This window comes from Arvicola amphibius, chromosome 1 (assembly GCF_903992535.2).
Source record: "Arvicola amphibius chromosome 1, mArvAmp1.2, whole genome shotgun sequence".
Classification (NCBI taxonomy): domain Eukaryota; kingdom Metazoa; phylum Chordata; class Mammalia; order Rodentia; family Cricetidae; genus Arvicola; species Arvicola amphibius.
The window spans coordinates 86,558,907-86,630,995 of NC_052047.1; positions in this window are offsets into that span (position 1 = coordinate 86,558,907).

The window sequence follows — 72,089 nt, forward strand, 5'->3', positions numbered from 1 at the left end:
GGAGGAAGGGAAGTAAGGAAGGAGGAAAGAGGGAAGGAAGGAGAGAGATTGATTTTGGAGTCTCTTGTTCAATATGACTCTCTAGAACCTGGAAAATAATTCCTGATATATAAGGGACACCCACTAAACTTTGGCTACATGCATGGATGGATCAGTTGATACTAACACCAAATTTATGTACTCCACATCTGCTGAAGAATGAAAGTACTCTTTCATCTCTATTCTCCTGATCTCAGCGTTCTGTTAGCTTTGCAAGGATTTCCTCTCAGTTGCCATCTTTGACCTTAGAATCCATGAGCTCCTCTTGATACAGGATCAGAAAGGACCTGAAGGCCCCCCACATGGCAGTTGTCACCCCGTGTTGCATGTGTTTGCTATCTTCTGTGTTCTCTAAGCTGTTTTACCTGCCTCTGTAACTACAGGCCCAGCCCTGGACATAGCGAGGACTATTTGTGTGTAGGAGTTGAGAGAATAATTGGGGGTGTTTTCCAACTTAACACCCTATGGGTGGTAGGTTGCTCTTGCTGACTAATACATCATAAACAAACAAACAAACAAAAGATGGTGACTGAAAACAATAACAGATGTGTGTAGCGTTTACAGTTTCTGGGAGGTCTGGTTCAGGGGTAGGAGTCAGGTATTAGGAAGCGCTGCAGTCATTTGAAAGCTGGACTGAGGCTGGAGGATACCTTTCTAAGATGGCATTCTCATGTGGCTGCTGTGTACTTAGGAAATCTATGCTACTTTATGAATGAGCCTCTCCACAACACTGCTTGAGTGTCCTGATAATATTGCTGTGGAGTATTAGTTGGAGATGTGTTCCATTTGTTTATGCTGTGGAATATTTGTTTGATGATGAAAAGATGTGTTGCATTCTCTTCTGTTTCATTTGTTTAACTCTGAAGCTGTGCTACTTTGCCTGTCTGAAACACCTGATTGGTCTCATAAAGAGCTGAATGGCCAATAGCTAGCAAGAGGGGCTGGCAGGCAGAGAGAATAAATAGGAGGGGAAATCTAGGGACAAGAGGAACAAGGAGCAAGAAAAGGAGAGGAGGACGCCAGGGCCATCCAGCCAGTCACAGAGTAAGAGGAAAGAAAGATAAATAGGATAAAGAAAGGTAAAAAGTCCAGAAGCAGAGTACAGTTAAAGAGAAACGTGATAATTTAAGTTAGAAAAGCTGACTAGAAACAAGCCAAGTTAAAGCTGGGCATTCGTAAGTAAGAATAATTCTCCATGTATTTATTCGGGAGCTGGGTAGCAGGCCCACAAAAGAGTAAAACAACAAACAAACCAACCACAACCAACTACATAATACGGTGGCTTCAACCAGAGTGTGTGGTAAAACAGAACATGATGGGGACACAGTGCCCATTGCGGTAAGTCTGGGAAGTCACTATGTTCTATTGATCATACAGATTGGTCTTGATTCGATCTCACCCGTATTCTTCCCGGAGGCAGGGACCACTGGGGGTCATACTAAGCAATGGTCGCCACACATACTGCTTCCATATCTTCTTTCTGTCAAGTGTGTAAGATGTGTCCATTTTACAGATGAAAAAGTTGGGGTTCATGATCACTTGCCTGACATCCTAACTCTGGGACCACACGTCTCTTCCAATTGTCATAGTTCTATGACTGACTAAATAATAGGTTTGAGGGAACTCAAGACACAGAGATTTAAATACCAAGTTGGAAGTACTTATTATACTGTAAAAGGGTGGTGATTTAAATGGAATATTCAAAGCTATTTAATTTATCAAGGATTTTAGTATCAGTTGTAGAGACATTTACTAGTTAATTAAGAAATACACACTAGAAAAAAAGCATATGTATGGGAAATAATCATACTATTCTTCAGGGTTATTTAATTTCACAGTCCTGTCCTGATGTAGGTGGGTCTTCTTTCTATGTGCTGCTTTCATTGGTTAATAAATAAAGAAACTGCTTGGCCTGATAGGTCAGAACATAGGTGGGTAGAGTAGACAGAACAGAATGCTGGGAAGAAGGCAATGAGTCAGACACCATAGCTCTCCTCTCCGAGATGGACACAGGTTAAGATCTTTCCCGGTAAGCCACCACCTCGTGGTGCTACATGCATTAATAGAAACGGGTTAATCAAGATGTGAGAGTTAGCCAGTAAGAGGCTAGAGCTAATGGGCTAAACAGTATTTAAAAGAATACAATTTGTGTGTTGTTATTTTGGGGCATAAGCTAGCCAGCCAGCTGGGAGCCGGGCAGCAGGAAGTGGCCCGCAGCTCCTTCTACACTGTCCTAGGAGAGTTAACTTACATCGAAAGTTTATTAAGAGTGACAAGAGGCTTTGTCTGGTTTGGTGCTCCCTATGTCTAGGTGTTTCGACATGCTTGTCAATTTGTGGTTTCATCACATTTGTTAACAGATTAAAACACAAATCTTCATGAAGACCCTGACCAGCAAGACCATCACCCTGAAGGTGGAGCCCAGTGACACCATCGAGAATGTCAAGACCAAGATCCAGGACAAAGAGGGCACAACATGCAGAAAGACTCCACCCTGTACCTGGTCCTCTGCCTCAGAGGTGGCTAGTAATTCTTCAGTCTGCATTCTCAGTGGGCAGTGATGGCATCACTCTGCACTATAGCCATTTGCCCCAATTTAAGTTTAGAAATTACAAGTTTCAGTAATAGCTGAACCTGTTAAAAAACGTTAATAAGGGTTTTGTTGCTTGGGAAAAAAAGTTTATTACATAAATGAATGATCTTGTCAAAACATCTGGAGCTTTAGTTCCTCACAAAGATTTCATACATGAAAAAATGACATATTTTGGGATACATTTTATTATTTTGCAACTAAGAAGCTGATCCCACTGAGTTTTGCATTGCTAAACTGCCTAAAACTCATTTGGGTATTAGTGCTGGCCCAATGTAACACACTGTGAAATGTTCATTCCTGCTGAGTCATGAAGCTTAAAAAACTGACAGATATTTAATGAAAACAAAAAGTACAAAGAAAAATTTCATCTAAACAATGGGTAAGAGATAAGATTTTCAGAACATGTAGGCAAATAAAATGATGTTTATTTTTTTCCCTCAGTTAATCAACCAAGCCAATAATCTAAGCCTGAAAAAAAATCTGGGGAAAGATATCAAGGAATTAAAAAAAATTAAATTGCATTACAATTATATTGGAGGTTTGAGGGATTTCTATTATGTATCTTTATGAAACCAGAAGATACAATGTTTTCTGATTTTAGGCACTATTGATATTTCTCTGAGATGGTTCCATATCAGTTCTTGTGTGCAAAATGAGAGGATTAATGGACTCTTGTTCTTATGGCCATTAGCATAATTAGCATAAATCACATAAAGGATCGAATTATGGCAGGACGTTGATAGGAGCTGAAAGATGAACGACTGCTCTAAGGACAGGTAGGCTAGTACTGTAGTTCCGATCACACTGGTAACCTGGTCAGAGTACTCTCACACTGTATGCTTTCTGGGATGTGATAGTGTGGAGAGTGTGGTGGTGTGCAATGAGTTCTGTCCAGTCTAGGTGGTGTAGGTGTGTATTTACAGGTATACATCCTTCGTGGGTTGGTATTAATACTTTTCCCTTTTGGTGTAAGTACTTCTTGTATGTGGTCTGATAGCAGAGGACTCCACAGGAGGGATGCTAACTTGCGTATCCTACGAGCAGTATACACCTTTACCGACAGCATCATTCACCCGGCCATTGGTTGAAGTTTCAAATATGAAAAGCAAGAGTTTGACAAAATTCGGAGAGCTCAAAATTACTACCATCACAGGGGACAATATCTGAAAAATGGGAACTTTGCTTTAATAAATAGAAGCTTATTTGCTATTATCGGCTCAAGAAGAGTATCTTAGCTAGAGTTACTACTGCTGTGATGAAGCACCATGAACAAAGCAATAACGGGAGAGAAGGTTTATTTTTATTACAATCCACATCATTGTTCATAATTGAAGGAATCCAGGACAGGAACTCAAACTGGACAGGATACTTTAAGTTGGAGCTGATGCAGAGTCCATGGAGGGGTAATGCCTTGATGTGGATTCCCCTCTGTATGCTGTATGGTTTGATTCAACAAAATCCCCCAAAAGTCTCTATCAGCCCTAAAAATAATTTGTCCAAAAAACAGCAGGAAGCATTGTCAAACTTCCCAAAACTATTGTTTATAAATGTTTGTTTCCATTTAAGGAGGGTTGATTATGATTGATTAATGGTCATAGGCAAGGTCTTGCTAAAGGATAAAAAGGATATAGAAAGGAATAATTTACATTGCTATGGACTTTGGTTTATTTATACAAATTTAAGATCAATTTTGTTGTATGTATGTTTCTACTATTGTTTAAGGTATTATGTTTAGATAGCTCATTTAAAATATAATGTATAATTAAAAAATACAGATTAATATAGATAGTCATCTATAATTATCAAACTTTTAGTCAAGTTAGGTTTTCTAGATATACAGAGTTATATTTTCATTAGATAGATAATCTTCAACACTTCAAAGACCTACAGAATGTGGCATTTAAAAGATTTTAAGAACTTAGACTTTTCTCGACAATGAGGCTTATCTGCTTCTGGCAACACCAATTACTTCAGAGAGGTTGATGGTCATTGAGGAAACTTGTTATGGAATTTGTCTTCAGGATAGCCATTTGGGCAAAATAAAACTTCTCTTGACTGTTTAATGGTATGCTGTATAAACTGGACATGCAGGACCCACAGAAAAATGATGGCTGAACTTGCCTAAAGAAGGTGAGATAGCCTTTCAGGGTTTCTCTTTCATGAAAGAGTCTGCCAGATATTCTGCAGAACACAGAAGAAAGTGACCGACAAACCGCCAATGTAGGCAAAACAATCTTTCAGATTTCCTGCTTCATGAAAAAGTCTGGCAGAATCTATGGTCCTTTAGGCTGAAGGTGGATGCCCCAACATTACAGAAGAACTTTGGGTGACTGTCCAGGCAGCAATGTTTCTCTATCAATTCTAGAACTTTGGAAGTTGTTTACAGTGTACTTCCTGTTTTCTTAGGTAATGTTATATCCTTCTGGGTTCTTTGATGTAGTTGAAGACAGATAATTATAGCTATAGTTTTCCTTAGTTATGATAAAAGATAAATGAGATATAAAACTTTAGACTCACAAAAATATTGTAACTATATTCTTGCTTGATACCTATTTTGTTATAAGTAATTTTACTATGTTAAAGTTAAAACCTTCCTTTTTTATTTAGACAGAAAAGGAGAGATGATGTGGGATTCTTCTTTGTATGCTGTATGTTTTATTACCATTGGTTAATAAAGAACCTGCTTTGACCTATGGCAGGGCAGAATAGAGCTAGGTGGAAAATCTAAACTGAATGCAGGGAGAAAGAAGGCAGAATCAAGCAGACACCATGTAACTGCTGAAGGAGAAGGACACTAGAACCTTTGGTAATCCATAGATTAATAGAGATGGATTAATTTAAGATGTAAGAGCTAGCTAGAAATACGCCTGAAACCTTGACCAAACAGTGTTGTAATGAATATAGTTTATGTGAAATTATTGAGGTCTGGGTGGCCAGGAAACCAATGTGCAGTCTCCAGTTTACACTGCCTACTGGCTTACTCCTTAAGGCTTGCTCAGCCCACTTTCTTAAAGAATCCAGGACCAATAGCCCAGAAATGGCACTACCCACAATGGACTGGGCCCTCCATCAGCAATCACTAATTAAGAACATGCCCAACAGTTGGGTCATATGGAGGCGATTTCTCAATTGAGGTTCTTTCCTCTCAGATACCTCTAGCTTGTCTCAACCTGACATAAAAACTAGCTAAAGCCAGCTAGTGCAGAAAGTAAATCAGACAGCCTGAGAAGAGATATAAGGCAAATACTTGCTCCTTTGTCATGGGTTGTCCAATAATGTTTTTAATATGAAAGGTGGAGTTTTCTTTTTACTTTATTTTTTTTAATTTATTTTCTTCTTTTTTTAAATTTTTTTTTAATAATTTATTTTTTCTCTCTATATTTTTTTCCTCCTCCTCCCCCTTCCCTCCCCTCCCCTCCACCCACACCCCCACTCCCTCCCTCTTGAGGCCAAACAGCCATCAGGGTTCTCTACACTATGTTGAGTCCAAGGTCCTCCCAACTCCCCCCAGGTCCAGGAAGGTGAGCAACCGAACTGACAAGGCTCACACAGAGCCCGTCCATGTCGTAGAGACCAAGCCCATCGCCATTGTCCTTGGCTCCTCGGTCAGCCTCCACCATCAGCCACCCTCAGAGAGTCCGATTTGGTCGCATGTTCCATCAGTCCCATTCCAAGTGGACTTGGTGGTCTCCCATTAGTTCTGTCCTGCCGTCTCAGTGGGTGAACGCGTCCCTCGTGGTTCTGACTTACTTTCTCATGATCTCTCTCCATCCGCTCCTCATCAGAACTTTGGGAGCTCAGTCCGGTGCTCCAATGTGGGGCTCTGTCTCTATCTCCATCCATCGCCAGGTGAAGGTTAAGGCTCACAGTGAGCCCGTCCATGCTGTAGAGTTCACATTCATTGCCGTTGTCCTTGGTTTCTCAGTCCTCCTCCACCGTCAGCCACATTCAGAGAGCCCGGTTTGGTCCCCTGTTCCATCAGTTCCATTCCAACTGGACTTGGTGGTCTCCCGTTAGATCTGTCCCACCGTCTCAATGGGTAAACGCACTCCTCACGGTCCTGACTTCCTTGCTCATGATCTCCCTCCTTTTGCTCCTCGTCGGGACCTTGGGAGCTCAGTCCGGTGCTCCTATGTGGGGCTCTGTCATTTTCTCCATCCAGTGCCAGGTGAAGGTTCTATGGTGATATGCAAGATATTCATGAGTATGGCAATAGGATCTGGACATTTCTGGCACCCTCTCCTCAGCTGCCCAAGGACCTAGCTGGGGGCGTCTTCCTGGACACCTGGGAACCCCTCTAGAGTCAAGCCTCTGCCAACCCTAGAATGGCTCCCTTAAGTAAGATATATAATTCCTTGTTCCCATATCCACCCTTCCTATATCCCAACCATCCTATTTCCCCAAGCTCTTCCCATCCTCCACTTCACACTTTTCTCGCCCCATCCCCCCTCCCCCCATCCCACCCCACCCCTATGTTCCCATTTTTTTGTCTGGCAATCTTGTCTACTTCCAGTATCCAGGAGGATAACTATATGTTTTTCTTTGGGTTCACCTTCTTATATAGCTTCTCTAGGATTTTTTACGAATTATAGGCTCGATATCCTTTATTTATGGCTAGAACCCAATTATGAGTGAGTACATCCCATGTTCATCTTTTTGGGCCTGGGTTACCTCACTCAGGATGGTGTTTTCTATTTCCCTCCATTTGCATGCAAAATTCAAGATGTCATTGTTTTTTACCGCTGAGTAGTATTCTAGCATGTATATATTCCACACTTTCTTCAACCATTCTTCCACTGAAGGGCATCTAGGTTGTTTCCAGGTTCTGGCTATTACAAAGAATGCTGCTATAAACATAGTTGAACAGATGCTTTTGTAATATGATTGGGCATCTCTTGAGTAAATTCCCAAGAGTGGGATTGCTGGGTCCTGGGGTAGGTGGATCCCAAATTTCCTGAGAAACCTCCACACTGCTTTCCAAAGCGGTTGCACAAGTTTGCATTCCCACCAGCAATGGATGAGTGTACCCCTTACTCCACATCCTCTCCAGCAAAGGCTATCATTGGTGTTTTTGATTTTAGCCATTCTGACAGGTGTAAGATGGTATCTTAACGTTGTTTTGATTTGCATTTCCCTGATTGCTAAGGAGGTTGAGCATGCCCTTAAGTGTCTTTTGGCCATTCGAACTTCTTCTGTTGAGAATTCTCTGTTCAGTTCAGTGCCCCATTTTTTAATTGGGTTCATTAGCATTTTAAAGTCTAGTCTCTTGAGTTCCTTATATATTTTGGAGATCAGACCTTTGTCTGTTGTGGGGTTGGTGAAGATCTTTTCCCAGTCAGTAGGCTGCCTTTTTGTCTTAGTGACAGTGTCCTTTGCTTTACAGAAGCTGCTCAGCTTCAGGAGGTCCCATTTATTCAATGTTGCCCTTAATGTCTGTGCTGCTGGGGCTATACGTAGGAAGCAGTCTCCTGTGCCCAAATGTTGTATAGTACTTCCCACTTTCTCCTCTAACAGGTTCAGTGTGTTCAGATTGATATTGAGGTCTTTAATCCATTTGGATTTGAGTTTTGTGCATGGTGATAGACACGGAACTACTTTCATTCTTCTATAGGTTGACATCCAGTTATGCCAGCACCATTTGTTGAAGATGCTTTCTTTCTTCCATTGTGTGCTTTTAGCTCCTTTATCAAAAATCAGGTGTTCATAGGTTTGTGGGTTAAGATCTGGGTCTTCTATTCGATTCCATTGGTCGACTTCTCTATTTTTATGCCAATACCAAGCTGTTTTCAATACTGTAGCTCTGTAATAGAGTTTGAAGTCAGGGATGGTAATGCCTCCAGAAGTTCCTTTATTGTATAAGATTGTTTTGGCTATCCTGGGTTTCTTGTTCTTCCATATAAAGTTGATTATTGTCCTCTCAAGATCTGTGAAGAATTTTGATGGGATCTTTAAGGGGATTGCATTAAATCTATAGATTGCCTTTGGTAGTATTGCCATTTTTACTATGTTGATCCTCCCAATCCAAGAGCAAGAGAGATCCTTCCATTTTCTGGTATCCTCTTCAATTTCTTTCTTCAAAGACTTAAAGTTCTTGTCAAATAGGTCTTTCACTTCCTTGGTTAGAGTTACCCCAAGATATTTTATGCTATTTGTGGCTATCGTGAAAGGTGAAGCTTCTCTGATTTCTTTCTCTGCTTCCTTATCCTTTGTATATAGGAGGGCGACTGATTTTTTGGAGTTGATCTTGTAACCTGCCACGATACTAAAGGAGTTTATCAGCTGTAGGAGTTCTTTGGTGGAGTTTTTCAGGTCGCTTATGTACACTATCATATCATCTGCAAATAATGAAAGTTTAACTTCTTCCTTTCCAATTCGAATCCCTTTGATCCCCTTGTTTTGTCTTATTGCTATTGCTAGAACTTCAAGTACTATATTGAAGAGATAAGGAGAGAGTGGACAGCCTTGTCGCGTTCCTGAATTTGGTGGGATGGCCTTGAGTTTCTCTCCATTTAATTTGATGTTAGCTGTCGGCTTGCTGTAAATAGCCTTTATTATATTTAGGAATGACCCCTGTATCCCTAATATCTCCAAGACCTTTATCATAAAGGGGTGCTGAATTTTGTCAAATGCTTTTTCTACATCTAATGAGATGATCATATGGTTTTTATCCTTCAGTTTATTTATATTATGGATTACATTGATAGATTTTCGTATGTTGAACCAGCCCTGCATCTCTGGGATGAAGCCTACTTGATCAAAGTGGATAATTTTTCTAATGTGTTCTTGGATTCTGTTTGCAAGTATTTTATTGAGAATTTTTGCATCGATGTTCATGAGTGAGATTGGCCTGTAATTCTCTTTCTTGGTTAAGTCTTTGTGTGGTTTAGGTATCAGGGTAATTGTAGCTTCATAAAAGGAATTTGGCAATGACTGTTCTGTTTCTATATTATGAAATACCTTAAGGAGTATAGGTATTAGGTCTTCTTGGAAATTCTGGTAGAATTCTGCATTGAAACCATCAGGTCCTGGGCTCTTTTTGGTAGGGAGGTTTCTGATAACAGTTTCCAATTCTTCGCGACTAACAGGACTATTTAGAGCATTTACCTGTTCCTGGTTTAACTTTGGTACATGGTGCTTATCTAAAAAAGTGTCCATTTCTTTTACATTTTCCAATTTTGTGGCATACAGGCTGTTGTAGTAAGATCTAATGATTCTTTGGATTTCCTCTGTGTCTGTGGTTATATCCCCTTTTTCATTTCTGATCTTATTAATTTGTGTGTTCTCTCTCTGCTGTTTGATTAGTTTGGCTAGGGGTTTGTCAATCTTGTTGATTTTCTCCAAGAACCAGCTTTTTGTTTCATTGATTCTTTAGATTGTCTTCTGTGTTTCTATTTTGTTGATTTCTGCCCTCAGTTTGATAATTTCCAGTCTTCTACTCCTCCTAGGTGAGTCTGCTTCTTTCTTTTCTAAAGCTTTCAGGTGTGCTGTTAAGTCTCCAATGTGTGCTTTCTCCGTTTTTTTAAGTGGGCACTTAGTGCTATGAATTTTCCTCTTAGGTGGAGTTTTCTTTAAAGTTAGATTCTTTAATAACATTTAATCCATTTTTTTTTTAAACAGAAGAGAGTGGATTCCACTTATTCCAGGCTTTCCCACTTTATTGCTGTAAAATCCTTGGTGAACTGACTCGCTGAAGTGTCACAGCCACGGGTGACAATGGAGGCAGCTTAGGTGGCCATTCTTCTTCTGTCTAAGTTACTTCTGGGACACAGTGATGGAGACGCCTAGCAAAGGTCGTCTTAAGGGATTTACTTTGACCTTGTTTCAGAGGACTCAGTTCATCAGAGTAGGGAAAACAGAGCAGAACGACTGGGTTCCTGGTGGCAGGAACACGGGGCCGAAAGCATGTTTATATTGTGGTAAAGTGAGAAGTAGAGCATGCAGGCCAGAGTCATGGGACAGATTCCCATGAGGCAGGCCCTGCCTCCTGATGACTTTGTGGCCTCCAGAGTCACATCACAAACTAGGAAATGTGCCCTAGAAACATGAGGATGTGGGCTGCATCTCAGATTCAATCCCTACCAGCTTATGTGATGAGTGCGCAGAATTCATAGATTTCAAAATTTCTCCCATGCTAAGGTATAGTGCTCCTTCTTAACTTTTCCCAAGCTCTGTGAGGATACATGCACGTTTATTGTCTAGCTCTATCTAGCTGAGCAGACATTCCATGACTAGTTCTGTTTCATTCTACATATATGACTGCATACCTTTCATTTATTCAGAGTAGAGCATGTGCTCTTTCTTTTGTAAAAGGATGTTGAATGAACAGACTTAGAATCCTGATGCTCCAGTTAGCTGCTGCCTTTAAGTTGGAGGTAGTTTCCCAGTAGCCCATAGTGGACAGACCTCGAGGCTGCATCCATGGTCCTCACTTCCCACTGTTCATATGCTGTGTGACCCTCCCCTTGAGTGTGACGGTGCTCTTGGATGGGTGTCCACCAATGGAATGCAGCAAAGGTGATGGGCAGTGTGGAACTCTCTAGCAAGACTGCGGTGCCTGTATTCTCTCCTGGTGGCCTTGAGGATCACTGGGAACTGCCCTTACACAGGGCCAGGAGGTGTGGACCGGGGAGTGTCATGCAGTCTTCATACCAAGGAGGTGTTGAGTTTGCCCTATATTGGCTTCAGATGAGACTTCATCCAGACAAGATCCTCATGCGACCCTAATAGAGAACCCAGATAAACCCCACCTGGATTCTCTATCCTTGGAGATAGTGAGTGATATGAGGAGCAAAGATGATTAAAACCTGATGCTATAATTTGTAACCTAGAAATAGCCGGCAATATTTAGTTAAATTACTTTTAAATGAATCTATTTACCATGGCCATCTAGTTGTATTTATTTATTTCTTTTTGGTTATCCACAAAATAGCATGGGAAGTCAGACTTGTATTGCTGTAACTCCAGGGTCATAATTTAGGAGAAGGCGAAGCTATCTGAAAATGAGAAGATTTCAGTCTGGGATCTGAAGCCTGCAAAGAGCTACAGCACAACCCCTTATAATGTAGCCCCACTTCTTCATGACTTTATCATGGAAGTCAGGGCTTGTCCCTCCTTACTTCTGACCCCCTGGTTGACAACAAATGCAAAAGAGACGCGGGGCATGGTATCAGAGTGAGAACATGTCTGTTTATATCTACACGCGGTTGAGAACTATTTTCCTGGTATATTGGGAATTAAGGTTGGTCTCACCATCCAACAGTAGGTGCATAACAAGATGCTCTTTCTAGGCTTGCTTCTCATTTGTGATGGTTTATTTGTTTGACTGTGTGCATTAGTAAGAGTTGACAAAGCCTCTTAAAAATATAAAGGCTAGTCACTAATGTTTAGGAGTCTAAATGATTACACTGATTTTTCATACAAATTTTTGTGGGTTTGACCGCCCCTTTGTGCAATAAAATTGAGCCTTTGTATTATTCCCCCAGACAGACTGAAATAAAGCAGCTTGTGTGATTTTGCAGTGTCCTTGTTCTGTCTGCCTATTTTCATGAGTAATTGATTATATCAGAATCTTTTACTTTATGAGATCAGGGCTACTTAGTAAAGTTGGCTTTAGATCAAATCTCATTTTTCTCCAACTGATTGTACAAAATATCCATAAGTCACCACACAGTAAGTTGAAAGTGTTATATGAAAATGATGCTTATTTGGTAGTCAGTTGTGTGGGCTTCTTGAGACATAGAACACCATATTTTTGTTCCAACTCCTTTGAACCACTATGAGACTTGGTCACAGTTTTCTTTTATCACTTCCTTTATCTTTCCTACTGTACATTGAAAGAACACTTTTTTCTTTGAAGAATGTTTTCCTGGGATATTCAAAGCACTCCCCTTTCTTAGGCATCTTCCCTCCCAGGCATTCTTCCCCCCAGCGCCTGAGAGTTAGCCTTCAATTCCTGATCCTACCATTAGGTGCTGCTCTTTAACACATGGTATTGTGTGGGGATAGGGGACTCTTTCAGAAATACCCATTCCTGTTTTCCTTCACATTCACTTATTATTATTATTATTATTATTATTATTATTATTGAGGAAATATTTACTTTTCTAAACAAATCAGAAGCTTCCACAGAATTGCTTCCACAGAATGCCTTTAACTTTTCAATAAGAATATATTTAAAATTTATTCAGAATGCATAACTTGGGAATTCATTTTTAACTGCATTTTTTTAACTCAAATTGTCAGACTTTTTTCAGATTAATAGGAGGAAGGATTCAGTAGAACTCTTGTCAAAAGGGCATATGATGGCTAATTTTAATGTCAGCTTACCATACATGGGGAAATGGACCCTGGGTTGAAGAATTTTCCTCATCATTTGGCCTATCAGTGCCTCTGTGGGGTGTTTTCTTGGTTTCTAAGGGCATTTTCTTGATTGCTAACAGACATATTCGAGGTCTGTCGGGGCTGGTCTGTGTCTGGTCTGTATAAGAAAGCCTGTTGACCGTGGGCCTGAGGACAAAGCAGAAAGCTGTGCTCCTCCATGGTCTCTGCTTTGGTTCCTGCCTTGACTTCCTTTTATGATGGACCTGCAGCCCAAACCAAACCAAACCAAACCAAACCAAACCAAACCAAACCAAACCAAACCAACCATTATATCCCTTTTCCTCCCTGAATTGGTTTTGGTCACTGTTTTATCACCATAACAAAAAAACCAAGTAGAAGAGGTTGGCCTTTCAAGTCTTGGTTCTTCCATATGGAATCTGCAGTCATTATCCACTTTGGATCCAAATGCTGCAGTGTTCTCTTATTTCATGAAAACTTGAGGGATATCACAGTGCTCAAATCCTGCTCGGTGACAATAAGCATCCGGCAGACCTTGGTAGAGCTGTGAGGCCTATGGTTTCACCCCATGCATTCTGTCATCTGTGCCGTTCCCAAAAAGCTGCCTGCCCAGAGAAAGGCAAGAGCTAATCTGGTGTACGGGTGCGAGGTATAAAAAAAAAAAAAATCAAAGCCAGAGAGCTCACTGAAGTTCAGCCTAGAGGTTCTTATATCCATGTTTAAATTTCCCTCTATTCTTTTTTTTTTTTTTCTTTATGAAAACACATTGTTTCCTATGAAGGAAACTCTTCACTCTCTGGCTGATATGTTGTGACTTATGAAAATGTGAAATACCTGTTATAGAACCGCTTTCACTTCGCAAGGCCACATGTGTCAGCGGAAGACTGAAGCTGTACGTCAGTGTCTGGGATCCGGAGTCTCCTAGAGTGAGGCAAATCACCACAAACAACAGCTTTAAGAGTAAAATAAAACGAAACAAGCAGTAATAATAATAAAAAAAACCTTGACAGGCAAATTTAGTGTTATGGATTGTGCATGTTTTTCAGTCGTTCAGACTCTCTGAACACTGTAATTTGTTGGTGCTGCTGGATCACTACCATCAGAAAGCCAGGACTTTATCAGCTGTGCTCACCCAAGAACACCACTTCCCTTTTTAAGAGGAAAGAATGCATAAAAGCCCAGATACTTGACTCTGTGTGGCCTTATTCCTCCTAGCCAATGCTGCCTCCTTTTTGAGAAAAAGGGGAAAGAAAGAATAAAAAATATATAAATAAGGAATGCTGAAAAAGGAGAGGAAGGGAGGCAGAGCAGGAGAAAGAGAAACTCAAGAACAAATCTTGCTCTTGAAGGAGTAAGGTGCTAAAAGAGACGGTAGGGTGTGACAAGGCTGATGTAGCATCCAGACCTTGTGTGTCCCTTCCCTGCCTGAGTCCAGGCCTTCTGGGATGAACAGCTCAGCCAAGAGCATAGTGTTAGCAAGCTGTGGTTCACTCCCCTACCTAACGGTGGAGACTTCGTCCTTGATGACAACCAGGTTGAGTAGTTGTCTTATTTTTGGCTTGAGCATCTCTACGGATCCAAGGGAACACAGAAGATACCTTCGCAGTCCTTCATGGCACCAGCTGCTCATTTAGGCAGAAGTTAAAAGTCTTTGCCTACTCTCCACTCTGGAAGTTGGGGTCAGTTCCTGACACAGCTGACCAGGGGATAGGTGAAAGGTAAATGGTTAAAAGGGGACCTCCAACAGCTGCTGGAGAAAAACTACCATCTTCTTTTCTTGTATTAACCATTAACTCCTCTCCAAGTTCCAAGACAGGTGACTGCCATCGCAGAAAGGACACATAATGGCTCACACAGTGGCTATGCCATCTACCATGGCGGAGGAAGCTGCTTCTCTTCTCAGGTCTTGTCCCATGTCTTGGGGACCCAGGTGTCTCCTTTTTTGGTATGTGCCCTACCACATTGCCACCTCCAGATTCACTCTTCTGTCCCCTCCCAGCTTGTTCTTCCTTCTGTGAACTGTCAATGGGTATAGGGGAAGGTGAGGGTGGACAAGAGTACCTGAGAGCCCAGGTCTCCAAGTCACTGTGTTTACAAGTGCCTGGAGCTCAGGAAGTACTGACAGCGTGGGAGGGTCACTTCCCCTGCTAAGAATGATTCTGAAACCACTGCGTAGGGCTACCAGCTGGAGGTGGCCTTGGGTTGGCCAAGGCTCCAATATTAACATTTCAGCCATCATCCCAGGCTATGAGGCAGTGGGACAGTGAAGCAGAAGTGCTGGAGGAAGGATGAGATGGAGAGAGAGATTTTCCTTTGAAGATCTCTAGAGCACTGGGTGGCCTGGCCTATATACGGCAGTCTCAGCTTCTAGGATCCTTGTGGTTGTTCTATTCCAGCAGGGCATGCCGCCTTCATGTCACATGAAGAAAAGACCTTCCTAAGCTAGGGGGAAAATGTCAAACCTCACAACATAAGAGCCAATGCATCCTTTGAGCTGTTTCTCTTCTCCCTTCTTGGCCACACACAAGAGGCAGCTGAGACAAGGGAGGTGGAGCTGGTCGGTTAGAAGCACATGGCTATGGTTATAGAGGCTGTGGGTGATTGAGGTGTGGGTTTCGGAGACACCAAACACTGGATGTCGGGGATACAGCGCCTTTGGTTTACTCTTTACAAACACTTCCCTTCCCACCAGGACCCCAGGGTGCCTCACCTTTCATGGCATCCTCACAGGAATTCTGATTTTCAGGCTCCTTGTGGGGCTTCTGTTAAGTGTTCTGTGGACCTGGCTTTTCATGACCGTGAGAACCATCTGGTGAGGAAATGGAGTTGGGAGTCCAGAAAGATCGTCTCGTTGAACTGAACCAGGCTGCAGCCTCCAGCTCCAACTGTCCAGTCACCACTCTGACACCAAAGGACAGGGAACAGGATACAGGGGGGCTATGAGTGAGCACCCCAGATTGTCTCTGCTTAGATGGGAGATGCAGGCCGCTAAGAGATGATGGGGACAATTCCCAGTCATAGGGAGCTTCTGTCTCAGTGGCAGCCCTCAGACTTCAGCCAGTGTTCAAGTCACTTAGTAGGCCTGTGAGGCTCAGGGTTCTGCATGCCCCCACTCTCAGAGAATCTGGCTCAGCAAGATCCAGACCGAGGTGGTCCATCACTTGTTTCTTTAAAGGTCCAGGGACCACCAGATTCTCCCTTCTAGAAACCCCTGATTTGGAGAGAGCTCTGACTGGCGTAACTCCACTGGTAACTTCCACAGACACTTGTCATCTCATTCCCCGAAGGCATCCTCATCTCGCTTGAACACTTTCCTAGCTCTGAAGTCTTAGAGGCAGTTTCCGTTTCTAGGTCGCTGTTTGTCAGGTCAAGGGTATTCCAAAAGGTTTTGTTGAAGGGGGATATTTGAGAAGCGTTGATATGTTTAGAATCGCAGAAGATTAGAGACAAAGGGAAATTTAATGTGACCGAATCCAACCAGGCTGTTTTACAGACAGGGGACTGAGCTACAAGGAGACAAAGTTTGCAAGGTGGTCACAAACCAAGATGGTCTTACACTTAATTAAAGTGCAATCATCACCAGCATCACCGAGCGATGGTTTACTGTGGGCTGGAGACCAGGAAATACTTTATATTTTCATTTAGTCTGTGCATTATCTCTCTGTCTTGTTTAATATTCTGAACAACCTATGCACGGTAGAAGCCACAGGAGGTTGGTAACTGCCCCAGCCAAGACCAGGGAGTGAGACATTGTGCCTGGAGAATGAGCTAAAGACCATTTTACCACACTGTCTCTGTGTGGGTGATGCTTGCCGTGGACCACAGTGCCATACTGTCTCTGTGTGGGTGATGCTCACTGTGGACCACTATACCACACTGCCTCTGTGTGGGTGATGCTCGCTGTGGACCACTGTGCCACACAGCCTCTGTGTGGGTGATGCTTGCCGTGGACCACTGTGTGGGTGACCTCCACAGATGCTGAGGTTAAAGGCTCATGTTTCCTTATGTAGGATGCAGTGAGAATGTCTTGGTTCCAGGAATTTTGAAAGCTAAGATGGAAAATATGCTAGATCTGGGATCTGCCTTCTCTGTAGAGTGTTCTCATAGTGTAGATGCTGTTCCCTCTTCTGGGAAGCCTTCTATGTTCCATCCACTGTCACTTCAGGTCTTGATGTTAAGAGAGTCTTGTCAACCTCCCCAGGGTGAAGCGTGACCCTTGTACATGCTTGCTTCTTGTATATGTTCACGCTGTTTCTTTTCATTGTTTTTCCTAGTCCAGATCTAGACTAGGAGACTTTTTCTGTTCTGTAATCTGGTGGCTCCAAAGAGATGTTGCCTGGCCGGGTGTCTGTACTCTCAGAAACATACCATGGTGGGCCCTTGCTTCTGGCAGGCCTGGAAGCAGGAGGAAAGACAAGAGGCTGTGACTGCTGAGTGCCAAGATGACCCTCAGTTCCACAGTGCTTCTCCCAGGACTTCAACAAGGGCACAGCCCTCTGTATTCCTACCACATCCGGCATCCCCCAAATCCTGGGCTAGAAGCATGAGCACGCCGGACCCACTTCACATCTCCCTGTGGTCAACTCAAGTGCCTCCCTCTCTTTGGTTGGCTAAGTATCTTTTATCCTTTCTTGAGTATCTAGGACCTCCAGAAAGGATCAGAAGGTTTTCTGGGACTACTCAGCCACCAATTTCCTAGATTTGGGGATATTCTGCTTCTGAGAGTATGTAGCCTTGGAGGAGGAGGAAGGGAAGGGATATGGCATAGTTGGTGCTCTGTTTCCATTTTTGGTTTTTTCAAGACAGGGCTCCTCAGTAGCTATGGAGCCAGTCCCAGAACTTGCTTTGTGGACCAGGCTGGCCTTGAACTCAGAGATCTGCCTGCCTCTGCCTCCTGAGTGCGGGGATTCTAGCTGTGCACCACCACTGCTCAGACCGATGCTCAGCTTTCTTAAACCCCCAATCTGAGCTGGTCTTCCAACAAGGGCAATGACTTGGCCAGAAAGTCACTGTGCTGTCCCTCTTAGGGACAGTTGCCCTTTCTCCCTTCTAAGCACCCTTCGGGAACGCGGTCCTGTCCTGCTGTAGTACAGGAGTGTTGGCTCAGTCCTTATCACCCTGCACTTGAAGCTTTTTTTTTCTCATTCTTGGCTCTTAGTGCCAGACCTCCTTAGTTTGATCTGCAGCATATTTTCAACTAGAGATAAAATATGGTTCAGATTCACTTTCTTGGGGGAAAATTATTCACTAGAGGCTGAGCCCTCCAGGAATCATTTCCTGGTGTGGGAATGAAGATCATTCTGTGTCAACCTTGGCATAGCCTACGTATTTCAAAGGCAGGGTCACCCCCTCCTTATGTGCCCAGTCTTTTGGGAAATTCTTGAAGATGGCTCCTTTCTCTACATGACACAGGGCATGCTCTTGTTCACTCGGTGACTGAGGATGCACCAGTGAAGAGAAACTTGGATGTAAGCCACTTGGACTCAGGCTGCCCAAGAACTGAGTTAGAGCCAACATGTCCCTGGGCTCCCTGATGTGCAGAACAGACAGAGTGGTCCTGGGGAAAGCTCACAGGAAGGCATGGAGAATGCAAAGTTTCCTTTTGGCCTCTGGGAAACTTGCTTTCCTGTCTCTTCCTTTGGTCCAATAGCATCCTGCCTTCTCTGGGTCCTAACTTGGCTGAGAATCTCCCTTCTTTGCTGCAGAGAACAGGCTGTGTTGTCTCAGATAGTAGGTTTTATCCCAAATATCTAGATGTGGGAGGCGTTCCCAGTATCAGCACCTCAGAAAGATACCATGTGGGTGATGTTGGACTAGTGACCATAGACCCAGAACCCCTCCTCCACTGTTGTCTTCAGAGGGAGTACCTATCAACCAGATGGATGTAACCGGTCTGATGTTCCCCAGAGGACAGGGAGAAGGGATCATGAGGAGTCGTGTTCTCTCATAGGAGTTTGGAAACCACAAAAACTCAATGTCAAGGAGTCTACTCAGTGGCTTTCTGGGAATAAATCCATTCCCTCTCCATTCTCAGGAACATGTTGGATGGAAGCAATAGCAGTTTCCTCAGGGTGACAATTTTGACTTTTTTCCTAATTATTAAAACATAATAGTTTATGCTCAGATCGCACTGCCAAGATAAACAATTTGCTGTGACACGTGTCATATCATACTGGAACGGAGTTAATTTCCAACCTAAACTGAGAACTGGCCTGATCCTTGGGCAAGAGATGTTGCTTCCTCTGTGTTTTCAGATTTGGGTTTCACTGTTGTTGCCCAGCGACATCGCAGGGTCATTGTACGTGCTACAGCTGGGAGGAATAGCAAAGCTATCTAGCATCTAGCTCAAATTCCGTATTTCAGTGATGAGCAAAGGATGGCTCAGAGACAGGAAGTGGCTTACTCAAAAAGACACAGTGAGATATGAGCTGTATCGGAATTTGGGGTCTTAACTCCTAGTCCACTGTCCTTTTCTCATTTCTGATGCCCCCTGCATTGTCCTACTGTGTTGACCATACATCCTACTCACAGAAGGCCATGGGAGGAGATACCAAACCTTATCTGGGCACCAGTTCCATGGAAGAAGGGCTGGATATACCAATATGGAGAAAGCCTGGCCCAAGAGCCATACTATTCGGGCTGGACCTTCCTTGGTATAACTGGGCATTGCCACCGCCATCTGATTAATGTTTAAGAATTATTGGAAGTAGTTAGTAGATACCCATGCGGGGAGGGGTAAAAGAATGCTTTACAGAAAGTGGCAGAATGCTTAAATTATAGAGGTGTGACTTTAGTTAGGAAAAATATCATGCATACCAAAAACTTCGATTAATAGTAAACATTAACAGCTACTAACTTGAGCACTGGATTGTGAACACGATCCTTATTTTCTTCTACATTTCTCTTTCTCTTTTTCAATGAAAATTTTGTTTTAAAAGATGTTCTATGTTGGAGGCATTTATACATGACCCTCCCCAGAGCCTCTTAGGAGTGTATCCTATAGTCTAACTGAAGACTCAAGGGGCTTGTAAGGCAGGCTCTGAGAAACAGGAATTCTGATCAAAGGACATGGAAGGTCAACTCAGTCTGATTCCTCTTCCCTTTACTGGCTTGGACCTGAACATTTGATCCTCTGCCCTCAGAGTTCCTGCCTCACATATAGGAAGAAGTTGCCTGTATGTTCTGGGGAGAGAGAGGTGTGAAGGGCGGGAGGGTCTGTAGAACTCATACCCATGAGCTCTTCAGAAACCTCACATCTTTCATCCTAAGAACCAAAGTGGGTCACCGCTAATGACCAAAGGGACCCATAGAAGTGTTGTTGAGACTTCCAGAAAGTAAAGGAAGATTTGACTGGGTCCTGCTACTCAGCGGGCTCCTGCTGGCCTGAAGTGAGGCGTGGCCTCCCTCTCAGCGTGTGCCTGGCAGCTTCCGTAGAACACTCTTTACTTGAGCAGGTTTTGCTTGCCTTTGCAAACTGAGCAGGGGACTTGGGGCCATCAGAGGTCTCGACAGCCAAGACTTTACCTCTGAAGCTCCTCCCAGGGAAAATAGTTTCTGTCATGATGCTGACATTTCATTTTGGAGGAGGATGTGCTGAAGCCCCATACAATGGACTGGCCTGTACCAACCAAAACCCAGTGGATGGATTCTACTGCTTGCTTCTTGACTCCATCCCAATGAGCCACTTGAGGAAATTCGGAAAAAAATGTTTTGCAACTAGGAATGCTGCCAACTCAAGGGGAAAAACAGCAGAAATCACCCTCCTGCCAACCCAGATGGGCCGGGCACAACCCTCCTGCAGGTGGTGCCCACTCGGCTCTGTGCACTGGTCATGTGACTATGACCTGGTCTGGAAGGGTTTGCAAGGTTAAGCTGTTCTTCCTGTTCCACACACCCACAGGTTAGGACTTCTGCTCCATTCAGTCTACATTCTGAACTGAAACAGCCTGACTCACTCCCTCAAGTCAGGGGTGAGTTTTCTTTATTGCACCTCTGAGCTGACCAGTGCGTGGCCATGCAGCACTTCTACTGCACCTCCGAGCTCACCAATGCATGGCCATGCAGCACTTTCACTGCACCTCCGAGCTGACCAATGCATGGCCATGCAGCACTTCACTGCACCTCTGAACTGACCAGTGCAGTCTATGCAGCATTTGCACTGCGCCTCTGAACTGAGCGCGGCATGGCCCTGCGGTAGGCCTTGGGACAAGCCTCTGCCTCCTAGCTGCTTGGTCTCTTTCCAACCTCGACATTAGCGGAGTCCTGGAAGCCAAGCAAGGCCCCTTTAATCTCTGTTGCTCTTGATCCTCATGGCCCAGGGGATCAGAGATGAGTCTTGCAAATGGATCTAATGACAAGTGTTGAGAGCCTCTGCTCACAACATCCTTGAGGGCTTTCAAGGCTTGGCCCCTTGGCTGCCCTTACAGGGACCTCTCTCTCACCCCAGTTGCCACTCCTGGCCCCACACGCTATATCTCCAGTTCAAGTTAGCGCTGGCTCCCTTCTGCCATGCATGCATGCTGATTACCGACCTGTCTGCTCCTCAGCCGTAAACTCCACGGGGCTTTTTACTGTGGTTTCCTGGCAAAGTCATCCAATAAATGCTTGATGGCATGAAATAAAGGGCTCCCCTTTTACCGCTTGCTTTGACACACTCCTGGTCTCCCACTAAGTTTATGAACTTCTCCCCAATACCTGGTCTTGCTGAGGCGGCACTCAGGCTGCATAAAGAGAGTCTAACGGGAGTGGGCTGTTCTAGCTTCACCCTGTCAGGGGGGTGTCGTATCCAGAGGCAGAGCACAGTTCAGGAACCCATTTAGACAGTGGTAGAAGTTGGGGTTCAGGTGTACTGTGGAATGAGAGGCTGACTGGGGGAGGTGGGAGGACCGAGTCTCTAATTTCTCTAAACACACAGAAACAAAACAAAACAAAACGAAACAAAACAGAACATGGGATTTATTTTAGAAGATCTGAGCTTATTTCTAACACTGACATGTAATGTTTCCATGGACAAATCACTTAAATCCTCAACTCTCATTTGAAAAATTTTGAAATCATATTTTTTATTGTGTGTGTGTGTGTGTGTGTGTGCATGCACGTGGGCATACCATGACACACGTGGCACGTGTAAGGTCAAAGGACAGCTGGAGGGCTGGAGGGAGTTGGGTCTCTCCTTTTATCTTGAGGGTTCCCACGATCAGACGTAGGTCTTTGAGCTTGGTGACAATCTGCGTTACTCACTGGGCCACCTCACCAGCCCAAGCCTCACTTTTTATTTTAAAAAAAAAGAAGAAATTGTACTCACCTTCCCTTATGGAATGTTTGTTGGCATAAGATTGGAAATCTCTTTCAAACAAATACAATTTGTATAAACATTCCTGGTTCTCTCCGGGCCAGCAGCCTATGAGGATTTAAGATCTGCAGGAACTTTCAGTGCTACTAGTTACTTGTCTGCTTCTCTAGACGTCTTATCTTTCTGACCTATTTTGACCTTTACAGGATTTTCACCAGGTATGTTATGCTTTCCCCCTTAATGCATTCTAATGTTTTTAAAAAACCGTCTTGTAATGACAATGTGGTTAGCAATGATTTTTATATTGCTGGTCAGTGCCAACGCACTGTTGAAACACACAAACATCTTACAAATAAAAAATTCACAAAGCCATGTGCCTTTACTACCTGAAGAATCTCCCCCATCTCCTCCCTTCTCCTTTTCCCTTCACCTCACTCCCTTTTTCTTTTCTAGCCAGCCATTGCAATAAAAAAAAAAAGTTGGAATCTATTAGATTGATTGAAAATCTTACTGAAAGGGCAGATTAAAAATAATAAAACCACCCAACCAAACAAACAGACACACACAAAAAGCTGTGCTCTGGAGTTCAAGAAGAACCATCTCAGAAAACAAAATCTGTAAAACCATAGCTAGGGCAGGTCTCGGGGGCTGGAGGGATGGCTTAGTGACTGAGAGCGTGCACTGCTCTTCTGGAGGACTGGAGCTCAGCTTCCGGCACCTCATTGGGTGGCTGGCTCACTCCAGCTCGGAGGGATCCAGCAGGCTTTTCTGGCCTCGGTGGTCCCTGCCCTCATGTGCACACATCACAATCACACACTCATGCATACATAAAAAAATGAAACAGCAATTGAGAATCAAATGAGAGCCCAGTTTAGTTCCTATTCTACAACTAGTGATTTGGGGGGGGGGGTGTTGTGAGTCCAAGTGACCTGGGATGTTTTCCTGGAGGAGGTGGGGATGAATCTGCACCTGCCTCTGGTGCACCGTGGGAATGAAGCAAATGGGGAATGAATTCAGGGCCACAGCATTAGGAGGAAGAGAGAGCAGAAGCAGGCCAGGACAATGTGCTGAAGGAAGACAGGGTCTTCCCTCTCCCCTCCTTCCTTTCATTCCTTTTTCCCTTCCTGCTTTCCTCTCTTCCATGGAAAGGCTGCCAGGGTGGTTGCTGTGCACAGTCATTGAGAAAGCATCTTTTCACACTCCACTTAATAGTGCCGGTGAGAAGGAAACTTCATGCGCTGCCTTCTGGCAATGGCGGCTGAGGGCCTGAGGACCCTCTGAGCTGCTGCTCTAACTCAGGACACTCTGCCGTGCCGGTGGTCCTTTGGAAGTCCTGCACCGGCGAGAACTGGGGAATAGTCACACTTGTTGATGAGCTTAGCAGAGAAGACTTCCTGGAGAAGCCCCATGTCTAAGGTGTTTCTAGTACTAATAAGAGCTAGCTCGGGGGTGCCACGCTAAGGGGCACCTGTGCAGGTACAGTTCAGAAGCAGCACAACGACGCCTCTCTCCTGATATTCATGTCACTCACATACAGGCGGTACCTGTGAAAATACAAAAGGTGACGTGAGGTTAAATGGCAAAGTTCAGGATGTTTCTCAGAAGCAATTAAAGTTCTTAATCGGTCAAAGGAGAGCTGATGAGGAGGCTGTTGTGGGGGCTTCAACTTGAACAACCGAAGTCAAAGTGATTCCTTTACCGACCTCAAGAGCTAAGCAGTGACCTGGTGGAGAGGCCATAGGCAAAGAGCATGAAGACAAAATCCAGGAGGAAACGGTGGCATGAGGTCAGTGACTTCCGCCATGACTCAGATGACATCATAGTTCCTAACAGGGCAAATGCAGACTCATGAGAGCCCGAGTACAGGACTTAGCTGTTCTGTTCCAGGCTTCTGGACTGCAGAACCCAAGACACTGCGCCTTCCTCAAAGACCATGCTTGTTGAAACACCGGGACTTGGCCAAAGATCATGGGTGTTTGAATGTTTTACACAGGAAAGAAAACTAACGTATGATCTGATCTATTATTGCCTTGATAGAACATCCTTAGAGATAAACAAGGTAGGAGTTTTGTAAAAGCTAGTGTTCTCATTAGGGAGACTGTGGTGTATAGGGTTAGAAGAAGTCTTTCTAAGAATTTGGCTATATTTGATCTACATTAGCAAGTACCAGGACAGCCAGGGTTCTCCAGTGAGAATGTCTGAGAGGGAGGGAGAGAAGGGAGAAGAGGGAAGCCAAATTCTTGGACAGGTTAAGGTCAATAATTCTTCAATATAGCCCAATTATAAGTTTTGTTTTCTTGGGGGAGTATGGAGTTTCTAGCCAGAGTTGAATTGTGGAAGAAGTGGGGAGGTGGAGCAGCCACCTGACCTGAATCACCCCATTTCAACTCTCTTCCACTTAGGACATGCCTTCCCACCCAAACAGAGGCTGGGCTGTTTATTTGTTTGCTTACTGTCTGTAAAGGCTGCACTTAAAGGAGCATTGAATCCTACACCATTTGAGATCAGATCAAATTATGACCCTCTTCAGGGTCCAGAGCTGTTTGATCTGGTCTTGGATGCCTCAATAGGCAGCAGCTCTTTCCTGCTTTCTTTGATTGGGAAAGACGCTTGTTACCACCTGGCTTAGAAGGCCGGCTGGCCTGGGGCTCCTGAGAAGAAGTCGGTGTGTGGAAAGAGCCAGAGTGGGAGTCATTGTGAGTACATCTACATTGCTGAGGAGAATACCCTTCAGGGAAGAGAATAGAAGTCTGAGATCTAAACCGGAGAGCAAGGGCATACTGGCTCTGGCTCACCAAGCATGGTGACAGAGTCAACTCACTTGAAGTCTGAGCCTCTGACTTTGGTGGTGTGATTTACATCTGAGATTATTCAAATGGGGGTTACCCTGTAGACTGATTGTGGGAACTTGAACTTGCAGACAAGATAGAAGGCAAAGAATGGGCAGCCCATACAGAAGAAGGGGCTGGCTGCTGTTAGCTTTGAGCTTGTGGCGTAACAAACCCAAGCATGAGGGGCTGGGATAATGAGGGAAATGACCCAGGGCCGGGATGGTGTTCCACTCCTTATGCTCCGTGGAGTGTGTGCTACTCCGACAAAGAGCGGGATTCTCTGCTTGTTTCCCCCATGCTGACCGCTGATGGGAGCGTGTTTACTTTTCAGTCTGAGAAAGGTGTGTTTGAATGCTGTGGTATGAGCAAGTCCACTCCTCCTCCGCTTTCGCTCCCCCTCACCCCCGCCACTCTTGCCTGAAATGGTTTGCTGAAGGACAAACAAACACAGGTTGTTTTTACAGGTGTAAAACCAACAGATCAAATGCTGGCCTGTGCCTGGGCTTGTGAATGGGGACTGTGTTATGTTTGGAGAACACCACCACATCATTTACACTTGCAAACCCTTTGTAATCTTAATCTCTTTGTTGCTTTTATGTTATACTGGCCCCCCAAGGTTAAAGAAAGAGATTTAGACCTTAAACACAAATCCAGCCTTCAAGCTCTGGAATTATCTTTGCCTTTAAATGCAGCTGATCAATGCCCATTTCTTTTGAAAATAAAACCCTTTTGAACCTTGAAAGCCTTCCACTGTTGAGCGGTGCCTAAGTGCCACATGGGGGAATGGGCAGAAAAGAGCCCATTTTTCCCTTAGTGCTTGCATTAGGGGTCCCAGAGTTCAGTCCAATGCAATCAATTTAATTGGCGCTAGCTCTAGTGACAAATTATGCTGGTTTACACTCCAGCGTAGCAGAGATTCTCAAACGCAGGGGAAGAAGGGAGATACACTTCTTGGTCTCTACTTAAAGAGGGCAGCAGTATTGGAAAAGGAGCACATTTAATTTATCACTGTCAGAGCAGGTGCAAAGTTTAATTCTAACTAAAAGCATTAAACAATTAACCCAGACAGTCAGGCCTTCTGAAACTGCTCAGTAGCAGGGAACACACGGACCAGATTACTGACGGAAGCTGCTGTGCGTCCTGTTCATCATCATTCCACTGGAGATCTTGTTGCAAAAAAAAAAAAAAACAGCACGAGAGAGAGGGAGAGAGAGAGAGAGAGAGAGAGAGAGAGAGAGAGAGAGAGAGAGAGAGAAAATAAGAAAGAAAAAAGAAAAGAAGAAAGTTCAGAAATACAACAACTTCTCATGTCTTTCAGTAGATGTCTGAATTGAAAGAGTCAAACAGTATACCATCCTACACTCAGAGACCAACAAATAACTGTCCCTTGAGCCTGGGTTGATTAGCAGAAGGAAGACAAATAGGAAATCATGGAGTTTTGAGACTTCTGATCAGGTTGTCCATCTTCCCTTCTAGTGAGGTACATTACTGCATAGGAAAACATTTCATGAATCTGAATATCTGAATTGTTCTGTGGAGATTCTCTCTCTCTCTCTCTCTCTCTCTCTCTCTCTCTCTCTCTCTCTCTCTCTCTGTGTGTGTGTGTGTGTGTGTGTGTGGTGTGCGCATGCGTGCTCTAGGAAGCATGTTTGTGCACAAGGTTCTGGGGTTTCAGTAACACAGTGGGCCAGCTATTCTGACTTGGTGCCAGCAGGACAGCAAAGACATGAACTTGAAGTCAGCTTGATCTGCTTTGAGCTGTGATCTGGCTTCACTCTTGATCTCTCCAATCTCTGTAAGCCCTGGAGAATATAAGGCACCCTTCGTGAGCCCCAGCCACAGCTGGCAGGCTAGCCTGGCCCCCACAGTCTCACATATATTGGGACTCAGATTAGATGAGAACCTGACCCAATGCTGATTCACGGAGAAGTCTTGTTTTCAACATACATGGAAAACTAGACTAACATGATTCTCATGCCTTTAGATAGATAAATTAGCTTCTCCTGGATTAATTTTAATCAGTTTAACCTATGATAGGAATGCTTGCTTAAAAAAATTCCATGACTGGAAGATCCTTGATCTAAGGGAAATGGACAGATGACTGTGCATCTCCTCACCACTGTTCAGAAAACATGCCCGAGATTGATGAGATACTTTGCCAAGGACACAGTGAGTTGCATGGATGGCCTCATTTGGTGATCTCCAGCTTTAAGAGCTGCTCAGGCTGGGGTGGAAGTGGGGCCTGAGTGCCCGTCACCTGCTCTCTTCCCTTGCAGTACATCATGTTTCCATAAAAACCACTCTGAAAACCATAGGTCCCTGCTTGAAACAGCCACACAGTTGCCTTCTTGTGTGCAAATTACCAGTTTGCTGCAAGGGAGACAATTGTGGTACTTTCCTAGTGATGTGTGTAAGTTAATTACTTTACACACAAGATTGTGTAGTTTTTCATTGTAGTTTAGCCGTAGGAAAAAAAATTAAGAGAAGCCAGGCAGTGGTGGTGCACACCTTTAATTTCAGGATTTGGGAGGCAGAGGCAGGTGGGTCTCCGAGTTTGAGACCAGCCTGGTCTATAGAGTGAGTTCTAGAACAGCTAGGGCTATAGAGAGAAACGCTGACTCAAGATAAAGAATGAGAAGGAGGAGAAAATTAAAAGAAATGAAAGAAGGGAAGGCAGAAAGGAAGGGAAGACAAAAGGGAAGAAGGGGAGGTGTGGTGGTTTGAATGATAATAGCTCCATCAGGCTTACAGATTTGAATACAGAATTGGTCACCAGGAAGTGACATTATTTGAAAGGATTAGGACATGTGGCCTGTTGGAGTAGGTGTGGCCTTGTTGGAGGAATTCTGTCACTGAAGGTGGGATTTGTGTTTTCAAAAAGCCCATTCCAAGCCCAGAGTCTCTTTTGTCCTGCTGTCTGTACATTTGGATGTAGGACTCTCAGCTCCTTCTCCAGCACCAGGTCTGCCTGCATGCCACCAGGTTCCTCTCCACGATGATAATGGACTGAACCTCTGAAACTATAAGCCAGCTTTAAAATGTTTTCTTTCATGATAATTGCTTTGGTCATGGTGTCTTTTCACACTGACTAAGATGGGAGGAAAGTAAAAGAAGAGAAAGAAGACAACCTTACATGGTTCCCCACCCTGCCCAGCATCAAACTTAGGGCTTTGAGCTTAAATTTGAGGGATCTGGTACACACAGTCCAATGGTTGCAAAGAATTCAGTGTCTTGTTCTCAGTCCCACTTCTTGAGCCTTCACTTCTATTCTGTGATGATGCTTGCTGTCTTTTCCTGTCAGCTTAATACTGAATATAAAATATTTGCCTGGTTGTCATCTTCAGAAGATTGTAGCAGCTTATATTTCTCCTACGAGTGAACACTGCCAGAGGCAGATGTTTGGTCAGCACTTATGAGTACACAGATCTGTTTACTACTCAAAACTGTGTGGCTTATGTGCTATTTGCTGAGATAGAAATAAGGGAGAGAGAGAGAAAGAGGAGAGAGAGAGGGGGGGCGGGGAGGTGGGATTCTCCTTTGTATGTTATGAATATGTTTTATTGTCACAGGTTAATAAAGAAGGTGCTTTCAGCCAATGGCAGCACAGAATATAGCCAGGCAGAAAATCTGAACAGAGGTGGAGTCAGAAAGATGCCATGTAGCTGCCAAAGGAGACAGACACTGGAGAACATGGTTTACTGGTAAACCATGAGCCTCATGGTGATACATAAATTGATAGAACTTGGTTAATTTAAGATATAATAGTTAACTAGAAATATACCTAAGCTATTGACCAAACAGTGTTGTAAAGAGTATAGTTTCTGTGTAATTATTTCAGGTCTGGGTGGCTGGAGATGAACAAGCAATATCCTACTACAAAATGGTGCATCGTGGGCTGACTACATCCACATAAAACCTGAGAGAGCTTGGAAAGGAATTCTAGCCAAAAAGAACAGATTTTAGTACAGCTTCTTGGTAGCCATATCCTCTCTGTCATGGGCTCTTTTTGTTGGTGGTGAGCAGGGGCACTGTGGCTCCTTTAAGAGAAGTCTTCCTGACTCAGCATTAGCAGAAAAAAACAGGGGGGCTTTAAAAAAATGACAGCTTCCTGGTTTGTGCTAGTAGCACAAACTATGGCTCTTTTGGGAGGTCCTGCATTTAAATAGGGTTTGTGAGCAGAGTGCTATAAGTTGCTTAATGCCAACATAGACCTGCTATGCCCCTGGAGCTGGGGTAGTGAGCATGGCTCACAGAGTTGATAGGAACATGCCTCCACCATGTTGGACTGGGCAGAACCAAAATGCAAAGCAGCCTTAGTTCTAGCCATGCCCACTTATCATTTAAAATAAAGGGTGTTCCTGGTCAGAAAATGATTACAGATACACAATAAAGACAGATTCAGGTAAAAAAAAAGAACTCTGAATGGGTCACAGTGTTGAATAAATTTTTGTAGGCTTGGGAGAGAGAGGAAAAAGAATATAAACAGTTATCTAAAAAAGTAAAACTTTAAAGAGACAGAGTACAGACAGTTGTAGATTAAAGGAGTGAAGAAAAATAAGTCATGTAAAGATGGAAAATATACAGAGAGTCTAGATTATGTATATTTTTTGTTTTCTTTGAATTTTTTTGACTGTGAATGAGCTAAGTACAGAGAGTCATTTCATTGTACAGGCTGCTAAGCTAAACCAACATATATATATATATGTATGTATATATATATGTATATATATGTATGTATATATATATGTATGTATGTATATATATATATATATATATAGTTAGTAGTTAGTTAGTTAGTTAGTTATCTTGATTTATCTTGATTTCAAAATTTGTGCCCAAGATAAGTTGCTTTGGAAAAGAGGTTCTACTTTTATTTCCATAGAGGAACCTATGGTTTCCTTCTAGACTAATGTGGTTTGATGGACCAAGAACCCATGAAAGGTCTCTGTGAACTCCCAAAAATGCTTTGCCCAACAAAAGCAGGAAGCAGTTTGGAGAGAACTATGCCCAAATTCCCAAATATTGTTTATAAATGTTTGTCTTCACTTAGATGGGGATATCATATTGAGATGAAATACTTTGCATTGGTATGGATCTTGTTCCATTGATACAAATTTAAAGTCAGTTTTGTTATATGTATTTCTACTCTTGTTTAAGGTATTGTGTTTGTGTAGCTCATCTAAAACTATAATGTATAGTTAAGAAATACAGATTAATAGACAGTCATTTATAATAGTCAAACTTGTGGTCATGTTAGTTAGGTTTCCTAGATGTACAGAGATATATTTCAGATGGATAGGAATTCTTCAAATCTTTCAAAGATGTACAGCATATGTCATTTAAATGTTTTAAGAACTTAGACTTTTCTCAACAGTGAGACATGTCTGCTTCTGGCAACACCAATTACTTCAGATAGGTTGATAAGCATTTAAGAAACTCATTATGGCGCTTTTCTATCTTCCTCTTGGAGAGGCAGCTTCGCTTCTCCCTCTCTCCCCACTTCTTCCGGTCCCCCCGTCTCTTTCTTTCTCTCTGCTCCTCTCTTTCTCTCTCTCCTTCTCCCTTCCCCCTTCATAACCCCCCTGAATAAATATTTCAACCTCAAAAAAAAAAAAAGAAACTCATTATGGAATTTGCCTTCAATGTGACAAGAATAACCATTTGGGCAAGAAACTGCTTTTGCCTGGACTGCTTGATGGTATGCTGTAAACTGGACATGCCAAGATGCACATAAAATGGCTGCTGAAGCCAAGGCAGGCAGTGGCGTATGCCTTTAATCCCAGTACTCGGGAGGCATGAGGCCGGCGGATCTCTGTGAGTTCAAGACCAGCCTGGTCTACAAGAGCTAGTTCCAGGACAGGCTCCAAAAAGCTACAAGAGAAACCCTGTCTTGAAAAACCAAAAAAAAAAAAAAAAAAAAAAAAAAATGGCTTCTGAACTGCCTAAAGAAGGTGAGACAGTCTCAGGGTTTTGCTTCATGAAAGAGTCTACCAGACATTCCACAGAAAACAGAAGAAAGTGACTGACAAACTGACAATATGGAACTGTCTTTGAAATTTCCTGCTTCATTGAAAAGTCTGGCAGATACTATGGTCCTTTAGGCTGAAGGTGGATACCCCAACATTACAGAAGAACTTTGGGTGACTGTCCAGGCAGTGAGGTTTTTCTATCAGTTCTAGAGTTTTGGAAGTTACAATGCACTTCCTGTTTACTTAGGTAATATTATATCCTTCTGGTGTCTTTGTTGAAGTTGAAGAAAGAGTTATAATTATACAAGAAAAATTAGATATAAAACTTGGTGACCCATGTGTTAGCCACAACAGGAAGAAATTCTAGAGTGTAGGAGCATGGCATGTTGATGTTTTCTCTTTGGACTCTGTGGTCATCAGTTTTTACATCATTGTACATTGGTTTGCTCTCACGATCTCACATACTTTGAGTCAGAAAATGTTCAAAAGGAATCTTCATGAGCTGCTTGTATGTTGTTTTTTCAGAAAAAAAATGTTGAGCTGGGAGTTATTTCCTACAGGCCTTATCAATTTTGAGCAGCCCAGTGGCACTCTTTATCTATTTTTATTTTATCTGTTTGAGTGTTTGCTTGCGTGCATCTTAGTGTACCACATGTGTGCCTGATTCCTCAACAGGTCAGAGGGTGTAACATGGAGGGCTTGCTTGTTGGGGTTTCTGTCCTGTCCGATACCCCACAGTCGGCAAGCCCCAAAGAAAATCACACAGAGATCTCCAAAGTTATAAAACTGATTGGCCCATTAGCTCAGGCTACTTATTAGCTCTTATAACTTATATTAACCTATTATCCTTATCTATGTTAGCCACATGGCTCAGTACCTTTCTCAGCTGAATAGATTACATCTTGCTTTTTCCTTAGTCTGGGCAGGAATGGGGGAAGAGCTTCCTTCTTCCCAGAATCATCCTGTTCTCCCTGCCTTGCCTCTACTTCTTGTCTGGTTTTCCTACCTATGCTTCCTACCCGGTCAATAAGCATTTATTCAAAACATGATTGACAGAATACAGACAATTCTCCTATACCAAGAGAGGGTGTTGGATCCCTTGGAACTGGAGTTACAGATGGTTGAGCCACCACGTGGGTGCTAGGAATTAAACTCCTCCCCTTTGGAAGAGCGACAAGTGCTCTGAGCTGCTGAGCCATCTCTCCAGCTCCGTCCCTACCATGCCAATAGTCTTCTTTATAACACTGGGTATTGTGAACATAGGTGGCTCTGGAGACACAAGGAGTCTTCCATAGAAACACAACCCATTTCTCCGGCAAAGCTGTTCAAAGTGGAGTTCAATGAACTGGTTCTACACGTGCTTTCTCCACCTTCCCATGCAGGAGAAAACAAGGGGCAGCCTCCACACCAGTTCAGATGGTCTGAGGCACCCAGGCCTTCTAACAACTGGGCAAGAAGTATGCAATTTAAACTATTAGTGCAATTCCCAGAGCTCTCATTTGAATAAGGATCTTCCATGCATATATCTCATTCCTTATTTCTCCATTATTTGCTTTATCTATTCAGCTAGACTTAATTGCCATTTCACAGTGGCCTCCATGAAATCTGGTTAGTTTGCCCATTGTCACTATAATTTCAGGAGATTTATGTAAGTTAATGGTGTTAGCAGGAGCTGCTCTTCTTTTGAGGTCTCTGGTGAGCTCCTTTGCCCTCGCATGTTCTGGTCCAGGATGCAGTGACCTGAGAGATGTGTTAAAGGAGGCCCCCTTCACGACAAGGGGGATGAGGGTCCATGGGCTTCCTACAGCCATTTCAGAGGAAAGTCTAGAGGCAGCATGCTCAGTTCTCCCTCCTATCTGTGGCTTTCTTATCTAAGGAAACAACCAACTGTTGATCAAAAATATCCCCCCACAATTCCATCTGTTAGGACATATGCAGACATTTTTTTCTTGTGTAATGGCTACTTACATAGCATTTACATAGTACTGGGTATTGCAAAGAATAAAAAGATTTAAAGACTATGGGATAATATGCATAGTTTTTACACAAACACTGCACTGTTTATGGAAATGATGAGCATCTGCAGATTTTGATATTGCCTGAGTTCCCTGGATATGTAGAAATGATCACATAGAAAAAAATAACAAAATCCTTACATATCTATTTATGTTCTAATTTCAAAATACTGCAAAATTGAAATGTTTTTAATCTTGATAGCTGATAGAGGAGAATAAAATAAAAATTGGAAGGTAAAATGTTATGGGCAGTAAGGAGAGAAGAGAGAGAAAGAGGAGAGGGAGAGAGAGAGAGAGAGAGAGAGAGAGAGAGAGAGAGAGAGAGACTTATGTTTCCTCTTTATTGTCCTTACCTTGTTTGTTTGTTTGTTTTTTGAGCAGGATCTCACTGTGTAGATCCTGATGTTTTGAACTTACTAGGTAGTCCATGCTGGCTTGAAAACTCACAGAGGGCCTCCTGCCTCTGTCTCCCTGAATAAAGGGACAAAAAGGTGTGCATTACTGTACCAAACCTGCCCTTGTCTTCTTAAATATAACTAGGAGGGAAAAAAAAACCAGAAAATACAAATAACAAAATGCATTTCCTTATGGTAGGATTAAACTCTCAGCTGTGTCATTTCTGAGATCGAAATGCCATAAACAAAAACAAACCAAGCCATTTTCATGGTGAGTTTTGTGTTTAGTATATGAAGTATTTCTGGATTGTCATCCAGCTAGCGCTTGTGACCACTGTAGAAAAATAAAATATTTAACAACAGAAAATTATGACATTGTCCTGATTTTGACAAGGGAAGAAAGGAGACTACAAATGTTCCTTAAAAATAGACTTGCTTCTCCTGAGGCATATGGGGACAAAGTGGTGGAGAGATGCTTCCTGGGAGAGGCAGAGAGTTTCCAGCGTCGGGATCGACTGTGGAAAAAATAACTGGTTTTCTGCGCTGACTAAATCACTGTCAGTTCTTGCCTTGGAACCCACCCTTCCCACTGGAAAACTGGGAATCCAGCATTCATTTCTCTGAGATATCAAATTAACTTGGGTTCCACCGCCCCTTCCCCATTATATTATAAACAAATCCCCTGATGTGAACGATTGTCCTTATATACTGTGTAGTACCAAATTATCCTTCTGGTTAAAAAAATATAAAGTGTCTTTCTCAAAAACTGTTCATCTGAACTCTGGGCCAAGAGTATGAATAGCGCTTGTCCTCAGCTCGAACAAGAAGGAGACTGCAGCTGCAGCTGGGGTGGTGGCACACCTTCAATCCCAGCCTCTCCGTGGAGAGAGGGCAGGAGAAGCAGGCAGATCTCTGGGGGTTTGAGACCAGCGGGGTCTACATAGCGAGTTCCAGGATATCCAGAACTACACAGTGAGATGCTGTCTTGAGCAAAATGAAGAGGGGAAAGTAAAAAAGAAGCATGCAGCTGTTCAGTGCCGGCTTCTTCCACCCTTCTGCCTCTTGAATAATACTGCAGAGGTTGGGAGACAGCTTGTCTAATCTGACTCTTTCCATCCACCAACTGGGTCCGAGGGATCGAACTTAGGTCGTCCTCAAGTTTGGTGACAGCGCCTCGTTCATCCCACATGTGGCATTTCTTCTCAACACCTAGTCTGGCTTCAGAAGCTGTCCAGGGCTGTAAGCTGGGTCTGCACTGTTCCCTCCTCCATCAGGGAATCACATGCGTGTTGCAATCCCTCCTACTCTTTAGACCATTTCGTAGTCTCCAAATACTCGCTGAGCATTTGCCTCCTGATACCAGTGTCCCTGACTCCCTCCGCACGTCCACACACTCTGCCACTTTCTCTCGTTATGGTGGGCAGTTTTTCTACAACACGGCCTGAGAGTTGTTCTTTTCTAATGCTCATGTCCCACATGGTGAGGTCTGTAATTTTGATACTGGCAGGAATTAATAATCTCCTTGTTATGTTCCTAATTAGTTTTTCATCAAAATCACTGTTAGAATCTGCTCATTATTCTGTTGAGGCTTCCCCCCTCAGGTGGCAAGCCAGAGGTATTCCAAGGAGCCTTTAGTCTATTAAAGGCTCCATGGACCCATCTTCTCCCCCATTCAATTAAGATTCTCCCCTTAAACTCTCACAGTGGGATCTAAGTGTTTTGGCAGAGTCCCCCAAATAGCCTAAGGTTTCCAGGAGGCACAAAATGTTCTTGGCATTGGGTTTACTGCTTGGGTTCTAGGTTTTAGAAGACAACATCCAATTACCATGCTGATAGACTGTAAGACTGTCTCATTGTCTCATGCAGTCACCATGCTGATATTCTTTAGGACTGTCTCATGCAGTTATCATGATGGTAGACTATAGAACTGTCTCATGCAGTTACCATGATAGTAGACTGTAGGACTGTCTTATGCAGTTACCATGATAGTAGACTGTAGGACTGTCTCATGCAATTTCCATGCTGATAGACTATAAGACTGTCTCATACAGTTACTGTTATGGTAGACTGTAGGACCTGTCTCATGCAGTTACCATGATGGTAGACTGTAGGACTGTCTTATGAAGTTACCATGATGGTAGACTGTAGGACAGCCTTATGCAGTTACCATGATAGTAGACTGTAGGACTGTCTCATGAAGTAACCATGATGGTAGACTGTAGGACTATCCCATGCAGTTACCATGATGGTAACATGTAGCACTGTCTAGTGCAGTTTATTGTTTTTGTAATTCCTGAATTCCAGAGGATAACACTCAGAAGGAATGGCAGGAAAGTTTCATATAGACTGAGAATCCCACTTCTGAGGTCTAGTTTTTGGGATTCTCCACTTTAAACAACCAGACTCCTAAGAGACTCAGGGGAGCTTCTGAAGGTATGTTGTTTCTGAGTTCAGGCTCTTACCTGGACTAGAGTTCAGTCCTCCTTGGTGTGAGAGGACATTGTTTTCTACTACCTTCATACATTATCTTAAAACATATTTTTCTTACTGTTACTGTAGGTATGCATGGTGTGTGTGGGTGTGGACATGTTGTAGCCCATGTATGGAGGGTGTGCGTGGTGTGTGTGGGTGTGGATATTTCGTAGCCCATATGTGGAAGGTATGCATGGTGTGTGTGGATGTGGACATGCCATAGCCCATGTGTGGAGGTCAGAGGACAACTCTGTGGAGTTATTCTCTCTTTCCATCTTCATATGGGTTTGGGGGATTACACTCAGTATCTGCTGAGTCATTTTACCTGCCCCCTGACTTTATTTTTGAAACATCTGATTTTGAAATAATTACAAGCAGAAAAATACAGGCAAATGAGTATTTCAGAGATCGTCTATACAACTTTTACCCAGATTCTCCAGTTTTTTAGTTGGGATATTAATTTTATATCTTTTGCCTTATGTTGGAAATCACTTGGGAGAAGATGTCATATATTCTGTGCCTTAATATGTCAGTATATATTTTCTAAAAACCAGAATGTTCACTCAATATTCTGAATACAGAATACAGTTATTAAAAATAAGAATGATAGACCATCTTTTTTATTACTAATCCATACTCTATACTTGTCAGTATAGCACCAATGTCCTTTCTACTCTCCTTGAGTGCAGGATTTACCCCGGCCTCATACAGTATATTTAGTTGTTATGTTTCCTTTTTCTTTAATTTGAGGAAAGCATTTCAATTTTCATTTTTCATTTTATTGAAAGAAAATACTAGTTATTTAACAGCATTTTTAAATTTGGGCTTTATGTTGTATTTCCCCATGATAGAAATCATGTTATGTGTTCCTGACCAGAATTCTGCATTAATCTTCATGGACAATGTTGGGTGCATACATCCAAGGACACACACATGAGGCTGGCTCGATAATTATTAATTTAAATTTTCACAGACGGATCAAGGTCTAACCGGTTTTACTCTTGTGAAGTTTGATGAGTTTTATAAGATTGTATCTAATAAACCCAATGCAGAGAGACGCTTTATGATCAGTTTTCATCACTCATTGTCTTATTCATTGGGCTCGAACCCAAGATTCAATGTTCATTGACAATGTCTACTCAGTTTAATGTGGTGATATCCTTTCACATCTAGTACTGTCTCCAAATCCATCAGCACTCTACGGTATAGAAGAGGCCTTTTCTCTTCAGTTGTTTATTTGGCAATAATTCCCTTGATTGCATAGATTCATACCTTTTATATAGGAATTTCTAATCTGTTATTCTGATGCCCAAAGAATCAGACGCTGAGTGCGAACCCTCTTTTCTCCCTCATTGTCCCCCTCTCCCTCCCAATGCTCCTTCTCTTCCTCCCATTTCTACTTCTCCCCCTTCCTCCTGTACCTCAACCATCCTCTGAAAGTGTTCCTTACTTTCTGGAATAGGACGGTTTCCTGGGCTCCTCATCCATCTTTGCCCCAGGTCTGAAACCAGTCTCTTCTTCAGGGTGCTCTCTGGTTCTTTTAGTGGAGAATGATGTTTAGAAGCCAGGACTGGAGTGCTAGACATGCTTGCTGCTGGCATGGCATTACATTTCAGGGGTTTTTTTTTTTTGGCAAATAAAAGTAGAATATAAAGTTTACAGGCATTATTATTACAGAATGCCTGTGGATTTCTCTTGCCACCTGAAAGTCTTTTCGGCTGCCTCTCCTCTCTCCTCTCTCTCTCTCTCTCTCTCTCTCTCTCTCTCTCTCTCTTCTCTCTCCTCTCCTCTCTTCTTCCCTCCCTCCCTCATAGACAGTTTCACTGGAGAACCCTGGCTGTCCTGGTACTTGCTAATTAAACCAGGCTGACCCCAAACTCATAGCAATCTACCCGTGTCTGCCTTCCAAGAGCTGGGATTCAAGGTGTGTGCCACATGGCTGGAATCTTTTTTTTTCCATATTGAGAATCCAGGATCTTCAAAACATAAACAAATGTACTTATTTTCTTAGTTCTATAATTTACAAAAACTAGTTACAAAGATTCTGCTCCTGTGTTTGTACAAAATAAACTTGTTGAGAAGAGGTCAAGGTTTGCTTCTGAGATTTTTGTTTTTCCTTCGACTTAAGGTATATAGAACACTCTGCTCACAACTATCTGTATTAGTCCTTTGTTTAAATGTCCTTCAGTAGGTTTCTATTATTTAGTTCTATTTCAATTGAATTTATTTTTTTCCATTTTCATTTATTTTTTTATGCTCTGTGCTGTAGCGGTAGAAACGCTATTCTGATTTAGCAGTTAGAAACTCTATGTTACCCGCTCTTGTTAATGGACTTTTATCTTTGAGTATTTAGACTATTAACGTGCATCTGGAAATCAGAATTACAGAAAACGCATTCTCAGAGCTGTTTCATTTTCTCTTACCCTCTCAGTCTTACCCCACGTCTCCAAAGTTAACCAGTTTTGTTGTTTACTAATTTAGTCTCTGTATTTCTTTTTAGAAAAACAAATACAAAGATTTGTGTATAGTTTACAGTTTATTCTCCTCTCTACCTTTTATTTAAAAGACGGTATCTAGAACATTCTCTTTTGTGCTTTGTATATTAACTTCTTAGTACCTGATAGAAATCACTCTATCTATTTACAAAGATTCTCCTGTGTTTTCTTGTTGTGAAATAATTACCTAATACATCAATGCTTTGTATGGTTCAGTTTATTCGTCCCATTTCTAATATTAGGACGTTTAGATAGTGTACTACTTAGTTTTTATAGTCAACTTGACACAGTCTAGAATCACCTGAGGAGAGTCTTAATGAGAAGTTATCTAAACTGTTTGGTTTTTTTGGGGGGGGGCAAGTCTGTGGGGGATTGTTTTGTTAGTTAATTTAAGACAATCCAGCCCACTGTGGGCAGCACCACTCCCCAGGTAGGAGATCCTCCACAGTGTAAGAGAGGAATACACTAGCCAAGAGCATGCAAGCAAAGGTCCACGTGTTGTCTCTCTACAGTTGTCTGGGTGTGAGGCTTTTACTCCTTCCCCTGACTTCGAGGCAGTAATGGACAGCAGCCTGGAACTGCAAGACAAAACGGACTGTCCCCCTGTAGTTGCTTTTTGTTTGGACATTTTATCACAGCAAGAGAAATGAAACTAGAACAGGTGACTTCTTGTGTTTTGCCAAATATTAGTAATTCCATGTAGACTAAATTCATGAGCTTTTTCAGGTATTGGTTCAGACGTAAATGTCTAAAAGTGGGATCAATGGATAGAAGAGTAAAATACATATGTGATTTTGTCAGAACCTTCGAGAGACTGAGGGTGGCTCAGTGAGAAAGGGATATGCTGTCTAAGCATGAACACCTGGGTTTGGATCCCCAAGTCCACATTAAAGCCAGTAAGTCTAGCCCTGGATGGTAGAGTCCCATTGACCACCCACTCTAGCTGCAATGCTGGGCTTCAGGTTCAATGAGAGACCTTGCCTCAAAACACTGAGTGAGGAAAAGTCGCCTTGATATCAACGGCTAACTCCACACGAGCTTTTTGAGCAAGCACACCTTCACACATGCAAGTAAGAAAAGAATTTGCCAAATTACCTTCATAATGTCTGTATAACTGTGCTATCCACTCCGATATATAAAGAGATTCCTTTTGGCCTTGTTGTAGAGTGAACTATCAAGGTTTTGATTTATTTTCTCAACTTGATGTTATCTCATTGTGAGCTAGGGATCACTTCTCTTGGGATAAAGTTGAACATCTTATCACATATTCGAGCATGGTTTTCATGTGTCTTGGGAAATCATTCATAATTTTGCTTACTTATTAATGATTTTTCTTTTTTGTCGATTTTGGACATCCTTTAAGTATATTTATAGGTTCTTTTATATTTCTTAATTTGCACACACATGCATAAATACCCATGGGGCCCAATATTTTTAAAAGACTCTTTTTTTCCCCTTAAGGATGGAGTAATGACTCAGTGGTTAGGGACACTGACTGCTCTTCCTGAAGACTTGGTTTAAATTCCTAGCACCCTTTTGGCAGCACCCAACTGACCAATCACCTAGCTCCTGGAGTGATCAGAAAGGGGAGATGGATTCAAGATGAAGGCAAACAAGAACCAGCTAGGGTTTTGTGAAGATGATCTGAAATCAAAGTTATTTCTTGCTACCTCTTAATTTGCAGCGTGACTACTTTGCAGAGACTAAGGCAGCTAGTTACTCGTGGATCTAAACATGCATTCCTGTCAGGATTCGGAGGAGCTGAAGCTGGCAAAAAAAAGTGCAGTTACAGGTCTTGGTCAGTGAAGCATTCACGCATGCGCATCAGATTCAGTCTATAGTGTCCTTGACCATCCAAGGATCCCAGCACTCGGAGGCAAAGGTGCAGTTTGAGGCTTCAATTTGAAGGCGGCTGGTGTACCCAGCAAGTTCTATGCTAGCAAGGGCTCCGGGAGAAACAAATGTGACACCCTACCCACCGGTCCCCAATCTCCCAAGATAATCTTTGTGACCTGTCTTAACCAGGAGCATCTAGGACAGGGAATCGTTCTTAAATAATCTTTTCTGTATTGTGAACTTTTAATCTAAAATGATTTATCATCTGTTTGAAATGTGTCTGGTATGGTCTCTTTTGGAAAATATTTTTGGTAGTTCCTGGCTTCTATTTCAAAGTGTAATTATTATCCCTTGACATTAGAAAGCTACCTTCTCGGTCATATAATCTAGATTAGCATGGCCGTTCTTCTCTCAGCACTAAAGAACTTTTTCCGTTGACTCAGGATGTCACTGTTGCTGGCATCCAGCTGTCAATCTAAAGGGCATGTCTTTGAAACCATGGTTTTTGTTCTCCCTATTGTAAAGATCTGCTCCTTGTCTTTGCTGTAGGAGATTTTCATAACCTATCTCAGTGTATACTTCTTTTCAATTTTTGTGCCCATGCTATATTTTTGGTTTGTTTCTTTTGTGTCTGGTTCATTATTATTAGTGAGTTCTCTTGTTTATTATTTTTACACGTGGCCTCAACTATATCACCTTCTCATCTCTCCCAGGCCTCTAGCCGCTGTGTGGGACAGCTAGAATGACGTTTCCTTTTTCTTTCTTTCTTTTTTTTGCCACTAAAAGATGATTTGATCTCACTGTGATGAGAGGTTAGGGCCTTTGAAATTCTTTGAAAGTTTTTAAGGCGTGCTTTAAGATTTTGTGGATTTGAAAACGAAGGTGAAGTTGTTTTCAACTCTTACCTCATTTACTGGTTTGTTCAGAATTGTGATTTGTGCAAACTGAAAGAAATAAGGGTGTCATTTTTATTGTCTTCTATGCTTAGCATGCCATGAAAAACACGTGCTGGCCTGTTTGGTTCTTCACTGCCAGCATAGCCACCTACACACATGTGCTTGATGATCTCAAGCTGTTCTTCAAAGTGTGTGTGTGTCTGCTTGATCCAGCATAAAAAGGTTCTTGAGCAAGTGGAGAATGTGCCCTCAAATCGAGATTTCTTATTACTGCATATTCCTACCTACAAGGGAGCCGGAATCCCTTTTATATTGGTTATTTAATTGATCCAATTATGAGAGGTACCAAAAAGTTGGCACTGATTTTTCTAGGCCCCAAGTATTTATTTCTTTCATTGTTGTTGTTGTTGTTGTTGTTATTACTATTATTATTTTACCTATAGGCTAGAATGTACAGTAGAATAATCAGGAGGGATTTTCAATACCCACCTTCTCAGTTCCATTGTCTATTGTATAATTTTTCCAAGACAATGCATGACTTGGTCTCTGTGAGAAAATGCATGTGTTGCACGGATCAGTTGGTTCTCAGCAGTTAGAATCTGCAGGGAGGAGACCAAAGGATTATATTTGCCAGTCCAATGAGTCGAGGCTTGGTGTGGAAGGTCCTTATGTCTATGTGTTGCTTGTATTGGTTAATGAATAAAGAAACTGCCTTGGTCTAATAAGGCAGAACTTAGGTAGGCGGGGAGGACTGGACTGAATGCTGGGAGGAAGAAGGCAGAGTGAGGGGATGCCATGGATCCGCCGCCGGAGATAGACATGCTGGTAGGCCACGACCTTGTGGTGATATGCAGATTAATAGAAATGGGTTAAATTAAGATGTAGAGTTAACCAATACAAAGCTAGAGCTAATGGGCCAAGCAGTGATTTAATGAATACTGCAACAGAGGCTTAACCCTAGGATCATGATATTATTGGGTCTGAGGGGATCCAGAGTCATCAGGAAGCTGGTCAAACATCTGAGGTGCTCCTTGTGCCTCCATTGGGGAGTAGGAACACACGGGAATCCAAGGCACACTCTTGTCCCAGAATAGCATTGTAATTTGTTTGATTGCCTATCTACAGATTATCCTCTTATATGAGAGGGTAGAGGGGAGAAAAGAAGGAGAGAGAAAGATGGAAGGGAGAGGAGGGAAAGGAGAGGGAGAGAGGAGGAGAGAGGAAAGGAGGGAGGGAGGGGAAGGGAGGGAGGGAGGAAGAGAGAAGAGAGAGAGAGAGAGAGAGAGAGAGAGAGTGAGAGAGAGAGGAGACGAGAGAGAGAGAGAGAGGAAGAGAGGAGAGAGAGAGAGAGAGAGTTGCCCAACAGTGTTCATTTGATAATCTGGGAGAGCGGGAGGGAGAGAGACAGAGAGACAGAGAGAGAGAGGAGAGAGTTGAGGATGCCTGGCTGTAGTAATGTTGGTCTGCAGTATAGACCGAGTCTGTAAAGTATTCGTGTAGCACCATGCACACATGCTCTTTCCCAATTCCAGTCACTCCTCTTTCTCACCCTCACCTTATTGATGGAATTTCATGATGCACCTGCGCTAACCTCCTCTCCCCTAGCTCAAGCCTTTTTTTTAAAACACGTAGGTTAACTGTGTTTTTTTTTCTGTTGCTCTCTTTCTCTCTTTTCTATTCAAAATAAACTATAAGATGGATACAGAATCAGGTTCATGTGGGAGGGGAGGACCCCTCTTTATTTGAATACTTTGAAGAATTCACAGGAGCTTAGCCAAGATACCCATTTCCTCCCAAACTCACATGATTATGCTAATTCAGAAGAAACGTGTTGATGCACTATTAAAAAGCATGATCTGTTTTCAGCTTCTGGGTAGAGAGGAGAGCAGCAGCCTTTAGTGGCCGTGTCAGTTGTGCCTGTATTATTATGTGCAGATGTGCCAGCTGCCAGTAGGCATTTTCTCTCTGATAGCGCTAACCACTTAACCGTGGGTCAGCAAGGTGCAGCTCTCAGCCAATAGATCTAATTGCAATCCTTCTATGTTCCCTGTGATTGCAGGTTTCTCTGGCTCTATAAACAAATAGTAATCAACTAAACCTGTTACCTCTGAGTAGAGATGTCACGATAGGAAATATTAACTGTTCAAAATACAGTAATGATGGCTTAAAACTGTATTTGTTTCTTGAAAATAAAGAAAAAATTGTAAAAAGAAGAGAAAATCAGAGGCTGAAGAATTGGAATTCTGAAGGGCCCCTCTGGCTCTTTTCCCTCTCCATAAAAGCATCGCATGTGTGTACGATGTGTTTTATGTGGTCGGATGCAGCGTAAATATTGTGTGCATCTTTCGCTGTAGTAACACTGCATTAGCAGCATCACAAATAAGCTCTGCCTCAGCATCTACATTTTTATGACATTTTTATGTTAATGCAAGTCAAACTTATGTTTTGGGAGGTATCTAATCCATCCCAAATTAATCCATTTGTATTCCGATAATCCAATCAGCTCCAGCCTCCTCTGCGGGAAAAGTGAGATGTAAAGTCCAAGGCAGAAACATGGCAGCAAGTCTGGGCCCTGCTCTTTGAAGGTAATTTCCCTTGTTGGCAGATGGAGGCAGTGTCGGTTTGATGGACAGTGGGGGTAAAAGAATGACCTGGCTGAAGCCACCAATGTAGATAATACACTCTTAGCACATTGCTTTTATTATTTAATTGCGCTATCTTGATGCTATTCGGTAATGTTTCTATTGACTTTAACTCATAATCTCTAATAAAGTTTCCAGTCTCAGGGCCAGGGTTTAATCATGTCCTTATTGGTCTGTGGACTCTATGGTGAACCTTTCTTGAGCGTTGCTGTGTACAATCTATAGATATATACTACACTACTTAAAATTCACCATGTAGAATTTTATCTGCCAGAACGTAAATTCAGGTTTGTACGTTCTGTTTTGCTCAAATCAGCTCACTAAGGATGAAACACCCCCTGGACCTTGTTTGGAGGGAATTCTGGGTTTCATAGGTGCTCTTTTCTGTTTCCCTGAGGCTAAGCGAGGTCCACATAATTCCTCTAGAAAACTGAAAAGATGATGTTTGGTGTAGTACGAAAGACACCAAATTACACTCTTGGGTCAAGATTCAATGGAATATGAAGAATAGCCCCAAATCTTGAAACTGAACAAAACATAAGTCAAAGGGAGATCATCCCATATGCCGTAGAAAGCATAACATTGCTAAGATACTAAGTTCAAAAGCCTAGTGAAAACTGCAGGATCTCACCAACTTCAAGATTTATTAGAAAGCTAATCAAAACACAGAGTAACGGTACAGAACGGTGGTTGGTAAGGGCATTAAATAGTTCAACCAGGAAGCCATTGTCTTTTAAACAAATGCTCTGGGAAAGATGGATAGTCACATACAGAAGAAATGAAGTCGATCCTGTTCCCAACACCAGGTACAGAGATGAATGAAAGGATTCATGACCTAAAACTATAAAATGTGTAGAAGAAAGTATTGAGTAAAACGGTAATTATGCTAGATTTTGCAGTGATATCTTGGATATAATATCATAGTCACATAGACACAAAAAACAGTTTGTACTTTATAAAATTAAAAAATATTAATGAAAATATATTGTCAATGCACGAATAAGACAACCCATAAAATGAGAGAAAAAATATAAGATATGTATCTGATATGGAGTTCATAGTAAGTCTATAAAATCCAAAGTAAATAGAGAAAAAAGACTAACAACAAAAACTAAAAATTAGGTTAAGAACTTGAATAGACCTTTCTTCAAAAAGGATAAATAAAAACATGGAATGATGATTGATATTGTTAATTAGTAAAATGCTAACCAAAACTATAATGCGGTACTCATACACATTAGCATGGCTCCAAAAAGCAAGAAAGTAAAGAAGCCTATGCATGCCTGTACATGTGCATTCATGCGCGAACACACACACACACACACACACACACACACACGCACACGCACATACACACAAAGCATTAGTAATGGTGTGTAAAAAATGGGAACCATCATGAATTGTTGAGAGGGAAGTTAAAAAAAATACAGTCACTACAGAGAACAATGGTAGGTTCTCAAAAAATTAAAACACATTAGCTGTGTAATACAGCTTCCAGTAATTTCTCTTCTGAGTAAAGAACTAAAGTCCACAAGAACTAAAGCAGGATCTTGAGATTTTTTTTTTTTGGTACCCATTTCCATAGCAACATTAATCACAAAACTACAACATGAAGGCTCCAACACTACAATACCATTGAATGGGTAAGCAAAATGTGGTACATGTGTATAACGAAGTCTTACTGAAACCTATTATTTTAATTTCTTAATTATCTTTCTATATGTAGATGTTTTGCCTGCCTGCATGGCTGTGTATCTGATGTGTGCCTGAAGCCCACAGAGACTAGAAGAGGGCATCCCATCCCCTAAGACTAGAGTTACAGACAGTTTTGAGGTGCCACGTGTGTGCTGGGAATTGAATCCAAGTCCTCAAGAAGATCAACCAGTGCTCTTAACTGCTAACTCATCTCTCCAGCTCATTTATTACTGAAGCTATAAGAAAAAAGTTCTGATATGTGCTACAACGTGAACGAGCTTTAAGGACATTGTGCCAAGTAAGATAAACCAATCATAAAAAGAAAAATACTTGTGGTGGTCTGAAAGGAAATGGCCCCCCAAAGTAGTGGCACTATTAGGAGGTGTGGCCTTATTGAAGTAGGTGTGGCCTTGTTGGGGGAAGTGTGTGACTGTTGGGTTAGGTTTTGAGGTCTTTTTTTTTCTCAAGCTTCCCTCAGTGTGACCATCAGTCGACTTCCTGTTGCTTGCAAGAGGTAGGACTCTTGGCTCCAGCACCACATCTGCCTGCATGCCACCACACTTCCAGCCATAATTTCCTGTATCTCTGCAACTGCAAGCCACCCCATTTAATGATTCCCTTATAAGAGTTGCTATGGCTGTGGTGCCTCTTCACAGCAATAGAAACCCTAAGACAATACTGTGTGATGTTATGAAACATGAGATACCAGGAACAGTCAAAATGATAGACAGAGAATGTAGTTCAATGATTGCCAGGGGTTGGGAAAAAGTAAGAAGGCATTATCGTTTAATAGGTAGAGAGTATTAGTTTAAAAATGAATGATGGTTATATTTGTATAGCAACACAATTGTAATTAGTGCCACTTAGCTGAAGGTTTACAAATGGGCATGAGAGTAAATTTTATGCATATATATATATATATATTTCTATAATAAAAATATTAGGAGAGAAAAATTTTTGTTTTTAATGGAAATGGTACATAGTACAATCATTATGCTAGCTTGGGTTCAAATCTCCACTCTACTGTATACTTAACAACTCAGGAAATCGCTGCTCCAGCCCTTGATTTTCTTGTTTATTATGTGAGGTTGTGACCTAACTTAGGTTGCCGAGCATATCCAGCAAGGGTAGAGGCAAAAGTGGCTGGCTTTGGGGAAGAGCTGATTCTGTGTAGCCCACCGGCATTGTCGTTATCAGGATTGTGAACTTAAAGACTATGAGGATTCTCAGTGTTAAGAATTTTATGAATGAAGAGACTGAGTGACAGACCGAGGTCCGGAACAGCCGAATGCCCTCCTTATAACAGCACAGCTCTGTGGGGGAAGAGCTAGGCTACCCATGGATTGTCTGTCCTGTGCAGTCGGTCAGCTGACCAGCGTTTGGCTGTTGTAGAGAACAATGTGAGCAATGCTACCAAAGCCTTTGCAGTAACCCTAAGGCATGTAGCTTAAGGCAAACACTCTTGCTCTTTAGGTTCGCTGCCCTGGAGATGAAGGGGCATGTCCCCCCCAGCAACCTGTAGTGATGGATTTCAGGACCACAGGCAGCAGGTTTGGACCCTTTCCTCTAAGTCTCCATCTGGATTAAGTTCCACTGCCCCAAACCCTGATGGTTTCTGAGGACATCATACATATCTACCTGGGGATGATGGGACACAGCCAGAAGTTTCCAGGAAGCAAAGGCAGTCATTCATCGTCTTTTGTTTCCTCTGGGCTGGTTCTGTCTGACTCCAAATATCTGGCCAGGGTTTGGTCCGCCAGTTTCTGGTGGGCAGGGGCAAGAAAGAAGCCTCAATTAGGACTGAAAACCAAAGCCTAAGAATTATTTTTATCTTTTGTTCTATAATTTTGGCTCCTGGTAAAGATGGCCTCCTCTGAATGTGGCGTTCTTTGTCTGTACAGCAGTCTCTGCCTAGAATCGCCCATGCCTGTGAGGTTACGGGGTTGCTTTGACTGCGAGGGGTTTATGGGAAAGAGGCTCCTGCCAACTGTTGTCATAGAGCGAGACTTTCTTCCTTGAGCTCTCTGGCGTGACACAAGGCAAGACTCCTTTTCTGATTTGTATTTGACTCTAATGGGTCCACATGGTCCATATTCAGAGGAACACTGTCAGCTATTTTTATGAGAGGAGAGAAAATGGCGGTGGTGGCAGTGGTGATTTGTGCATGTGTAGGTGGGGGCGGGCTTGAAGGGATGGAATTGGCTTGAAAATTTGCAGTGGGCTCCTTTTCTCCTTTAACATTGATGCTGGGTAATTAGCAAAATGCGCACAGGGTTTTATCCATATTCATGCGCCCTTTCCCACAAGCATAAACAATCCAGTCTCTATTATTTCCTTGCCTGTGCAGCTCCCCCCTCTCCCTGCCACCTGCAGAGCCCTGTGCTGCTCGGCTCACTTCATTCTGGCTCTGCTTGGGGGTGGGGGAGCCTCCCACGGCTGGGCGTGGGCACCAGTGGGGAACTTAATGGTGAGCAAAGGCGCGCATGCCTCACCAGGGCAGCATCTGTGGCCAGCTGGAATTTTCAACAAAATAGATTAGCAGCTCTGATTACATGATCTTTGAGAGGACTGAGGGGAGTGGGTAGGGTCACATAATTGCTCCGGTGTGACAAAGAATATCATGAAGCAGGAGGGCAGGGCAGTTGGTTGCTTTGCTCTTCCAGGCCCAACGGGTCCACTCCCCAAGGTGATTTGCCTGGGTCTTTGCCCTGGCAGGTTGACTTCAGAGGACCCTTCATTGGTGTTCCTTGCCTTCTAGCATCCAGAAGCCAAAGGGCCTTTGATATGAGATTGGAAGAGGTTGGGATTTGGTGGCCACCCAAGTGGTATTGGTGTTGGTCTTGGTCTTTCTGTGGCTGTATCACTTTTGGAGGCTGATTTTCCATGCTTACATCCATCACCATTTTCAGACCTATAAGTGTTAATGGAGCCTCCTGTGTCTCTGTAAAAAGTGTTCTCTATGTTTGTCCTTTTTTATTAAGTTCTTAGAGAGACCAACTGTTGCCCACTGGGGCCTCAGCTGCTATGAGTAACTGGCCAGTGACCACACAGCAGAGCCTAGCACATTCCTCTACACTCGCTTGGGTTACTCCTACTGGGAGAAGATGGCCTCCTTTTCAATCCCCTCTCAGCAGGCTCTGAAACCACCAGCTGATAAGAGATCTGGACCCAGTCCATGTGTCCTAATCCTTATGAATATGCATTAGTGTTTATGACTGACTTCTCTTTGTAGAGGCAACAACCCAAGTACGAGCACAAACTGTGTGAAAGGCACAGTGTTTGGTCTGTTCGGAACACGTCTGTTCTGCCACAATGTCGGGAGACATGGCGAAGTCAGTATGAGAGGTTGCGTTAGGGATCATGTTGACTAGCTTTCAACCCAAGTCTCTCCAATAATTAGAATTTGCTTGGGCCTCTCTGAATTCAGCATTGGGGGGGGGGGGACACAAACAGCCTTTATCACTCTTTTTCCACACACACATGAAAACAAACTGTCGTGACCCTCTATTCATGATCCGACAATGGGAGGTCAGCCCCAGCCACATGTGCTTACTCCACAGTTCCTGGATCTTGTCTTTCTCACCTGGTGCACAGGCAGAGACAAGTATATCACATGCTGCAAGGGTTGCCAGGGTGAGGGCAGAAGTCAATGGAACTCTACTGTCTGTCTGTCTTTCTCTCTTCCAAAAGAGTTTACTATCAAATGTGCACATAATGTAATTGGTAGTTATTTACTGTGTGCTTAGTGTGCACCCAACATGTGATAGACTACAGAAGGGCTGCTGAGGGGACTTAAGTACAGTGCTTGTCTTCGGGAAACTTCCACAGTTATTAGGGAAGCGTGACTAGTCTGAGGGGGAAAGAACTAGAAAGACAGGAAGCTCTTTTATGTGCAAAGGCCAAATGACACGTTGCTGAAGATCATATACAGTTATGGCTTGAGGAAGATTGTCATGACAGTGCTGGGAAAGCCTCATGAGAGACTTCTGGAAGGAAGCATGTGCCTACTACTGGCAGCTGAATTTGACGTGACCACAGGGCAAACACTGGTGGCTGAAGTTGATGTGACCACAGTTTTCTCTTCTTTGAAGCCCAAAGCCACTTTTTGATAAAGGACACAGAGATTGAATTTGATCTTAGGCTGCAATCCCCCATCGCGGCTGCCATTGTCCGCCCTGTAGCAGCCTTCGGCTTAGGGAATCTTCCCTTCTGTCCTATAGATGAGAAGATGTGGATGGTGACAAAGGGCTGTGACTGGTGGTGACATTTCCACAGAAAGTCATTTATTCACAGACACTTGGTTACCGACTCCATTCTTCCCTAGCACCCCAAAGGGAGAGAGTAGCTTGAAAAAAATCACTAAGAAGCCCTTAACCTTGTAACATACAGTTTTTGCTAAAAATATATATTAATAATATATTATTGAGCGAGCATAGATGAAGAAGGCCAGGGAGGGAGGAAGCAATAAGAGCGTGAGCAAGGTCAGTGCTCTTTGCCCGCAGACTCTACAATCAATAAGATCTGGTCAATAACTGCTTTATTACTGCACTACCACCCGGAGCAAAATCATTTTTAAATTAAGAATATATTTTGCAAAACTGAATTAACAATATTGAATATTTTGCTCTTTGATATGGCTAGCCTTCAAAATCAAATTATTAAGTATGGAAAATGCTTACTGGCTGAAGCTTTTCTTTCTTCTTCCTCCTCGGTTGGTTTCTCAGCCTCGTTCCCTCTCTCAATTTGGTTGTCCTCAACTCCACTTCTCCACCCCCGCGCCCATCCCCCCACCTTCCAGCCTAGGAAGGAAACAACAGCAGATTTCTAAGATCTCCGGCACAAATGTGGATGTAAATTAGCATTGAATCCAGCACATGGAAATCAGGGAAGGAAGACACATTTGTTGGAGTCCAACAAAACTTCATTTCCTCTGAGAGAAAGGACTAAGGAGAGAAAATGGGGAATTTTCCACATGGGTAAAAGCTGAATGTGAAAACCCTCAACCTTTGGACTCCTGTACAATCTTTGGCAAGCCATGAAATCTCTCCATCGCCCCTCCCACCTCTCACCCTTGTTTACCCTGCTCTGTTCTTTCCCCTTTCACACATGGAAGGGACAGAGGAGAGTTTTAATGACCTATGTAGTGCAGTTTTGAAGCTTCAGTAGTGTTAAATCCACCACCCTCCAAAAACAAAACAAAAAAAGCAAAAACCGAAACACCAAACAAACTAAGATGTAGTTCTGTTATGAAAATTCTGCTATGCAAAAGTGTTATGAAGGCCACCATGGGCCAGAGCCCTGGGAAGAGCTTCACAACATTATCAGACCTGACTGAATCTTTCTCTGAGGAAACAAGATGATCACAATTTTAAACATTGCGATGAGGTTGCCTCACTCCTGACATCTTGGGCCACTTAGGACTGTTGGCCACTAGCAAGTAAAATCTCCTGCATATGTCATATAGGTGGTTGGGCTTGGCTAATATAAAATATTAACAGATAGCAAACAAAATAAAGATTTGCCATTGTTCAATATTGCTTTTGGGAAAAAAAGGTCTATGATTGTGCCCTGTATGTTTCAGAAAAACATGGTTAGTCTACTCAACAGTATGTGACTTGCTATTCCTATCAGATGACAGGTTTGTACTCTATGAAAGGATATTTATAGAAAACATTTGTATTTGCTATTGCCAGAAAAGGAGGGGGGGAAGTGAAGGAACTCTGTATCTGTCTGTCTGTCTGTCTGTCTGTCTATAGATCACTCTGTCATCTGTCTCTATCTATCTATCTATCTATCTATCTATCTATCTATCTATCATCTATCTATCTATCATCTATCTATCTATCTATCTATCTATCTATCTATCTATCTATCTATCTATTATCTATCTATCTATCTATCATCTATCTATCCATCTATCATCTATCTATCTATCTATCTATCTATCTATCTATCTATCTATCATCTGTCTGTCTGTCTGTCTGTCTGTCTATCTACTATCATCTATGGAGAAAGCTGTTGAAGAGAGTAAGGACTAGCATTTATGTAGGGCTTTCTTTGTAGTAGACATATATTACCTGATTTAATCTTTTCAATGACTTGGGGATATGGCTAGCATTGTTTGTGTTATGTAAGAAGATAGTTAATTTAAATACTTTGCCCAGGGTGCTGCTAAATAGTACAAGTTAACTGCAAATGAATCTGGCTTCCCAATCTGTGCTCCCTTAGCACCCCATATCATTTTCCTAATTAATGTGTAACATTTTCAAGCCTATTGTCCAGCAAATGATTTTGACCAAACATAAAATACCTAACCTATTTAGTTATTATTTTTTTTTATCTTGTATATAGCTTCTGTATCCCTTTGAGAGTCCATACAACTTGTGACCTTTCTGCGCCCAAAACAGACATACATAAAAACTTCTAAAAGTGCTTCAGGTGAAGATTCCCTGGGCTGAGCACCCTAAAGAGATCCCAAAAATTCACTGTCACAAATGCTCTTTGAGACCAGGCCTATTATAAAAAGAATGTCCAGATCTGAGTAAGGGAAAGTGGATGAGAAGTTGAGCTGCAGTTGGCTCTGCCTGTGTCCTCAGATCTGGCTTGTTCCTGGGAATTTGTGGCTGTGCCTGCCAGTGGTTGGTGAAAGACTGTATCAGGCACCTCCACTGGGACTCTACTGTCATAGCAAAGGCTGTGCAGCTGAAGGCTGCTTACACTCAAACTCAAAGTTGGTTCCTTGGCATTTTATGTCTCTGAAAAACTAGTGAGAAATTTCCTTTGTTGTTGTTGTTATTCACTGAGCACTGTTGAGTCCCTAGATGTATCTAGAACAGTGCTTTGCTCTGCAGAAACAAAAGGGTCAATCCCAGTGTACTGTGGGCTTGTTACATTTCAGGACATTTTAGCTATCTTGATGAGTATGAAGAATTCGTTTTCAATGAGGAGGGACTTTACAGGGAAATGATAAAAACTTAGCAAGATCTCTAGCCTGACACCTCGTTCGTGATTCAAGGCCTTCCTCAGGGCCTGGATCTCACCTTCGGGTCTGCTGTGACAGCTTTGTGTCTGGCATTGCTGTGGCACTTGTTTCTTGTATGTTTTCGAGGCATTGGCAAGGTGCCAGACACTGTACCTGGTACAAAAGACACATGACTCCTTGAGGAGGGCCAGCAGAGAAGAGACTCTTCCCCCACTCCGGACAATAAAACTACTATACTGTTCCATAGAAGAGGATCAGATGCCCAAAGAGTCCATCTCAGTAACATAGGCAAAAGCCAATACATTGGAATTTCCATCCAGAAGTGTCTTGTCCTCAGGTAGCTTCAGATCATGTCAGAAAATACTTTAGGACTGGAGAAGCCTTTGATAAAGGTTCCACCTCAGTTGGAATGAAAACTCCAGGACTTAATGGTTTGTGGAAAGAAGCTGAGGTTTGGCACCATGTGACAGAATCAGAGTGTCTGAAGAGGTCATGGGTGAAGGTACATCCTTAGTTGCAGTGGAAACCCCAGCATGTTAGAGATGACAGGACAGTGGGAGTGACCACCCAGGACAGCAGCAGGTGTTCAGAAGAGCCCATGAGATAAGCTACAGATGGCAGCCAGGGGTTTATCAAGCCCCTTTGGAGCCCAGAAGATCATGAGTGAGTCCCACTTGTCAGATGTTGAGCTACAAGATTTGGAACTCCATGGCTGGGCTTTGGTTCTGCTTAAGTGTGATTGTTTTGTGCTCTGGGTCTTTCCCTTTTGCTTTCTTAAGAGCTAAGGGTTAAAGAGATTGGATGTTTTGAAGAGAAATTGAGCTTTTAAAGTGTTTGATTTTCTTTAAAGACCATAGGACTTTGAAAAGTTATACTATGTTTTATATTGTGCTATTAACATGAGATAAACAAGAAATAATGGTTTCACAGTGATGTGTTTGTGTGTCAAGTAGACAGGGGTCACTTGGGATAGCTAGTTTTTATCAACTTGAGACAAAATAGAATCATCCGAGAAGAGGAAACCTTACTTGAGGGGAATGATGTTCATCAAATTGGCCTGTGGGAGTGTCTGTGGAGTTATTTTCTATATTAATGATTGGCATGGGAGGGTCCAGCCCCACTGTGGGTAGTACCACCCCTGGGCAGATGGTGGTGGGTTATATAGGAAAGCAAAGGGAACAAGTCATAGAGAACAAGTGAGAAGGCAATTATCCTCTATAGCTTCTGCCTCCAAGTTTGTGTCTTGAGCTTCTAAAAATAAACCCTTTCTTCCCTAAGTCACTTTTGGTCAATAATTTATCATAGCAAGAGAAAGATAACTAGGAAAGACAGTATACATTAAATTGTTTTTCTGTCTGGGATTCACATAAGCCGTCTAGTAGGATGATGTTGTATTAGTACCTTTAAATATGTAAAGCAACGAAAAACTGATTGGTGAAGGCATGCCAACTTGGCATTTCTAAAGACGGCAGGCAATCTCATCTGCAAAGAGAGTGCACCCTGTTTCCATAAAGGATAATTAAGGTAGTCTTTAAAACAATGACAGAGAAATATTGGATGACTGAGATCCCAGTGCCATATTTTTTTCTAGGAAGGATGTAAAACTTATTCTAATGGTTTGAATAGCCCAAAGATGAAGATGATTGTGCATGCTGCACTGACCAAATCCATTTCTAAGGTTATATTTTTAAAGTTAAAACTGAAGTGTTAGCTAACCATATCTATCTATCTATCTATCTATCTATCTATCTATCTATCTATCTATCTATCATCTGTCTATCTATCTATCTATCTATCTATCTATCTATCTATCTATCTATACCTACCTATTTATCATTTTACTTTTGGAAAGAATCAACATATTAGTAACTCATTTACTCTGGCTTTTCCCCTCCTGAGTCCTGACCTGGAGAAAACCACCACACAGGCTAAGCAGCTGTTGCAGCATGCAGAGTGTAGGACTAAAGATTTTCCTATCCACAAGGGGATGTTGAGCCCAGGAGGGGTTCGAAGATCCAAAAGAAAGTGGCACTGGAAACAATATGTTCCAGAACAGGAATCGTTCCGGATTTGAATATGGGCACTGGCTCTACCAGCTGAATATGCAAGTAACTTTGGAGTCATGATTAAGCAGAGGATCACTTATGGGCTCCAAACCAAGTCCTGCATCCCTCACGAAGAGCTGTTGCCCCTCTCAACACATATATCCCTTCATACCAATGTTCACACAACTCACCACCCATCATAGCGCTTACTCACGTGCCAGCCTGTCCTGTTATTTAAGGGTGACAAACACATATGGCTTGGCTCTGCAGTAAGAGAACATGAACATGCAGGTTCAATAACCCCTCATTTTAGGGTAGATGCCTGATGCTGTTAGCATTAAAAGAGTTCCATTTGATTAAATCTGATGAATACTGTTCTGCCAGGTTACTGTGTCAACATCCTCAAACTACCATGAAAATTTCCCTTTTTGTGTGTCTTTGTCCAGCTCTGATTGTTCCCTGAAACTTCCCCATGTCCCTTCCTCTCTCTGCGACTGAGGCACAGACCCCAGTTCTCATTGGCTATTTGTGAGCCTTTTCTATTTGAATGATGTCACCTAGCATCACCTCCAGCTTCCTTTTCTTTTTAATCAGGAGGAGGTTGGAGGTGTTTTACCTAATTTAGATCATGCCTGTTAGTTTTTCAATGCCATCTCCTGTCTAGGGCACTAGGATGGGCTGTTTCCACAGAGGCATAATGTGTGTGGCGGAGGGCCAGTCTCTCTGACCTTCGGAAGCAGGAGGGTGCATCAGGAGGGGCTCATCCTAGATTGAGAGGAGCAGCCTCCCAGAACCATAGGGACTGGTTTGGATGCCCATCAGCTTGATGTAGCTGCTGTTCTCATCCCTGTGGGGCCCTGGTGTTCTGATGCAAGTACTGGTTCCAGTGAGTGACAGGTGCAGCCAACGGTCGCATGAGTTATTTCCTTTGGAGACCACAGCTGTGGCTGAGGCCAACGGATGGCAACACTGCCAGTGGGCTCTCTGGGAGCAATTCACTTGGCTGTCTCTAATCTCAGGAAGGGCTTTTCAACTTGATGAAAATCACCCAAGAGCCCTGGTTTTGGTTGCAATTGCATGAGCTTCAGAGAAGGGCGATACACAAAGGAGAGAATGTCACAGGACTTTGGGGTTAAAGCTATAGAACAGGACAGATTGCAGTTAGGTCCAAACTCTGCCACATTCAGTCTCTGCTCTCCAAGTGCCTAATAGGTAAAGTAGGGGGTGATGTAATACCTAGTGCAAATATCGGTTAAGATAAACTATTTTGCATAGTATCTAATGTTTGATACAGGTTAGCTATTGTTGTTACTACTGTCACAAAGGTGGGGAGAGACCTGGGAACTCACAGCTTCCTTCAGTCTTGATACCCGAATGACGAGAACGACAACACTGCCCATAGCCCTAAGCAGGGGGGTAGCCCTGGTGCTAGAATGGTCTCGGGCACATGAAGACACCACAGCACTTATGTTTTTACTGTTTTCATTTATTAATACCCTTGAGCATCACCCCAAGATGTGGCCAGAGAGTTGCCTTGCGTTGATTTGGAACAGGAATTTGGTGGGGCCTACCAAAGCAGAGGAAGCAGCAACAGCTGCTTCTAGTTAGTTTGAGATTTGCAATACTTTATTCTCCAATTAATTCTTCAGAAGGAACCAAAAGAGGAAGGACCCCAGAGCTTTCTGCAGTAGTGGAGCCCAACTCATTTATCCCTTTACTGAGTGACCCCGAGGAGCTGGGGCTACTCCTCCTCAGACCCCGTGTTCAGACATTGTGTCTTCTCGAGTTGCAGCTCCAAATAACCTGTTGCAAGAACATGTTTTGGAGTTGTCTTTCCGTATAAGAGGGCATGCTGATGGAAACACACACACACACACACATACATAGACATAGACATACTACACACAAACATGTGCCTCATACATACACACTCATGCACACACACGCACATGCATACATGCACTCTCATGCACATGCACACTCTCGCTGTTCTCAGCATTTGAAAACTGTACAATTCTAATGGAAGGACGAGCTATAGTCAAAAGAAATGGAAGCATCAGAAAACTCCCACCTTAAGAAGTGGCTATACATGGGAGGTATGGTTGAGCCCCTTGTGACTAACGAGGAAAGCCATGCTCTCTATGCACCAGGCCACAATCCTTTCCTTCCCTGCAGGGGTTTGTCTACTTCTCTGTACATCTCTGCTTCAGTACGGTTTCTGGATCATGTCTCAGCTCGGTGAGGCATTCAGTCCAGAGGGAGGGAGGGAGTCAGAACTCTGACATCCAGCCTGGCATGCAAAAGAAGGGCTTTAATTCATTCACCCACTATATAGTACAATAATTTGTTTCTAGACTTTTAGTACATTGGATGTTTTCAACCCCTTTTTGAGAACTGACTATCTCCCCTTTCTCTGAATGTATGGATTTTGAGACTGAGGAGACTATATTGCTGATAACAGATGTGGGATCTACAATATCCCAAAGGGCAGCACCCAAAAGAGTTAGTGAGCAGTCTAATAATAGAGCCATGTTGATGGTGACTTTGTCTTGGCTTCTAAAGGCAGAGTCTCTGGATGTGTCTGTATTGTGCAGGCAAGTTCAAGTTATTGTAAGAAATCCCTAGGCAGGTCCTATGGAAAGCTGGCCTGTGAACTGTGGAGAAACTGACTTCTCTCAGTTTGCAAAACTAGAATGAAACTAGTGACGAGTGTGGACCCCAGGCCAGGTAGACAAAGCTAACAGGGAGGGAGGACTGGGGATCCCAGGCCAGGAAGACAAAGCTAACAGGGAGGGAGGACTGGGGATCCCAGGCCAGGAAGACAAAGCTAACAGGGAGGGATCCGAAAACCAAAAAAGCAAACAAAATGACAATAACTAAAAGGGCAGAATGTAAAATAAAAATGTAGAATAAAAAGAATCCCCCAAACTGAGAAGACATGGACCTTTACGAGTGGACCGTTCAAGAGAGGATGGGAGGCCCCTCCTCTTCACTCATCCCTGAGTCAAGTGTGCTGTACAGCGATTGTGTCGCTGAGTTTGTAGTGGAGTTATAAAGGTCAACAAGAGAGGGTGGGCAAAGGACAGGGCAAAGATGATTGGAAAGGAGAGGGAGAGGCCCTTCTGAGTATGCTTCAGGCTCGTGGTAGCTAGAAGTCGTCCTACGTTGATCTTTCACGAAGACGGGTTTATTGTGCCTTCACATCTCTAGAAAGACACCTTGCAGAAGTCTCCTGATGTTCCATGTTCAGGAAGCTCTTCCCACAGACTGAACCGTATTTCCCTGGTTACAGCTGACATTTCTAACCATCTTGAGTTGCCCTCATCCGTTTCTCCCAGCTCTTCTTATCTTCTCCTTTGTAAGGTCAACTAATAGCTTGAGTTGTTCTCTATGGGGATCGCTCCCAGACCTCATGTCAGTTTTGAGTATGCCTCTATACCACATAGGTATTTTTATGGCAAGGAGGAGAGTCCTTCTGGGATGGTATTTTTACCCCCGGGTGGATCTGTGCTGTGAATAACCTGAGCCATTCTGGAAGCATCCCCAGACCGGGCAGGTGGCAGCCCCATTTGCTCTTTCCTAAGCGCCAAGGCAGAGAAGCAAACTCTGGCTCCTTCTCTCTGGACCGCGTGCCTCCGGAACACAAAACTCAGTCACAGACACCATATTTAAATAGAGCAGGGAAAAGACGAAAATAGACCAAAAACCTGTCCATGTGGGCCAGGAAAGCTGCATTTCCAATATGCTGTTAGCGAGACCCTGCTGAGATTCACAAAGCAAATAGTCGGGGTAGAACCTGGATGGTGAGCAGAACGACCACCCATGGATTCATCCCTGAGAACCAGTGCATGTAAGACTGTTTTGGGGCAAGGTCTGGGGCATGGAACATAGGCAAGATACTTCCTTAGGGTATGAGGAAGTAAGACCTAAGCAACCAAAACTATTAGAAGCAATGCAAGCACTTTATGTTTTAGAGAGGTGGTTTGCAAACCTTTGAGCTAAGGAGATCTTTGGATAGGCTTCAGAACCTCAGTACATGAAGCAAATGTCAAAGAGGGGCTGCTGTGCTTTCTTCTTGTGACAGCATGGTTGTAGGGAAGGTTAAAGACAACATGCGGTCATGGCCAGGTACATCTCCACCAGCTCTATGAGTAGATTAGCTGCAGAGAACCACCCTCCAACCTGATGAAAGCCCGAGAGAGCAGAGATGGCTACTGGGGAAGGGTACACAAGGAAGGCCCCCTCTCCTGTATGAGAGGCATCTGAGAGCAAGCCAACCCTGGCCCAAGCATCTCCTGGCTGCTTGTCATTGGTTGATGACTGTGGGAGGCATTAACTTCCGAGCATGATTATGGTTGAGGACTACAGTTGCTGTCAGCCAGAAAAGACGGACAAAGGTGTTTTTGCTATAACACCCAGGAGAGTTATTTAGAGGTCATTCCCTGTCACCTGGATAGGCTGATGTCCCTATTCTATCTCCATGAGCCCAGGGACAATGAATCAGAGTAAAAATTGTGAAGAATAGCATGGATTAAGTCTTCTAGCAAAAGAAGTTCAGCTCCATATATCTGGACAGAAGGTTAGAAAAGATTTAAAAGACACGGGATGGGGCTGTAACTCAGTGGTAGAGCTGGTGAATGGCATGGTTGAAGTCTTAGGATCAATTTCTAGCATGTACACACATGCACACACATTGCACATGCAGAGTAGCTATGAGGGATTCTAAGAGTGAACCTATAATCCCGTACAATCTCTAAAGGGCAAACTGTTATGGGAAGACTCCAGATGTGCATGGAAAGGGAGGATGCCGATAATCCCTGTTCCCATTCTCTTTCTGGACCAAACTTCACTGGCTGCATAGGAATAACCTTCAAATTGTCCTGATGAAGGCAATTACCAGGACAGACTCACGACTGCTGCTTCTATTTAGTAGGCCACCTGCTGGACTAGCTGAAGACTTGGTCTTATGTTTAATTATGGCCAGAATTTTAGACTTCCTTTTATATTAAGTAAGGGTCAGTTCTAACTCAGCTCAGATTCCAGATTTATCACATTTCCTCTGTACTCATTATCCAACTCATCCTGTGCTAGATTCTCTTGACAATATAAGGAAAGGAGAACAGGATTAAGAAGGACCACATCTGCTCTTAGTAGCATGTCTTTTGATATTATTATCTTCTTACCCGTCTTATTCGAGATCCACACCACCACGCATGGGACTCCACCTTCCTTTCTAATACTCCATCTCTCTCAGCACAGTTCCTCAGTGTGGTCTCCTCTCTTTCATCTTAGCAACTGTTCAGAAATCAGTCCCAAAACAGCAAAGACTCGCTGCCAAGACGAGAGGGGCCATGTCTTATAGTCAGTAAAATCTCAACATATTTCTGTCTTGAAAGCATCAATAAGCGTTCTACACAGAGACCTGCTTTCTCATAGTTGTGATTTTAAGGGTCTTGGCTCTGAGAAGCCCGCATTGGGTTGGCAGCCTGAAGGGCAGCAAGCAAGGCTCTTGTTAAAACATGACTCAAGTCTGAAGAACCAAACGTTCTATGAGGGATGAAATGGGAGCTTTCGATTTCTTAATACCAGCGACTAGAAAACTGGCACACTGTCACTTCTGCCACGATCTACCAGGTACCCCAAGTCACAGACCAAATTATCAGGTGAGAAATTAGATTTCTATCTTTCAGTAGGAGGAGAGGAAAGATTTATGGTCGTCTCTAACCTATGACACATTTATAAGAGCATGATCATGGATCATGAGCATGTCAATCAGAACTTACTGTGGAAAACAGGAGGCATGAGGACCCCTTACCTGATCTCTTCCTAGAGCCCATCATTGTTAGGGATAACTTTTGGAGCTACGATCTGAATTTGAAAGCTGCAAGAATTGCTGCTTGGAGTCTGAGACTACCAGGAAACAGAAGGAGATTACCATGTATTTTGTGGAAGAACCCTCCAGACATTCCTTCGCTGGGATTCACTCTCTCAGCTGATGTGACCAGCATTTTTGGTTAGTGCTCTTGCCGTTCTGCAGACAGACCTCAACACAGGCAGTGTGGGCACGCTAAAGTCACTCATGCCGCAAATCCCCTACGATGGCACTTACACAGACAGGAAAGCTGCTCCTTTGGGGCACCCTGGGAGTTTGTCCACCTATTATCTCACCTTGAGCATACCAGGAGGGCTGCACCTCCCTCCACAGCCTAGAGCAGGGGACCGTATCAATAGAGCCTTGCCCTTTTTGTTTGAGATTCTTAGCAGGTGTTATCGGAGAACAGGCAGGTGTTTGTAGAAATGTGACCTTGAGCCCTGGTTAGTGGCCTGCACTTTTGTTCCATGACTCTGTGAGTGTGTGTGTGTGTGTGTGTGTGTATTGTTGTCGTTGTTGAATGGGGTCAGTTTCTGTTTATGAAATGGCTGTGAGACAAGAGTGGCCAACTAGATAACACCATCACTTGTGGTGTAGGCCCACCGACCAAGATATTGAGAAATTACAAAGAACACTGCATGTTTTCCTGCCAGAGGTGTGGCCATTCATTGTTGCCTTCTAGCTAGTGTGCAAAAAAAGCAACCAAAGGCAGCATTCCCAAGTCCCAAGAATTTCTTCAAAGAAAATATACCTGTGGGGATAGAGGGGAGGCCTCGTAGACCATTGATAGCAGGTCACGAGACAGAATCTTGTCTGTCCTGGAAAGTTACTGGGAATATCTGGAAATGTTGACAGCTAGGTAATAACTTGGAACTGTGTTGAACAAGAGAATAAGTGTCTTTAAACTATACTGACTACAGAATTTTTTTTTTTTTTTTTGGCTTTTTGAGACAGGGTTTCTCAACTAGCTCTTGCAGACCAGACTGGCCTCGAATCACAGAGACCCACCTACTTCTGCCTCGCGAATGTTGGGATTAAAGGTGTGCGCCCCCACTGCCCGGCCCTGGCTACAGATTTTATACCAGCATGTTGCACTTCCTCATATGCCCATTTCCCCAGTCAGCATCCACCCACGTATTCAAGTATGTGTGCCTGGACCTATGTGCAGAATTAATGGTTTACTTTCCAGGGCTTCCAAGTTCTGAAAAATGCGATTTCAAGTTGATTCCAGAAACAGGAAGTGTTTATATGTGCAAGCCAAGAAGAGCATGGCTATTTAAATACACGTATCTATATATCCCAATTGACAAAATTATACATTAGAGCAACTCTTCCAGAGATGTACCACTGATGGGAAAGCTATTGCAAAATTATGAAGTTTGGCATCAATCTAGTCTGTAGTCTGCATGCAGTCACTAGAAATATGGCCAATAACTCAAAAGTCGCTGCAGCTAGACGAAGAGAGACATGGAGGATTATTCCCACTCAGATGACAAGCTAATTTTAAGATGTAATGCATGGTTGAAAATATCCAGGATGTGTGACTATACCTTTTTCAGAATGCCAGGGTCTTCCGTGGGGTCTTCCCGTGGTTACGCCATGGTGCCTGGAGAAATCAAAGAGGCTTAGGGTCTAGACAGCTGATGAAATTAGGGGGCAAGACGAATTTTGCTGGTCCATGAGTCCCTTATATAGTTTGTAGGTTCCTCATGAAACCTCCTCCGTTAGTACCCCAGAAAGCATAAAGATAGGACACACTTGCATTTTGGTCAGCGTGAGACATAAAAGAATTTTTCCACAGTTGCCTAAACACACTGATTTGTTAGTGAAGTTTCTTCATGGCCTTCTAAGTTGCTCTTCTCTTAGAAGAGGTCAGACTAAGAGTTGATGTGCCCTGTCAGCAATCCTGCCAGCATCCCCGCGCATGCTCCTCTGCCCCCAGTGCTAGGAAAACACTCCTTCAACTCCTTTCCTCAAGGGTAGTAGCCTACAGGACTCTCCCATTGCATAGCGGTAGGACTGGGGTGGAAAGAAGATTCTGGGGTTTGCAGCACAGTCCAGCACTGAGCAGAAAGGCCCTTTCAACAATCTCTCAAAGTGGAAAGATCATCTTGGGAATATAAGTGGCCCTGAAAAAAAAAAACACAAGCAGATTCTGTGATATCTACTTAGTGGATCTGGGAATGCCACATAAAAGAGACCTGAGTGGACCTCATGGTAACCATGTGGCAATCTCTGATGCCTGACAATGGATGTCATGGTGGCCTCCACAATGAAAACTATGGAGAAGAGCCGTCTATTTGGAAAGGCTGTGATGCACCCAGAGTGTGTTTCTACAATGGGGCCCAATGGAGCCAAGGCTCTGTCTGCTGTGAACAGGTGTGAGAGGAAGGTGTGAAGGGAGAGCAGGGTTGCCTTTGGCTGAAGAACCAAGCTTCCCAACTTGGGCTGCAGGAGTTGGAGTAGAGGGGGTACTCTGACTTATATCATTGATCCCCTATACTCTTCTGTAAGATTCGGTTTGATGCTGCAGAGATCCTGGGTAGTAATGGAGTTAGTTGGGACAGTAGGAGTACAAGACCCCACTGTCTGAAGACTCGGGTATACTGTGGGTGGTTTTGATCTCTCTGGAACTCAGGTGTGGTGTCTTTACTTATGTGTTGGAGGACGAATGACTACTTCCTGGAGAGTTTCTCTAAACCCAAGAGTGCCGAGGTTTGGCTATTGCCTGACAGTAGGAAAAGCTGGGGTGGGGGCATGATGACAGTTTGAAAACTTTCTTGGATATGGGAGGGAGTGGGATGGAGGATGGGAGCTGGCTAGGGAGAAGTGGGCCATGAGGAGATTCCAGAGAGTCTGATTGATCTTGTCAAAAAGAATAAAGGTATCCCCTCCCCTGCACCACCCCCCCCCCTTCAGCACATAGGCATGTGGGATTGAGGCGGTCACTGTGAAGTCTTGTGGTTAGGAGTTCCAAAAAGAAGTCTCTTCATGATTCCTGATTGCTTAGGACAGATATAAGCAATACCAGCTGGGGCCCAGCAAGCCTGTCTCCAGCTTTATTGTTTCTGATTTATCAGTGGGGTGTCTGCCTTAAAGAACCCATCGGCCCTTTATTGCCAGTCCATTCTGTAGGCAGATATGAAAGTTGAACATTAACAAGTAGGTTTGCCTTCAGTAACCGTGTGTGTGTGTGTGTGTGTGTGTGTGTGTGTGTGTGTGTGTGTGTGTAGCAAGAAGATATCTTGTTCAGGGGTGAGTACTCACGTTCTTCGATTCTTTTGTCTCACCTTGAATTTCCCCTAACTTATTTGTATCTGCCTCTTGCTATACAGAGAACTTGCACGAGGCTGTTCTGCAAGAGTCCCTCGTAAGTGGCGAAACGCAGTTGGAGCCAGGCTGGAGGCACCGGGCGCTGTGCATTGAAGAGACATTTCAAGTCATCCCTGGTGGACAATTTGCACTGTTCAGTGTTAAAAGACTCTATCGCAGTGGCTCGGAGAGGCCCCCCTCAGACCTCCCGCCTCGGCGAGCACAGCGTACAAATGACGCGCTGCGCTCGGCCGGCCCGGGGTTTCTGGCTTAAATGGCTGGCAGAGTAAAAGTAAAGAGCCAGAGCTCTCCAGCTGTGGAGAGGGAAAGGGTTTTACTACCGAGTGGAAGATAATCATTGAGGTTAACTGTTCCTGGATGGACTGAGCTGACAGATGGGCGGCTCTGACTCAGGGCTGAGGGAGAAACTTTGGGGACTCTTTTTTTTGCCAGAGGAAGGGGCAGGTGGAAATAGGGGATGGATGACTCACCATGGATCCATCTGGACGTCGGCCCATTCATTTCTTTCTGGGAGGGAATAAATAATATCCTGCCAAAATTATAATGCTTCCTCTGGGGACTTAGGTTGGGAGTTTGTTTCCGAAAGTTTGAATGCTCGTGTATTTCTATTTAGATAGTTTTGTCCTTCAGGTCAGGTCACGATGACGGCTGCAGAGTAAGTTTGACAGGTAACTTCGTTCTCGTACAGAGATCAGGTCTTGTGAGGGGGACTTGGCCTGCACACCGTGACTTCTGGCTCTCAGTGTGTGTGGGTCCTTGAAATCTAGCTGCCTTTCTCCACAGCAGGTAGATCCAGGCTAGGCAGGGTAGTAAAGAAGTTCAGTTGACTGATTCCTCAGCGGCTACGCTTAGCAGACAGTCTCTCTTCATCTGTGGATGGGAGACAAGGAGAATTTTACTTGCATTTCAATTGCAGAAGCCTGATCTAAATTAAAAACAAATATTTTCCCCGTTAGAAGGAGGATAAATTATTATAGCACTCACAGGCATGTGTACTTTTATTTTTTAAAATAACACCAAGCATTAAAAAAAATCACAGACTAGGAGTATTTTGTTATTGCCTTAGATTATTTAGGAAGTTACAAAAGACTGTATATCCCAGTTTGGTTCAGTCAGAACTGTGTATGTGTGAATGGGACAGCTTTAAAATATCTCAGCTCTAGATTCTTTCTTCACAAAAGGTAGAAGGACGCTGCCTTTAGCACCTTCCTTGCTAGAGAGAATTGAACATTTGGTTTTATCAGACACCAGCATGGTGATGAAGCTGTTTGATAGAAATAGTCTCATCACTATTCGCTTTTGCTGGCTCCCAACTAATTCTTGAACCAAGGTTCTATTTTTGCTTCCAGAAGGAAAAAAAAAGGATAATAAACAAAATAAGAAGATGCTCTTAACCTATAAAGCCAATGAAAACCTCAGATCAATTCTCCAAGGGGCCTGAGGAGTCGCCACCTCTGCTGCCACGACCCCCTTGGAGTACGGGAACACCTCTGTAAAGTGTGCCATTTGTGTCTTTCCAAGGTTAATAGCCATTTTCTTCCTTTAAAAAATCTACTTACTTAAGATTTATCTTTTTTTTTTTCTGTGCATTGGTGTTTACCTGACTGTATATCTGTGTGAGGGTGTCAGATCCCCTGGATCTGGAGTTACAGACAGTTGTGGGCCACTATGTCGATGCTGGGAATTGAACCTGGGCCCTCTGGAAGAGCAGCCAGCGCTCTTAGCCTCTTAGCCATCTCTCCAGCCCTTTTTCTTTCTAGAGAGTTCTGAGCTAGCCATCTTCAGCATCCTACAGTGAGGGAGGCAGAGCGGTGGGACTGGGGGTGTTCTGGCTTTGTCTTAGTCTTCTTATCATGTGACCTTAATCCTGTCATCAAGCCATCTGGGCCTAGTTTCTGCCTGTGACAAGGGGGTTTGATTCAGTGTTTCTTTCGTTATCTCTGGTTAGAATATTCTATACTGCTCACTTTCTCATTCTTTTACCTTAAATCGTTTTAACATGGCTTCAGACTTGCAGATAGCGGCAGGAAGCAGTGTTCCTAAATGCCCCTTACACAGCCTCCCAGCAGCTCACATCTTGCTTTCTCTGGCTGGCTTTTTACAGCGAAAGAACCGAGGTTGGCACATCACTCTGCACAGTCTACAGCCTGTTTAGACTTCATTTGGTTTCATGTCATCATCTCTCTGTTTTGGGATCCCATCCAAGAGACTAGTTAGCGATCGCGTCTCCTGAATTTCCTCAGGTCTCTGACTGTTTCTCAGATTTTGCTTGACCTTGATGGTTTTGAGGAGGTTAAGTAGGGCCACGTGTTTCAGAAAGAAGGGCACGGAGATGACACGTCTGGCGTCATACCCTATCAAAGGTTGTACTATATCAGAGATATCCCTATACCTCCTTTTGATGATATGACCTTGACCATTTGGTTCTGTTTGCCAGATTTCTTCACCGTAAGTCCTTGAGATTCTTTTCTGTAAGTTCATTTCACCCTTTCTCCTAATTCTGCTTACCCCACCATGAGTGTGAGTGGCCTTTAATGACTCGCCCCAAAGAGTAGAAACAAGGTTCTATAGAGCAAGGTTCTCTTTTTAACTCCAAAATAAAAGTTAATAAACAAAATAAGAAGATACTCTTATTAGCCCCCCAAACCAATAAAGGCTCAGATAAACTCTGTTCAAGAAGCCTTGCAAGGCCTTACCTGTGGCTGCTGGTACTGTGCTCCAGCCATGGGTCCTCAAGTAGGTGGACAGGTTAGAGCAGATAGGTTTCACCTCTCAATGGGACCTGTATACAGAAACTGTTTGGGATGCTTCTGAGTGGCAGATGGCTTTTCTCATCTGTTTATTCAGTCACATATTTACATCAGCAAAGGCTTGATGACATTAATATTATATTTTGGATTACAATTGGACAGCATGTTCTTCATTGTAGCCTTCATATTATTCCACTTTTGGCCATTGGGAACTCTTTGATATTGACTTTGCCATCTTTGATTCATCTCCATGATTTTGTTTGCTAATTATCTCCTTATTTATGACATGGTTTGATATCTTAGTCTCATTGTATGTAATCTCTGTATTCCTCCAAGGATCAGCCATTTATCCAAGGAGACATAGAGAACAGTGCTGAAAACCAAGACCCAGACATTGGGTCTGACTGTTTAGTTTTGAAAATAAACTTTTTATACATAACTGTGTCCTGTTATACAATGAGCTATGTGATGCCACACCCTGACATTGCTATAAGTCAATAGCATAGAAAACACTGTGTAATTTCTATAGTGGGTGGTACTTTGGTTAAAATAGAAAGCATGTATAGGGTGTCACAAAAAAAGAAAGTATAGATCAAATAATTATAAAATATGTTCTGCCTTTCTTTCTCCAGTACTCCTCATCCATTTTAAATGCGTGTGCCCTGGACATAGGCAATGAATGCTATTTTACTTACACAGAAGCATGTGTAGCCTGAATAAATGCTGTTTGCTTCATGCATCATATCCCTAGTCAAAGGAAACTCTCTTCTTTTGCTCCAGAAGTGAGAAAGGCCCAGGGAGCGAAGTTTTTGGAGACAATTTCCTGGAGGAAATGCCATTTGACCTGGTATTTAAAGGATGGAGATTGGGGCAAGGCAAGGATTCAGGGAGAAGATAGAAAGAAAGTAGGCACAAAGATGAGGTCTGCTTTCTTCCCTGCTGTGCTGCTAGGACACAATACACAATGCCATGGATGAAGTCCTTTATAGTGACTAGGAGCTCACGGCTCATGGTTCAGGGGGATGGGAAGTTCAGATGAAGGTAGGAGTGCATGGTCAAGGCCTTCTTGCTGTTTCACATCGAGAGAGAGAGAGAGAGAGAGAGAGAGAGAGAGAGAGAGAGAGAGAGAGAGAGAGAGAGAGAGAGAGAGAGAGAGGTAATGATGGCAGGGCTCTCATTTATGGGGTGGAGCCTTCATGGATTAATTACTTCCCCCAAAGCCCCTCCTGTTCCTAGTGTTACTATGACAATTAAATTTCTACATGGATTTTGAAGGGGACAAGCATTCAAACCGTAGCAAGGTCCTAGAGGGCTTATTAGGCATCATTGTTCCCGGATGACCTGAGGTCTACTGTTCTTGTCAAACCTAAGATACGTTTCTCCAGCATTACAAAGATAGGCTTCAAAACGTCCACATTCAGTTGAAACCTCTGTAATATTTCCTGTATTAAGGGAGTGCGAGCTCATCGGGCTTTCATAAAGTGCGTCTTTCTGAACAATTATGGTCTTAATTATTAAATGTCTGCTGAACACTTCAGTAGTCCAGCTTGGGGCCAATGAGACCTTCAGTGACCATTGTGGCAGCGGCGTGCTCAGGGCGTCCACTGGTGCTGGACAGTCCTTTTTAATGCTTAGTTTTCTTTTTATGGGAAGAGCCTTGGAGAGTCTGCAGAAATTAATTTTTGAGACATTCTCAAAGTTTGCCCTGGAACAAGGAAGCCAAAGTGAATAAGAGCAGTTGGGGCACAGGCTCTCTGCTGGTTCCCAGTCTCAAAGCAGTGTTCATTAGGCTCGGCTGGGTCATCGTCACCTGCCGCTGACCTTTCACCCTGGTCCTCGGGTCAAGCCTGCTTATTTTAGACCCAGCATCTTCAGGTTTTTTTCAGCTCTGCTTTTTTTTTTTTGTTCCAATAAAAATGAGTACGCTCGACGAGGCATCTTCTTAAGAGTTAAATCCTGTGTCATCACTTCTTTCTTTATTAAGCAGTTCAATATAACTTGAAGCTTCCATAGGAAATATGTCCGAGAACAGAAAAAAAAAAAACCTTTTTATGCAGTAGAGTAGAAAACACAGGTCGTCAAAAATGTTCTTTTTCACATACAAGCTTTTCTGCAGCACTGAAAGGGAACTTTAGCTCCGGAAGGCAGAAGAAACTGTCCTAAATGATGCTGTTGCAGGCCTTGATTAGAGCCAACCCAATGCCTGGACTCATGTGCACTCTGGGTTACCATTGTCTCAGCAATGACAGTGACGTGCAGAAAGCCCGGATCTAGGAAGCTACAGGGTAGAACAAGGAGTCTTCTGTACTTTCTGCTGGGGAGACAATGGCCAACTTCCTGGGCGTGGCCTTGACTTGAACAAGAAGGCCGGATGGCTGTTTGTAAAGAATTGTCTTTAACCCCAGTCACATGAAACTTCTTTGGACGGTAGAGTGATTTTTTTCCCCCTTCAACTCCTGCGGTCATGTCCCGCAGAGGACCCCGTCTGATGCAGCGGCCGTGTGTGCGGCTCCCGAGTGTTTCCCTAGCTGCCTCCACCTCGACTGTACTTAGCAGCTGCTCCAACGGCAACGACTAGACCTTGTCACCAACTGGAGTTGCTCTGTTTTTGAAATCCTGAACTCTGAAATTCTCCTTTCTGACCACAACCTCTGATCCTCCTGTCAGCCCTCAGCCTTTCATGCCCTTGAAACACATCCTTTGGTCTCATTGGGACTCCCTGTCTCTTGACCTTCCCTTGTGTGAGCAGCACACCACTTCCTCCTGGCCTCTTTCCTCTTCTGCCTTGTTGGAGCAACCATTTCAACTCTGCTCTCAAAGTGCTTCCTTCTCGCTCTGTTGGCTTCTTGTTTTATGTGTTTTTCTGATAGGTAGCTAATGGACTAACTTTCCTCTCTCCCTCCCTCCTTTTCTTCCTCTCTCTTTTTGTCTATGTCCGGTCCCGGGTATCTAAGGACCATGGAAGATGTTTCCTGTGAGAACAAACTACATCATTAGAGCCTATGATTCGCAACCTCTTTTAGGCTGCCAAGATTGTTCTGTGAGCCTAGGGTCAGGGCACGGTTGGGACAGCAAGAGACTAAGTATAATAATAATAAAAAAACCAGCCTGGTGCTCTTGGTACCAATGCTGCACGTGTGACCCTTAGAATGACAACTGCTTTCGGTTTTGTGCCTGATGCCCCTCCCTTACGTCAGCACTGGTTCTAACCGTGCCCCGTTTGACCACTTCTTGTGACCTCTTTGAGCTGCCACTGATGGGTTCTTTATCGCTTTCCTCAACCAGTCTTCCTAGCCACACGTGGAAGAGCACTTTTCCTATTTCATGGGGGAAAATATGCCCAACAGATGTGAATGTCCCCGGCTCACCTCCATCTCACCATGGAACATGCCTCCCCTTGAGGCTCCCTTTCATCCTGTCAGCTTAAGGGATGCTTTACTGTTCCCGTTTCGTGCTTATTGGCCACCTCACTTCACAAAGCCTCTAGAGTCCTCGCCCCATCAACTACTCTCTTTCTCTCTTGAACTGATGCCTTGTGAATACGGTTTCTCTTACGAAAGACCCCCACCCACCCAACTCTGCCTTGTTCGTGCTTCTGCATTAGTCTTAAGTGTGTGCGTCTGTCCTTTGAGCCTGCCCTGCTAGGGCCAAGATGATTTCTGTTCCCCACTCATCTTCTCCTAACCTGGCATCTCTCTCTTGCCTGGTCCCCGTGTCCCAATGTTCCAAGTTTCACCTCATCTCCTCCTTACACACTGCACTCTCCCACTGAATAAAAACCACTCCCGTGGACACAGCTGCCATCTGCACATTCCTTCAAGAGGCTGCGCCATTGACTATGCTTCTGGGAGGCACTGCATGTCCAGTTCAAGTTCAGTATTCCCAAGATCCCATTGTCATTTCCCACAAACCAGGTTTTCTTGCTGTTCCCTCATCTCCATGAAGATTATTTACCTTGCTAATCAATTAGAAATTTCAATCATTTTTGAATTTTCTTCTTTATCTCTTTCACATACCATCAATAGACTCAATGTTGGAAATCTTTTCTAAAATTGAATGACCCAGTTTTCTCTCATCTCCTCATTTGCCATCTTAGTTCCATTTGTTATTCAGTTTGGTTTGGATGAATTCAGGAAGGTCTAACTGATCCTGGCTTTTTCTATAGTCTCTTCCATTTGTAAAACGTCAGGTTTAATACCAAAATTCTCCTGAACAAAATTTTCTGTCTTCCACAGACTGCGGGAAAATCAGATCCCAGATCAAAATTCTTTAGTGTGGTCATGACCTTTTTACAATCTACCTATCCAGGCTCATTTTCTCCTCTTCTCCTTTAACTTGACACCCCCTGCCCCAACACACACACTCACTCGCTACTTTTTGAACACCATTTCACCTCCTACAATAGCTCTGTAACCTCTGTCTTGCCAATTCCTATCCATCCCTCCCTCCCTTCAATCTGTGCTCAAATATCCCTCTATTAAGAGGTTCTCTCTCTCTTTTTTTTTTTTTGGTTTTTCGAGACAGGGTTTCTCTGCAGCTTTTTTAGAGCCTGTCCTGGACCTAGCTCTTGTAGACCAGGCTGGCCTCGAACTCACAGAGATCCGCCTGCCTCTGCCTCCCGAGTGCTGGGATTAAAGGCGTGCGCCACCACCGCCCGGCAGGTTCTCTTCTTTTGATTTCTTTCCCTAACTTAATGTTAGCTTCATCCGACTTTCTATTAAAGCATGTGTCACTGTACTGGAGACTATTCTACATATCTCAGGCTGTTCCATGAGGCTATAGCTTTCCTGAGACCAGGAGTTGAGTCTCTGCTGCTTGAGCCATTGCAGCCACCGTAGAGATTTACATGGGGTCTATCTTCAGACATGTATCTTGAGACAATGGCTCCGGCTGGGATGACTTCTGACAATGTTTGACCTCAGTTCTCCTCTAGAAGTGGAGCGCGTTGGATTAGAGGGTCTCGCTTGGCGGTGTCAGTGCCGGCTGTGGGACATCTAGGTGGAACATTTATAAGATGCATGTGAGAGTATTGTGGGGAAACAACTCGTGGGGACATAAGGCGAAGGTGGGGCAGGCAGGGATGATGCTGAGGTGAAGACCCACTAAGGGACAAAAAGTAGGATGGGGAGGGGGTTCCTGGCAAACCCCCAGCCTTCCTGTGCTCCACTGCCAGACATGCATGCTGCAGGGTTTGTACTGCAGGCTGTGCGGACCACTGCTTACCACCTTTAGTAAGCTTGGGGTCGTGCCAGTTAAAAGCTGAGGGATACAAGCTTGGGATTACAACAATGCTTGAGTGTTTCACGTTACCTTAGACGAAAGATCAGGATAGATGGGCCGCCCCTTCAGCCAGAGCATCTGCTGACAAGTATGCCCGTTCTTGGCCTTTGGTTTGAATAATGGCAGCTCAATTTCAGGCTTCCCTGGCCACTGGCCAGCCCAGGTCTGTGCAAGGCAAAGGATCCACTGTACTATGGAGACATGCTGATTCCATATTTCCTCCTTAGCCCTATAGAGGACGTTCAGAGAGCGTGGGTACCAGGATGCTCAGCCATGCCATACAGCACATGGGTCCGAGACTGGTCTCCACAATACCTGA